General features: G+C 38.8%; 2 protein-coding genes across 2 annotated transcripts; one reads left to right on the forward strand and one right to left on the reverse strand.

Annotated features, from left to right (window-relative positions):
- The first annotated feature begins 13,638 nt into the window (after positions 1-13,638).
- On the forward strand, positions 13,639-44,191 carry LOC116566870 (ceruloplasmin-like). Its single transcript, XM_032301496.1, has 19 exons — positions 13,639-13,793; positions 14,685-14,935; positions 16,369-16,581; positions 17,084-17,254; positions 18,079-18,321; positions 20,611-20,776; positions 22,453-22,583; positions 22,935-23,072; positions 23,347-23,558; positions 25,165-25,315; positions 25,951-26,163; positions 28,396-28,603; positions 29,381-29,520; positions 31,410-31,538; positions 33,556-33,662; positions 34,586-34,787; positions 38,231-38,370; positions 42,931-43,093; positions 44,077-44,191. Exons 1-18 carry the CDS (start codon positions 13,639-13,641, stop codon positions 43,087-43,089), a joined length of 3,129 nt encoding a protein of 1,042 aa, XP_032157387.1. The 3' UTR covers positions 43,090-43,093; positions 44,077-44,191.
- A 3,935-nt stretch (positions 44,192-48,126) lies between these two features.
- LOC116566873 (heterogeneous nuclear ribonucleoprotein A1-like) lies at positions 48,127-49,160 on the reverse strand. Its single transcript, XM_032301509.1, has one exon. The coding sequence runs from the start codon at positions 49,100-49,102 to the stop codon at positions 48,140-48,142; it is 963 nt and encodes a 320-aa protein (XP_032157400.1). The 5' UTR covers positions 49,103-49,160; the 3' UTR covers positions 48,127-48,139.
- Between the last annotated feature and the right edge of the window lie 8,265 nt (positions 49,161-57,425).

The raw sequence follows: 57,425 nt of genomic DNA on the forward strand, positions 1-57,425 counted from the left end.
GAGAGAAGAGAGGTAGAACAGGTGCTGCTATTAAAAGTAGATCTCATTGAGAAGGTGACATTTAAATTAAGACCTGGTGGAGATGAAGAAGGGAGCATGAGGATACCAGAGGCGAAGTGTTCAGGCAGAGGGAAGAGTCAGTGGCGAAAGCCTTCTGTTGCAGATACGACTGATAGGTCAGAGGAACAGCAAGGAGGCAAGCTTTGTTGGAGCAGAGAAGGCAGAGGAGAGAGGAGTGGAGATGGGAAAAAGAGGGTAATGGGAAGTGAAGTCATTAAGGAGCTTTGTTTTTTGTTTTTTTCACAAGACACATTTATTATCTATTATCTGGAATATATATATTTAACTTTTTTTTAAAAAAGATTTTATTTATTTATTTGACAGAGATCACAAGCAGGCAGAAAGGCAGGCAGAGAGAGGGGGGAAGCAGGCTCCCCGCTGAGCAGACAGCCCGACGCAGAGCTTGATCCCAGGACCCTGGGACCATGACCCGAGCCAAAGGCAGAGGCTTTTGACCCACTGAGCCACCCAGGTGCCCCTTAACTTTTTAAAAATTATTTATTTTTTTAAAAAATTTATTTTCAGTGTTCCAGAATCTTGGTTTATGCCCCACACCTTGTGCTCCATGCAATACGTGCCCTCCGTTATCCCCACCACCAGGCTCACCCAACCTTCCACCCCCAAAACCCTCAGATTGTTTTTCAGAGTCCACAGTCTCTCATGGTTCATTTCCCCTTCCAATTTCCCCCCAACTCCCTTCTCTCCATCTCCCCATGTCTTCTCTGTTATTTCTTATGCTCCACAAATAAGTGAAACCATGTGATAATTGACTCTCTCTGCTTGATTTATTTCACTCAGCATAATCTCTTCCAGTCCTGTCCCTGTTGATACAAAAGTTGGATATTCATCCTTTCTGATGGAGGCATAATACTCCATAGTATATATGGACCACATCCTCCTTACCCATTGTCCATTGAAGGGCATCTTGGTTCTTTCCACAGTTTGGTGACTGTGGCCATTGTTGCTATGAACATCGGGGTACAGACGGTCATTGCTGCTATGAACATTGGGGTACAGATGGCCCTTCTTTTCACTACATCTGTATCTTTGGAGTAAATACCCAGTACTGTAATTGCAGCATCATGGGGAAGCTCTATTTTTAATTTCTTAAGGAATCTCCACACTGTTTTCCAAAGTGGCTGCACCAACTTGCATTCCCATCAACAGTGTAAGAGGGTTCCCCTTTCTCCATATCCTCTCCAACACACGTTGTTTACTGTCTTGTTAATTTTAGCCATTCTAATGGGTATAAGGTGGTATCTCAATGTGGTTTTTATTTGAATCTCCCTGATGGCTAGTAATGATGAACATTTTTTCATGTGTCTGTTAGCCATTAAGGAGCTTTGAAAGTCAGAGAAGAGATCTTACACTTCAGGAAATAGGGAGCCATTGCGAGATTTTTCAGAAGAGGAATGACCTGATGGAATTTATATTTCAAAGGGTCATTCAGGCTCCGAGCAGGTATTATCCAGTTTCACAAAGAATCCCCAGCCTGACTGAGCCCTAGTTACCCACAGCATTAACTCACTCCCTTTTTGGCTTCTCTCTGTTCCCTGCTTCACTTCCCAGTCCCAATTAAATGTAAATGTTGCGGGACTTAAAAGTCATTGAAAGTAATGGGGAACTACTCAAATCACACACAAGGTCTTGACAAATAAGGATCTGGCAGAGGGAGATTAGCAAATGTTTGAAGAAAAGTCAAAGGATTATGGTAGGTTAAATGTGTCAAAAGAATGATTTGAATATGATAGATTAAGAGATGCCCTTAGGCTTCCCTTCAATATTTAGTCGAAATGACCCTCTCTGTGAAAGTGCTACATATATCAGAAATGAAATGAAGGAGTCTATGTTGTGCTCTCTTAAAGCTTTGTCAACAAAAATGATAAAATTGAAATCCAAGAAACATTTGATTTCCTTTTTCTACATCCTAAGATTTGGAGCAGATTCATAGGCCTAATCAAAATTGTGTTAAATATTAGATAAAACCATGTGAAACTCATTTTTATAAATCAAAAAAGGAGGATTTCAACGGACATAAAATAAAATAAGCCTATTCTCTTAATTGGTTTCATTTCTAACAATAAAATCCTAATCAAGTATTTTATTTCTAGTTTCAAATGCATTTACTTTAGGTGGCCATGTTTCAGTAACAATGATCAATGGTTATTTATCTATATTTGGGTTTACAATGTCATTTGGAGGGCAGAGGCAGAATTCATCTACCACTCGTAACACTGCTTCGTTGGGAGAAAACTTCATCCTGAGGTTCAAAGAATGAATTACAAAATAATTTTTGCAATGAACCCACTTATTTTAGCTGATAGGAGCTAAAGAGTTGTGAATGTGACATAGTTTAACTGTTTTAATAAGAAACACACTGGAATGTGCATATTGTTACGGATGTAGATATTCTCGAAGTCATCAACCTGGGAGATTACACAGATATTATCACAATAAGATCATGGTTTCAAATAGTTGTTGAGTCTTCTCTTCTGGTTGTCCTGAAATTCTGTGGCAATAATTTTTTAAATACTTAAATTTATTTGTAATTTTTAAAAATTTAAATTCTATTAATTAACATATAATATATTATTAGTTTCAGAGATAGAGGTCAGTGATTTATCAGTCTTACATAATACCCACTGCTCATTATATTACATGCCCTCCTTAATGTCCATCGTCCAGTTACCCCATCCCCCCATGTCCCTCCCCTCCAGCAACCCTCAGTTTATTTCCTATGATTCCTATGATTCCTATGATTATTCCTATGATCTCTTATGATTTGTCTCCCTCTCTGCTTTCATTTTATTTTATTTTTTCCTCTCCTTCCCTATGACCCTATGTTTTGTTTCTTAAGTTCCACATATGATTGAGATCATATGATAATTGTCTTTCTTTGAAGGACTTATTTCACTTAGCATAATGTCCTCTAGTTGCATCCACGTCATTGCAAATGACAAGATTTCATTTTTTTGATGGCTGAGTAGTATTCCATTGTATATACATACACCACCTCTTCTTTATCCATTCATGTGTCAAAAGACACCTCAGGGGAAAAAAAAAAAAAAAAGACACCTTGGCGCCTACCACAGTTTGGCTATTGTGAACATTGCTACGATAAACTTTGGGGTGCAGGTGCCCCTTCAGTCACTACATTGTATCTTTGGGGTAAATACCCAGTAGTGTAATTGCTGGGTTGTAGGGTAACTTTATTTTCAACTTTTTCAAGAACCTCCATACTGTTTTCCAGAGTGGTTGCACTAGTTTGCATTCCCAACAGTGTTAGAGGGCATCCTTGCCAACATCTGTTGTTTCCTGAGTGGTTAATTTAAGCTATTCTGACCCACAGTGAGGTGGTATCTCACCCACAGTGAGGTGCTTTGATTTATATTTCCCTGATGCCATGTGATGTTGAACATTTTTCATGTGTCTGTTGGCCATTTGGATGTCTTCTTTGGAGAAATGTCTGTTCATGTTTTCTGCCCATTTCTTGATTGGATGATTTGTTCTTTGGGGGTTGAGTTTGATGAGTTCTTTATAGACTTTGCATACTAGCCCTTTATCTGATATGTCATTTGTAAATATCTTCTATTCTGTCAGTTGTCTTTTGGTTTTGTCCACTGGTACCTTGGCTGTGCAAAAGCTTCTTATCTCGATGAAGTCCCAATAGTTCATTTTTGCCTTTGTTTCCCTTGCCTCTGGAGATGTGTCTAGCAAAAAGTTGCTGCAGCCAAGGTCACAGAGGTCACTGCCTGTGTTCTCCTCTAGGATTTCGATGGATTCCTGTCTCAGATTTAGGTCTTTCATCCACTTTTGAACCTATTTTTATGTATGGTGTAAGGAAATGGTCCAGTTTCATTCTTCTGTTTGTGGCTGTCCAATTTTCCCTACACCATTTGTTGAAGAGATTGCCTTTTTCCCTTTGGATATTCTTTACTGCCTATAGTTAACCATAGAGTTGAGGATCCATTTCTGGGCTCTCTATTCTCTTCCACTGATCTATGTATCTGTTTTTTGGTGTTTTGTTTTTTTTTTTTTTAAAGATTTTATTTATTTATTTGACAGAGAGAAAGATCACAAGTAGGCAGAGAGGCAGGCAGAGAAAGAGGGGGAAGCAGGCTCCCTGCTGAGCAGAGAGCCCAATGCGAGGCTCGATCCCAGGACCCAGAGATCATGACCTGAGCTGAAGGCAGCAGCTTAACCCACTGAGCCACCCAAGCGCCTCTATGTATCTGTTTTTGTGCCAGTACCATACTGTCATGATGATTATAGTTCTGTAATAGAGCTTGAAGTCCAGAATTATGATGCCACAAGCTTTGGTTTCCTGTTTCAACATTTCTCTGGCTATTTGGGGTCTTTTCTGGTTCCATACAAATTTTAGGATTATTTATTTCAGCTCTGTGAAAAAAGTTGAGGTATTTTGATAGGGATTGCTTTGAATGTATGGATTGCTCTAGTAGCATAGACATTTTAACAATATTTGTCCTACAAATCCAAGAGCATGGAATGTTTTTCCATTTCTTTGTGTTTTCCTCAGTTTCTTTCATGAGTGTTCTATAGTTTTCTGAGTTCAGATCCTTTGCCTCTTTGGTTAGGTTTATTCCTAGGTGTCTTGTGGTTTTTTGGTGCAGTTGTGAATGGGGTCGATTCCTTTAGTCTCTTTCTTCTTCTTCATTGTTAGTTTATAGAAATACAACTGACTTCTGTGCATTGATTTTATATTCTGCAACTCTGCTGAATTCCTGTATCAGTTCTAGCAATTTTTCAGTGGAGTCTTTTGGGTTTTCTATATGGAGTATCATGTCGTAAGTGAAGAGCTTGAGTTTGGATCCTTTGTTGGTTTAGATGGTTTTTATTTCTTTTTGTTGTCTGATTGCAGTGTCTAGGAATTCCAGTACTGCGTTGAACAACAGTGGTGATAGTGGCCATCCTTGCATGTTCCTGACCTTAGGGGAAAAGCTTTCAGTTCCTCCCCATTGAGAATGATATTCGCTGGGGGTCTTTCATATGTGGCTTTTATGATATTGAGGTATGTTCCTTCTATCCATATTGTGAAGAGTTTAAATCAAAAAAAGATGCTCTATTTTTTCAAATGTTTTTCCTGCATCTATTGAGAGACTCATATAGTTCTTATCTTTTCTTTTATGAGTTTAGTGCATTACGGTGATCAATTTGCAGTTGTTGAACCACTCTTGCAGTCTGTGGCAATAATTTTTAAAATATCTTTTAAAATAGCAGCTGCTCATCCACTGAAGATAGGCTGATTTTAGTAATGTGTCAAGTAAAAAAGCCAGGTAATATATTTGAGAATACAAACAAGAAATAAAGTTTGTATCTTCCTCTGGCCATATTTTATGCGTGGCTCTACCATCAGCCACAGACACTCTTCACTCATTATACTGTCCTATTTTACAAATGTCATTGCCCCCCTTAGTGACTGGTATAAGGCTGGACACTTATAACATCTCTGTAAGCATCAACTTTCAAAAAGTTGAAAATAGAGCTACCCTACAACCCAGCGATTACACTACTGGGTATTTACCCCAAAGATACAAATGTAGTGATCTGAAGGGACACTCATAATCATTATGCGTGTCATTCACATATACAGTGAAGTAAAAATGGCTCATAGTTGGTAAACTATGTTGGTAAACAAAAGGGCAAAAAAATTTTTTTTCCAATACAGTTTTCTATTAAACCTACCATTTTATATCCCAGTATTTCCAGCCAGTTGAATATCTCTGAGCTGTACCAGACTCCTTCAGTCTCTCCTCCAAAAAAGTCCCTGTTTTCTCCTAAAAGCAGGACTGGAGACTCTGCCAGTTTTGGTTAATCTGGCTATTCAAAATTCTTCTATTTTCTGTGAATAACTTTGATTTACAAAATCACTGTTTGCTCATTCTTACAGATACTAGGGGAACTTGGATAGGAAGGACTAGCCAGCATTGTATTGTTATGGCAGGAAAAATAAAGTTTACTTATGTACAGTTGTGTGACATTTGCATTGGGAAATAGGAAGGAGGAACATTCCAAAGGATCTGCAATGTGGTGTTCACAGAGCTACTAGTTCCTGGTTCCATCAAGTCATTATTTTCTTACTTAGTCTGAAAACCATCAGCAAAGTAGATAAAATAGTAAAGCAGAGTGACATTTGGGTTTGTGGATATGGAAGGATTCTTTAAAATAATCTGGCACAACAGTCTGTAAGGAAGAGGAAAATGCTTGAAGTACTGAGAGGATAATTTGCTTTCCCAACAAAGCACATTGTTTGTAAACTTGAGCTTTGGAGCCCAAATACCTGGGTGTTCAAATTCTGGCTCAGTCTTTCACCACCTGTGCAGCCCTGGGAGGGAGTCTTTTTTTTTTTTTTTTTTTTTTGTACAAGAGAAAGAGTGAGCACAAGTAGGGGGAGGGGCATACAGAGAGGGAGAAGAAGGCTCCCCGCTGAGCATGGAGCCCCATGTAGAGCTCTAGGTGGGTCTCCATCCCAGGACCCTGAAGTCATGACCTGAACTGAAGGCAGCACTTAATGAACTGAGCCACCCAGGCACCCCCTGGGCTGGAGTCTTGCCTGCTTCCTGCTTTAGTTGTCTCATTTCCAAGGTTATAGAGATTAAATGAGTTTCACTCATAAAGTACTTAACACATGAAAAGCACTCCAATATTGTCATTAATGTTGCTGCTACTGTTTTTCTAGGTCACATAGCCAGTTTCAGGGTATCCTACCATGCATTCATTCAGCAAATATTCATTAGACACATACTTCACGCCAAACACTGTTCTAGGTGCTGGGGATACATCAACAACAACAACAACAACAACAACAAAAAACCAACAAAATTTTGTGCCCCTATGGAGTTTACATTTTAGTATAAAGAGACTTACACACAAAAAAAATTATAAACCTGATAAAGAAGATTGTATAGTACATTGGAAGATATGTGCTGTGGACAAAAGGAAAAGTAGGAGGGAATCCCATGTGCTAGAGAGAAGAGAGGTAGAACAGGTGCTGCTATTAAAAGTAGATCTCATTGAGAAGGTGACATTTAAATTAAGACCTGGTGGAGATGAAGAAGGGAGCATGAGGATACCAGAGGCGAAGTGTTCAGGCAGAGGGAAGAGTCAGTGGCGAAAGCCTTCTGTTGCAGATACGACTGATAGGTCAGAGGAACAGCAAGGAGGCAAGCTTTGTTGGAGCAGAGAAGGCAGAGGAGAGAGGAGTGGAGATGGGAAAAAGAGGGTAATGGGAAGTGAAGTCATTAAGGAGCTTTGTTTTTTGTTTTTTTCACAAGACACATTTATTATCTATTATCTGGAATATATATACTTAACTTTTTTTAAAAAAAGATTTTATTTATTTATTTGACAGAGATCACAAGCAGGCAGAAAGGCAGGCAGAGAGAGGGGGGAAGCAGGCTCCCCGCTGAGCAGACAGCCCGACGCAGAGCTTGATCCCAGGACCCTGGGACCATGACCCGAGCCAAAGGCAGAGGCTTTTGACCCACTGAGCCACCCAGGTGCCCCTTAACTTTTTAAAAATTATTTATTTTTTTTAAAAATTTATTTTCAGTGTTCCAGAATCTTTGTTTATGCCCCACACCTTGTGCTCCATGCAATACGTGCCCTCCGTTATCCCCACCACCAGGCTCACCCAACCTTCCACCCCCAAAACCCTCAGATTGTTTTTCAGAGTCCACAGTCTCTCATGGTTCATTTCCCCCTCCAATTTCCCCCCAACTCCCTTCTCTCCATCTCCCCATGTCTTCTCTGTTATTTCTTATGCTCCACAAATAAGTGAAACCATGTGATAATTGACTCTCTCTGCTTGATTTATTTCACTCAGCATAATCTCTTCCAGTCCTGTCCCTGTTGATACAAAAGTTGGATATTCATCCTTTCTGATGGAGGCATAATACTCCATAGTATATATGGACCACATCCTCCTTACCCATTGTCCATTGAAGGGCATCTTGGTTCTTTCCACAGTTTGGTGACTGTGGCCATTGTTGCTATGAACATCGGGGTACAGACGGTCATTGCTGCTATGAACATTGGGGTACAGATGGCCCTTCTTTTCACTACATCTGTATCTTTGGAGTAAATACCCAGTACTGTAATTGCAGCATCATGGGGAAGCTCTATTTTTAATTTCTTAAGGAATCTCCACACTGTTTTCCAAAGTGGCTGCACCAACTTGCATTCCCATCAACAGTGTAAGAGGGTTCCCCTTTCTCCATATCCTCTCCAACACACGTTGTTTACTGTCTTGTTAATTTTAGCCATTCTAATGGGTATAAGGTGGTATCTCAATGTGGTTTTTATTTGAATCTCCCTGATGGCTAGTAATGATGAACATTTTTTCATGTGTCTGTTAGCCATTAAGGAGCTTTGAAAGTCAGAGAAGAGATCTTACACTTCAGGAAATAGGGAGCCATTGCGAGATTTTTCAGAAGAGGAATGACCTGATGGAATTTATATTTTAAAGGGTCATTCAGGCTCCTCTGTTAAGAACAGACTGGAAAGGGGCAAGAGTAGAAGCAGAGCAACTATTTAGGAGGTTCCTACAGCTCTCCAGGGGGACACAATTGTGGCTTGAACCAGGGTAGTATCAGTAGAAGTGGTGAGAAGTGGCAGGATTTTAAGTTATACTTTGAACTGGTGACAGACTGCTTGTAAAATGTGAGAAAGAGAGGAGCTAAGGATGAATCCAGCATTTTTGACCTGGCTTTATTCAAAGACTGGAGGGGCCGTTAACTGAGATGAAGAAGGCGTGAATGGAATGAATGGCTTTAGCAGTGTAAACAAGATCAGTCCAGTTTTATAATTCTTATTCTTGTTTCTCTCTTGGGAAGATACATTCTTCTTCCTAGCTTCTTTCAAGATTTTCTGTCTAGATTTGGTCTTCTGTAGTTTAATATGATATGCTTAAGTATAGGGTTTTGTTTTTGTTTTTTTGGTATCTATTCTAGCAATTGTTCTCTGCATTGCTCAAATTTGTAGTTTGGTATTTGTCTCTAATTTTGGAAAGTTCTCAGTCCTTATTACTTCAAATATTTATTTTACTCATTTCTTTCATTCTTCTCCTTCTGGCATTCCAATTTTGTCATATCTTCTGAAATTATCCCATAGTCCAAGATATTCTGTGTGTGCATGTTGTTTGTTTTTTTGTTTTTGTTCTTTTTTCTCTTTCATTTCACTTTTGGAAGTTTCTATTGACTGTTCTTTAAGCTCACTGATTCTTTCCTTGACTGTGTCCCGTCTAATGAAGCATCAGAAGCACCTTTATTCCAGTAATTTTGATTTCTAGCATTTTCTTTTGATTCCTTCTCTTAGAATTTTCATCTCCCCACTTGCATTACTTCTTTAATAGGTTTAAGAAAAGTCGTTGACTTCCAGTTTGTCCAGTGCTTCTTGTTATAAGGATGGCAGTGATGACTTCCAAGCTCTCTTAACATGCTGGAGTTAAGAATGAAAGTCTTAGAAGTTCATATTTAGCACGTTGAGTTTGGGCTATTAGATTGTTGCTTCCAAAAGTATGGTTCATGGACCTGTGACACTGGCATCACCAGGGATCCAGCACAGAAATACAGAATATTGGGCTCCACCTCAGACCTATAGACTCAGAATTTGCATTTTGAAAAACCCTCAGATTTCTCTAGGGATTCATCCACATGTAAATGTTCGTGAAGTGCTGTACTAAACAACTAAGTGAAGATGTCGAATAGACCACCACATACACTGGAATTAGGCAGAGAAGTTCAGGTTGGAGACATAAATTTCTGAATTTTTGTCATATTGATAATATTTTAATAGTAGCCATGTTATGGATTTTTTTTCCTAGGGGAAATTAGTGTCAATGCACTCTAACCAAACCACAGTAATACACCTGTAACTGAATAAATTGTATTTATTGTTTGTTGTAATGAAAGACAACACATACCATGGAGAACCACAGGGCATCTTGGAAAGAAGGTGCTACAAAGCATTGACAGGATCAGTGCTTATATTAGGTGATTTGAGAGATGTTAAGGAAGCAGAGCTTTGCTCAGGACTGGATGCAGTAGGGTCGATTCTATGATTGGATGTCTTAAATCTTATCTATAAGTCAAGAGGAATGAAGCAGATCTAAAGTTATAATTGCTGAAGAAACATCATCAGTTATAGCCAGGATAAGGGAATGCTTGGTTATTTTAAAGTTTTGGACAATGTTTATGTGTGTTCAGACATTATTTTGGAGTGGACATTTTTTTTGTCTCGATTCACTGTAGTCACAGTGATGTAGTCTGATGTTAGAGTTCTGGAAATTTTATGTGCAATAGGAGAAAAACACCAAGTGTTTTCAAACTGTGAGTCCCAGGACAAGGCCCAACTGATACTATCAGGCCAGCTCCAAATATCAGGGCCTGCTTTTCTCTTTCCTCTTGGTTCTCAACACTTCCTACTCTTTTCTTCTATGCATTGTTTTGTGGGCATCTGGTCCCTCATGGAGTTTATACCATACTGTAAAAGATTGCAGTTTACATAGTTCCAACCTGAGAAGGACACAGGGCTCTAGCCTAAGTGTACCTATCTGCCCCAGCTGCCAACTGCTCTACTTATTTAAACTCCTGATCCCAGAGTTGCCCAGAATAACAGGTGGGGAGTTTAGTAGTAAGAACATCTACCAGGCTTTAAGATCTGGGTTCAAATGTGACAATAACCCCAACTTGCTTTGGTCAGTTCTTTAGAACCCCCAAGTTCTAGTTTCCTCAACTATCAAAAGAGCTTAATGAAATTCCCTTTCAGGATTTGTTGACACAGTTAGAGTTATAGTTTAGAAACTGACTAAGGACAATCTGACTTTCAACAAATAGTGATTATTGGCAGAAGAAACAGAAAGAATGGAAATGGATGTAAATGTTACTAACATCTTCCCCATTGTCCTTAAACTCCCCATCCTGCCCCCACATCATTTATATCCCATTGGTCTGTCTTGTTGGAAATACAATTAGAGTTATATATTCTGAGCAAAACTTAGCCTTTATTGATAATATAGAAGTATAAACACTTAAATTATGGAAGCCAATTAATAAGATCACATGGAAGAAACATTTGACTTGGAAGCCAGGGATTTCTGTTTGAACCCTGGCACCATAACTTGGAAGCGTGCATGATGCAGTGAGTTACTAGACCTTCTGAGCTTTAGCTACTTCATGTATTAAGCAGGTGTAAGAGCTGGGATGAAGGAGAGTGTTTTGAAGAATACATTTTGAAGAATAATTTTTTAAAGGTATTTTTATATATTGTAAAGCTTTTTTGCAAACATAAGATGCTGGCATCACTTATGCATATTTTCATGTGCTCCATTTCTTCTTAAATAATTTTCAGCTGTGGAATGGAAAAACCAGGAAGGAATCCAAATTTTCCTCCAAGGTGTTTGAGCTTACACCTTTGGGCCAAATTCAACAAATCTTAGCAAAGTAAGTTGCCTCATGGTCTTGGGCTACAAACCAAGAATATAGCCAAATAATGGTGACTAACCTCAAATACAGCTGTACCAAAAGACGGATCTATTGAGGTCTATGCAGGAAGGGAAGGACAGAAATTGTCAACTTTCCAAGCCATGAAATATAATATGACCTAAAAAAAAGTTCTTCTTTCCAATCTTACCCATTTTCCTCCCATCCCCCATACAAAGCCATTTTCCCTAGTCATTTCTTGAGAAGAAAAACAAACAATGAATGTTTACCAACACAATTTTCATTGTCTTTGGGGGAGGATGCTTAACTCTCTTTGGTAGGCTAGAAGGTAAGTCCTCCCAGCAGCCACAAGCTTTAATTGTTATTACCTTTGTGTTACGGTTAAGGGGACTTGGGTTCAGAATGATAACACAACTTACCCCAAATCACATAGCTAGTATATGGTGGAGTTGGGAAATGAGGGTACCTCTGTTTGTTTTAAATACACTAGACTTTACACTTCTTGGGGTGCTTATTAAGTAAAAGGAAAAAAAAAAAGGCAGCTGAATGGGCCTTCAATTATCCACATTCCAGAATAAAATTAATGTTTCTGGGAGAATGAGGAAGGAAGTCACAGAATTTCAGGATAAAGGTATATTGGAAAGCCCATTTAAGGAATCCCGCCCCCTGCCTGATGAGTGGTGTCTTTTGCAGCTCCTGGTCTAGGCTACAGTGAGTGACAGGGAAGGTCATAAGGTTCTTCCATATACAGAGCTAAATTTGTGAGACTCAAGCTTCCAACTATTCCAACACATGGGTCTCCTCAGAGCCATCAGGTCTGATGTGGGTCTGCTCCCCGACCCTTTCCACAGTTTCCCCAGTGGTACCCCTTGTGAAACCCTTCCTTGTCTTGATTTTCCTGTGGACAGTTTATCCACACACCGAGGTCCCTTCAGGCCTAGCTTTTCTGAATTCCTTCCAACATCTGCTGGTGACATTAAAACCTGTCAAAGCAGTGGACTGTTTACCCAACTTGTTCTTAAAACTCACCTATGAGTTATACATGTTATACAATCACCCTGCTTTAATATTTCTAAGTGTGTGTTTCCAAACCTAAATCAGAATGCCACTCTAACTGTTGAAGGTCATTGTGGTTTTCCAGTTGTAAAGTCTCAAACAAGATCTAATGGTAATAGATATCCAAATATGTAATTAAATACAAATCCATGACAAAGACTCCTGTTCGTTTCCTTACTATAACTTATAACTATTTGTTCTGTATAGTTATTTGAACTATAACTATTTGTTTCAAGAAATTTTACATTTATTCCTTGACATTTCTAGAAGATACACAAAATAAAAGCAAGTGATCTCTAGGATTTATAATCTAAGGACAGGTAGAGAAAATACATGAAAATTTTAAACACCAGTATCAAACTGTGCATTTAATTGCCAGGTCTGGACACAGCCTGCTGAATTCAGAAAGAGAGAGGGGTCTATAGGCTGATTTAATCAGGGAGGTCTTCACTGAGGAGGTAAAGTTCCAGGGGGCTTGAAAAATGGGGACAATTTGGATAAGCTCTGTCCCTAATAAGTCAGCTTCCCAGGGTAAGGGGTCCTGTATATGAATTATGGAGATGAACTTGGAATATCAAATTGAGGGCTAGATTACGGATAGTCTTAAATTTCAAGAAATTTGAGAATAATTTACAGTATTAAATGGCAAGGAATTTAAATTAACATCTAGAGCAAGAAATAACTAAAATTAACATACAATGAAGAATCTGGGAGAATGTGGAGGCTGGAGAATAAACTGGAGATGATTCCTATAACCTAGGGATAGCTAATAATTGTCAGAGGATGGTGGGTGATTTGGTAGCCCATCTACCCAATAATTCAAACAAGCTCTAATGCTGGCCAAGCATAATATTCTCTGTGGGTTGTGCAACATTTCCCTCAGCCTGACTAATGAAAACTAGATGCATTTGGAATGGAAGTGACGTGTGTGTAGATGAAACACATGTTGGGCTCTTATGCAATTCTGACTTATGTAAACTGACACAAATAAAGGAAGAAAGCCTGGCTTATAAAAGAAAGACAGGCATCACTCACTTAGAGTCTCCAGGCTTAGAATTTGAAAATGAAGGCCCTTTTACCATTAATCTTTCTGGGTTTTGTTAGTTCTCCAGGTTGGGCAAAAGATAGGCACTACAACATAGGCATTAAAGAAACCACTTGGAACTATGCTCCTACTGGTAAAAATATGCTCAATGGGAAGCCTTTTTCAGAAGATCAGTAAGTAATACCTTTGCAATGAAAAAGTTACTATCAGAAACAAAAGTCGGTAATTGTTATTCACCGATAAAATGTTAATGAAGAATTTCTAACCATTGACCCTTTAAGGGCACGTTTGGTATTAAAACTGCTTCCTTTGTTTTCTTGTAAGCATGGCATGGAAGACCGATATTGATAGAAATCAGAATTTATTCCTGCTTATAATTGTTGCCACTCTTGCCAACATGGCACAGTATTTCAAGGATCATCTCTAATTCTGAGTTTATCATCAGTTTTGTTTGTGTGGCACTCGAGACAGAAAACAACACTTCTCCTTCCTATATGGAAGGTATGGCAGAGATTCTAAAATTGTAGCTGTGTTCTTGATTTCTCTTTTCAAGTAATTAGGAGGGAGAGAGCTAGTGGTTATGCATGGGGGTTTGGATTTGCCATGTTTGTTGGCCAAAAGGACCCTAAGTCTATCAGCAAATGCACAAATCCATTTAAATGGATAAATAATTCCAAGTCATCGGGATGATGTAATGCTTGAGATGTATAGAGACCTTCACGTAGGGTTAGAAGCCTTTTTTTGTGGCTCAGTATGAAGAGTTTGGTAAGTCTTGTAAACTGAAATGCCACATATATTACTTGCTACACTTGTATTTAATCCCTTCGTCACAGACTCCAGTGCTCTCCTTGCCTATACCTCCTTTTTTGATTCCCTTCACATTTTCTCCGGTGTCTGAGTTTTGTCATTCGAAATCAGGCTATAAGGCTTCTTACTTCTAGTTTCAACTGACTTAACATTTTTTTTTTCTTTCCTCTCAAACTTTATTAAAGTTCTCTCTTTTTGTTTCTTTGTTTTTTGTTGTTTTTGTTGTTGTTTTGTTTTTTTGGTTTTTTGTTTTACAGAGAGTTTGAGTCCCATAAAAATCTGCAACGGAGGCAAGACAGGATAGGATCTGTTTATAAGAAGGCTTTGTATTTTCAGTATACTGATGACACATTCCAAACAATCATTGGAAAACCATCCTGGCTGGGATTTTTAGGGCCCATAATTAAGGCAGAGACTGGAGACATGGTTTATGTTCACGTAAAAAATTTTGCTTCAAGAATGTATAGTTTCCATCCTCATGGACTCACCTACTCTAAAGAAAATGAAGGTAAGTGAATCCTTTTTCCTTACATTTCCAAGTTGTTGCTTATGGGAAGTATGAGCCCAAGACCTCAGGGAAAGCAGGGTAATTATCAACTGGGAGTAGTTTGGGGTGGATGTAGACTGTTTATATCCAGTCTTTTTTCAATTTCTCATATTAAGTGCCCCCCCCCTTGTGCAATTCTTAGGAAAGAAAACACAGTTTTCACTCACAGTAATAATAATAATAATAATAATAATACAAACTAATGTACATTTATGACGTAATAGAGAAAACATGGGTCACATTCATTTGTACTTATTTATTTAGGTAGGAGATGCTCATGAGCAAATGTTAGGTTGGCAGAAGTACTATTCTACCCCCACCTCCTTTCATTTCCTAATGGATGACGATTAGCCTCTTACAAAAAACACTGACAAGAAAAATCATTATTGGGAATAGTGATGCCCATAACAACTGCCCGAGTGGCTTGCTTGTTGAACATCTGCCTTCGGCTCAGGTCATGATCCCAGGGTCCTGGGATGGAGCCTTGCATTGAGCTCCCTGCTCAGCAGGAAGCCTGCCTCTCCCTCTCCCACTCCCCCTGCTTGTGTTCCCTCTCTTGGTGTGTCTCTCTCTGTCAAATAAGTAAATAAAATCTTTAAAAAAATTATTATTTCCCAGACAGTACCTTGTCTCCTACACATCTATACTCACAACTGCCTAGTGGTGTTAGAAAAAGGAAGGGAAGAAAAAATACAACAAATAAGATTTTATGTTCACCATGGAGCGCAGGGGGTGGGGAGATGTTGCTGGAAGGTTGCAAGGTGGGTAAATATGAGATATTGGCCATGCTTCAAAATCTTCTATTGAATGTAAGACATTTATTCATAGTTATGAGGACTCTGGCCTCAAGAGGTAAAGATCTGAGGCAAAAATTCTAGGAAAAGAAGAAAGAAAGAAGAGAAAGGCCCCAGATTCAGGACTGGGGTAATAGCTTAGGGTAATGTAAGCTAAGGGAAGGCCACTCTTGGGGCTCCAGTGATCTACTTGGAGGACACGTGGATGCCTCTTGATGCCTCATGGATGCCCTCTTGATGCTCCAAGTCTGAAGAAAATGTGGAAGGACTCTCAGGAGCCTAGATTTCTGTATCTGAGGTCTAGGCATATAGTAGATACACAGTAAATATTTTTGGAATCCATCCATAATGGTGATAATAATCTGCAGTAATACTATCTCATTCCAGTTTAGTCTAGAAACTAGACAAGCTGGGTATTCAAGTGAAAGCCAGCTAAGGAAGAAGAGACAGGAGGCAGGAAAGAGGAGGGGAGAAATGCACACTTGATTCCAAAACTAGAAATTAACGTACATTTATGGCTTACTAGAGAAAACATGAATCACATTCAAAATAGTGCTGCCCAATGGTTACTGTGCCCACAGTGTGGATTATGTTTTCTAGGTGCTCTCTATCCTGATAATACTACGAGCCAGCAAAAGGAAGATGACCGTCTGCAACCAGGGGCACAATACACTTACAAGTGGTATGTAGAAGAAAAGCAGGGGCCTGGCCCCAATGACAGTAACTGTGTGACAAGGATTTACCACTCCCACGTAGACACTCCAAGAGACGTGCCTTCGGGTCTTGTTGGACCAATACTGACTTGCAAAAGAGGTAACATATTTTTAAAATCTCACTGTCGCAACAGAACCAGAAAAAGCGGGCTCTCCCCTGCTCTTTAGTGGAATTTTTCTATCAAATGAAAAATTTGATTTTTCATTTTTTCCTTTCCTTCTTTGACCTTGATTCTTGGATCAAGTAAGTAAATTGCCCTCTCAGATTCCGAATACTAGATGGCGGTGGTGAGTCCAATGCCTCGGTTCAAGTCCCGTGATGCAGATTGGTCACTAGATGGTAGTCAAACCCAGCAAACTTCACTTGAGCCACCTTTTCACAAAATGACTGACCCCTTTCTCCTACAGAGAAGTGTTGAATCTGCAGGGTCGAAGAAAGTAGGAAAATGAGAGACTGTCTGCTTGTTCCTTGCATGCTTTGTTCCTTAGAGTTTTGTCTGTAGGTGTGCGAGATTAGGATGAATCAGTTAGAATTCCCAGTTTATTTTATGGCAAAAAATAATTATTGCAAAGAGCAAGTTTTGTTGTTCTTTATGTTTCAGGCACCCTGGATGGAGACACCGAAAAAGACATCGACAGGTCTTATGTTTTGATGTTTTCCATAACTGATGAAAACAAAAGCTGGTATATAGATGACAATATTAATACATATACTGAACCCGGCAAAGTTAACGCTAGCGATTCTGACTTCAAGGACAGCAATCTGATGCCCTGTAAGATGAAAGAAAGCTTGCTTATTCCCCATATGCTATAATTCTAACTTCAGTGATTCTAGTTACTAATTTCCTTCTGTTCAAGTCTGTGTGCTTGAGTTTACATTTTCTAGTTTTTCACTCTAAGTACGCTGGTTGATGTGCAAGGCCTGCAGTAAATCTTGCTGGTTGGCAAAGTTTCAAAACATGAAAAGTTAGGGAAATGCATTTGTTTTCTAAAGTCTGATCTTGATCCAAAGTAGATGGTAAAACAGGAAAGATATCACTTTAAGGTAATAAAATATTATGGAAGAACAAAAACAGAACTGACCAGGTATTTTATGAAAACGTGTTTCAAAAAAAAAAAAGAATGTGTTTCTACATAAAATTTTTCAGGAGAGATACGATCATTCTCTCAGTCACGCATTCTTGTTTTCTTCTTTCCGGGGCTTAGCTTCTTTTTATTCTTTTCCCCTCGTCACTGACCCCCTGCTCTTCAGCTCACTTTTCCTCCTCTTACCTGTAATTCTTTGTGCTCCTGACACTTTTAATTATATACAATATTTATGGCCTTTTTGTGTGTGAAACACCAACCAAATCCCATGTTAGAATCTGCTTGAGAATAAAGCGGACACTGTGAGGTTTGTGTAGTGAGGAAATGCACAGAATGTATAGCATATGGTCCTCATCTGCCATGTGTGAGAGATCAGTGCATGTTTGTTTTCTTGGCTCAGTCAGCATAGCCTGCAACTCTTGCTGTCGGGGTCATGGGTTCAACCCCTGCGTTGGGGGTAGGTTTTACTTAAAAGATAAATAAAGAAAATAAAACATACATTTGTTTTCAGCAATAAATGGATACATGTATGGAAATCTGCCCAATCTCACCATGTGTGCTGAGGACAAGGTCAAGTGGTATTTTGTGGGCATGGGTGGTGCATCGGACATACACCCCATCTACCTGCACGGACAGACTCTGATATCTCGTAATCACAGAAAGGACACCATTACGGTCTTCCCTGCCTCACTGGAAGATGCCTTCATGGTGGCCAAGGGCCCTGGAGAGTGGCAGCTGGGATGTCAGATACACGGTAGGGATTTGTGACCTTTACATAATAGAGGGTCAGAGAATTTTCAAGGTTGCAACCCCTCACAGATGCCTTCTCTTCCAAATGGAGAAACTGATTTCTAGGGAGGTGATGGGATTGCCTTTTGGGAAGGTAGTGACAAGATCAGAACTGGAACCCAGGTCTCTGACAATTAATTCCACAATAATGAACATCTGTAGGTATATAGGGGTGTTTTGTTTTGTTTGTACAAAAAATTTTTATATTTATTAGCCAGCGAACCTTATAAAAAGCCTGAATGGCACAGTAAAGACTATCACTGTTTGTTTTTTAGTTGAGGAAACAAGTTTTAAGAGGTTAAAACACTTGTCCAAAACCTTATAAGAAGAATTGCCAGGAATATTGTGGGACTGTAAGTTACTGACCCAGAACTCAGGAGACCTCTGTATTTCTATTTATTTCCCTCTTTAATCACAGCCTTCAATGAATCATACAATGGCCAGCTATGAAGTCATTAATCTTTTCTATACTTAAATATGACCAGGCTCTACCTACCACGCAAATGTTTTCTCTTACCTTTCAATCAAAAAACATGATTATTAGAACTGAAGAATGTAAATTTTCTTATTTTGTACAAAACTGGGGTGTACTTCTGTGATCAAACCTGTCTTCCACGTCCCATACTTTGGTTAGAATCATGCTTCCCCTAGTCACTGAAATAACGACACATAAGTATTTATCAGGATTTCCTATGTGCTGGGGCCCTCAAGGGCTAGGGAAAAAGGAGAACCACTCGCAGCTACTGCAACTCGAGGACTGAATTTAATGGTAAAAAGTTTCTCACTTAGAAAGGAATATCATTTTCAGGTGACAGTGTACACTCAGTCCTACTCTCCCTATTTGCTGACTTTGCAGATGGTGCCTTCAAGCCTGATCTGGCCCTCAGCTCTGTGGAAAGAATAGGGTCAGCCCTAGGCACAACTGAGAAGCTTCTGAGGTTCCTCGGCTGATTTGATTGACTCCATAGTAAATTTTTCAAAATTTACTTCCACTCTTTTTAAAATTTGTATTTAAATTTTTTTAATTTAAAATTTATTAAAAATTTTATTTGTTTTTTTAGTCATTACAAGAATAAATGAATAGACTTTGGCTGGAAAGAAAGGAAGGATGGAAAGAGGAAGAACTGAGGTTGTGCGAAGAATTGGGTGGAGGCAGTAGGCAGAAAAAGCGAAAATCTAATGTGACGTATGGGAGCCAGCTCATACCAGCTCAAGAGGGTGGAGAATTAAGTCAGCCAGCTGGTAAACTCTTGGTAACCTCAAACTGGTCAGAGTGGGAGTGTTTAGACCACAAAAATTAGCAAAATAAATAAAATATTGTGTTTCTTGTCTTTAGAGAGCGGATTTAAGAGCATGCCATTAGTCCAACCCTCCTATCACCGCCCTCTTCGATCCTCTCCAGAGAGTAAACACTGGGTGTGAATACTGTGCATTCTCACACAATATATATGAAAATGTAGAAACCAAAAACACATTGCTGTATTTTGTGTTTCGTTTTACATAAGTAGATCACACTGCATGTAATTTTCTGCTGTTGCTTTTTTCACTCATCCATGTTTTGGAATCTTTTCCCTGACATTCCCCATACATCTAACTTACTTTTTTACACTGTTGTATAGTTTTCCACATTGGGAATATATCCTAAGTTATTTATCCATTTGCCTGCTGATGGGCATTTAAATTGCTTCCACATTTTTTGCTTATTAACAATGTTATAGTTAACATCTTTTATTTGCATCTTTTTATGTTTTAACAAATGCTGTCAGTTTGCCTTCCGAAATGTCTGTCCTAATTCACACTCCCACCAACAGTACTCCAAAATCAAAGCACAGGACTAGTGCCCTCATGGAAAGGCACCTGCCTTGATTTTCTTCCTGCCTGCCTTCTAGTTAATATAATAACTCAGCTAATTCATTAGTGACTCACAGTAGTAATTTCATTCACCTGAGGAAAGATGTTTTTGGCCAAATAAACTCTCAAATTCTTCTCGGTAAAGACGCCATCTTCATCTAAGGACCAGTCCAACGGTGGTGATTGTTCCCCGGTAATATATGTTCCTCTAACATTCATCTGTGCATCCTGCTTTTTGTATTTGTCTCATACATTTTAGGTTTTTACACAAATTCCATAAGTAAAATGCCTCAAATTTCTCTGAAAAGGAGAAGTTGCAATACTGTTGGCTAAAACATAAAATACATATGGAGTAAGAAAAATGTTGTAGTAATGTTCTTTGCTTGGGTTTACTGTTTTTCAGTTAGTATGCAGGCCTTTTTCAATGTAAGGAATTGCCAAAAACCTTCAACAGACGTTCCTGCGACACGTGTTATACATTACTACATTGCTGCTGAAAAAATTGTTTGGAACTATGCGCCCTCTGGTGTAGATTCCTTCACTAAAAAAAATTTAACAGCATCTGGAAGGTAATAATTTGGTGATTAAAAGTATTCTTGGTTAAATAAAGATAATCGAACTTTTTCATAATGAGCTATTCTTAAAAAGGATTTAGGCATCTTATCATAAAAAGATACCGATAAAACAAAAGTAGAAAAATAATTATATCAATAATTAGAAAATATTGAATCAAAGGATCACTACCACACAAAATTTTTCTCTAAATGCCTTGGCAGCCAGTACAAAATAAAACATACTGCTCATTTTTTTTCCTAGCACTAAATTTCAAAATAGGTTTATTATATACAATGATGAGAAACAATGGCTATGTTATCAATAACAGAATTTTACAAAAATTCAGAAACATTCTTCATGTATAATTTATACCTTCCCACTAAGATCTGAAGGCAAAATTAAATAACTAAGACATTTTTTACTACTTTTTTATTTCCTATGACATTCTTAAATCATGTTTTATAAATATTTTTATTCCAACAACACCTAAGAATCTATTACCAGTTCCTATTTTAATGACCAAAAACTATGAGATTACCCATGGCACCAGGGTTTAAAAGTACACAAAAAGGGGTGCCTGTGTGCCTTCAGCTCAGGTCCTGATCCTGGAGTCCTGGAATCGAGTCCCACATCAGGCTCCCTGCGCATCAGGAAGCCTGCTTCTCCCTCTGACCTCTCCCCTCTCATGCTCTCTCTTTTTCATTCTTGTTCTCTCTCTCAAATAAATAAATAAAATCTTTATCAAAAAAAAAAGTACACAAAAAGTTTTTCTGATAGTCCAACTGATATAATTATATTTACCAACTCAAAGATTACAGGAATTTTAATCCTTCTGGTCTACTGAATAAAAGTTACATGTCAGAAAATATCAAGTTCTAAAATCATCAAGCAGTGTTTCCCATGGTAATTATTTTTCTCTAATTTTCTCACAGAAAATTTGTGAAAACTAAGAATGTCATACCAAGTGAATATTTTCTCTTCTTACAGCAGCTCATCAATAAATTATTCAATCTGTGAGGTGGAAACTTTATATAAAGGATATCTGGACTTAGAGCAAAACTTAGATTCAGAGTTAGGTCCAACTCTCATTTTATATTGTCTAAAACAAGTATGAATTAATAGATTTTTTTTCAGTTTGCTTGATTGTCCTGGCTATGAAATTCTATGATGTGTTAGCATGACAAGTCACTACTTCACTGCTAGGGAACACCTTTTTTCAGGGGAACCTATTTAATTTTATTATAATAAGACTTAAAAAGAAGAATGACATCTCTTATCTTACTATTCTAACATCTCAGCACATAGTTGTTTTAGAAATGATGTTTGTTGTTTGTTAACTACCCGGCTGGAAAAAAAAATTTTTTTTTTGTTCCAGAAAAAAAGTGTATGGATAAACCACCAAGTAGACAGACATAGATACTCATATACATATACATAGATAAAAGACTAAGAAGAAATCCATGAAAAATGTTGACAGTGGTTATATGCAGATAGCAGGACTATGAAGATTTTAATTTGGGGGGTCAGTTTTCCCCTTATTTTTCAAATTTTCTACAATGAACATGCATTGCTTTTATAAATTACAAGTAACTTAAAACAGATGTATGTAAATTCTAGATGTATGTAAATTTCTTTTCACATGATCACTGTTGATTTAAAAGTTCTTTGTGTATCTACTTTCTCTGCACAGTGAATCCCAGCTACATTTTGAACAAAGTGCAACCAGAATTGGAGGATCTTACAAAAAGCTAGTTTACCGTGAATACACAGATGCTTCCTTCCAAACACCGAAGGCAAGGGAAGAGCACCTCGGAATCCTTGGTAAAATTCTCTTCATAGCTCTGCAGGGTTATAAACACCATTAACATATATTCTCTGCAATCAAAATAGTGTTCACATCTCACGCCGTTTTAGAGATTCTAGATGTCATCTGATAACCTTATGAAAACAATACATTTTTTTGTCCCCGTACATCCAATAAGATTAATATATTCACATAACCCAAAGTGACTTTCTAAGACCATGAATCATCTAGAGCTCTTGCTGTCGGATGCATTCCTGTTCATGGCATTTTCTCTTTACTTTGTTCCTAGAAAAAACTTACTCAAGTAAAACACCTGACAATCATGTTTGTGAAAACAGAGGACAATTCCTAATTCTGTTGCTTTCTAGGCCCTGTTATTAAGGCAGAAGTGGGACAGATCATCAAGGTCACTTTTTATAACAAGGCTTCCCTGCCCCTCAGCATTCAGCCTCATGGACTACGTTACAACACGAGCAATGAGGGGGCCCACAGAACACCTGGAGGAGGTAAGTAAGGCTCGAGGGAGGCCCATGCAAGCTACACTGCAATACGATGTCAGCTAGAGAATAAAATTCTTCCTCAAATCATGGTGCAGCCCACTTTTCGAGTCATAACAGCTCCGTATCCTCATTATGGCGGGAATTCCTTCAGCCCCTTCCAGCTGTCACCCAAGGTGCTACAAGGCGAGCAAGATACAGTCCTTGCTGTCAGAGATTTCACAGCCTAGAATGGAGACTCCTGGTCCTCGGTCCTATTTTACAAATATTTATTTCTTACTAGGTACTCCTCCACCTTCCTCACATGTAAATCCTGGCATGACATTTGTCTATACGTGGGAAGTTCCGAGAGATGTGGGTCCTACCTCCGCGGACCCCAACTGCCTGACCTGGTTATACTATTCCTCGGTAAATTTGCCAAACGACATCAACAGTGGCCTCGTAGGGCCTCTCCTCGTGTGCAGAAGTGGAAGTCTTGGAGAAGATGGCAAAGAGGTGAGTCATGGACCTATGTCCAGATATGCCTTGGTGAGAGGTTCCCTGACACAGAACAGAACTACAGAGGAGAAGCAATGTGGCAATCTGCAGTTTCAGTTTCTTCTGTGTGCTGATTCTCTCAATCCTATCATTTTCTGAACTCCAGACCTGTATCTTCTTCTTCTGCCCAATGAGCACCTACCCTAGTATGTTCTAGGAACCTCTAATTCCACTTGACTACTTTAACTCCTCTTCTCCCTCTGGACAACCACTACTTGGCCTTCTCTCCTCCACTCTGTCTCTTGGTTGATGACACCACCCCGCCTAGGACTTTGATCAGCAACTCCTTTCTCACCTCCAACATTAGTCACCAGATTCCCAATACCACTGCCTTCTTAGAGGTACCATCCTCTCTTTCTGAATTCCTTTAACCTCCTGACTCCTGTTTCCACTTTCACCCTGTTTCGATAGAGCTCCACATCTCTTCCTTTCAAACCCAGCTCTAGCACTCTCCACACTCTGTAGTTTGCGGGCTCAGCACACCAGACCCTTGTCGATCCCTCCACATTCATGCCTCCTTCCCTGCCGCCCTGTGCATGCAATTCGTATTCTACTGCAGAATTAGCTTGTTAGTCCCTGAGTAAGAAAGACTAATTGATTTTGTCCTCTTCTCTCTATCAAGAATGGCCTTTCCTCACTGCTTTGCCTGCTAAAAGGGAGACATTTTTAAAACTCCGACAAAGTCCCTTCCTGCCTTTTGGAAAATATTTACTAACTATAGTGGTTTCTTCTAGTTATCATAGTTCCTGTGTATGTTTCTATTGGAGCACATACCCATGCAATTATATTTATTGGCCTTTCTGTCCCACTAGACCATAAGTTCCTTGAAACCATACAGGAAGTTTTATTAATTTTTTGTAACAACCACAGCTCTTCTCTGGCGCGTAGTTGGTGCTCAGTTAATGTTTGAGGAATCAATTTCCCTTGTTCTTTACTCACAAGTAAACTAATATCTGATTTCTTTTTGGAATTTATAATTTATAAGGTAATAAAACCTAATAAATCTTCCCAAATAAATATATGTGTAATTGAATGTATATTTTTAAAAAATGAGATGTTGTACTAATAAGCATCTGTATGATGAAAACATTATAAACTCATAATTCTCATAGTATGTGTAATCTTTCTATTTATTCAAAAATACAAATACGTGTACATATTTAATTTCTTCATAAATGTTAAAAATGCGACTTTCTAGAATTGAAAAAGTTTTATTTAACTCACTTTCTACAAAGCATCTTATGAAAAGTCAGTACAAATAGCTATGATCATACAGTTTGGTTTTATGAAGTTCAGCTGTGGGGGTCCCTAGAGTAAGAGCTTTATATGAAGACAGCTGTAGATAATTCTCCTAACTTCTTGGTTCTGTGATAAATCTATTCACTGGGATTCATGCCTTTATCCATGCCTGGATCTTCCAGAAGTATACAAAACACCTTGCATAGGAAATCCTGTATGCAGAGCAACTATTTGACTAGATTGTGTGTGTGTGTATATACATATATATGTCTATGTATGTATATATGTATTTCATGTCTATTTCTTTTTCTATTCTTATCCACAGAAAGGAAAAGACAAAGAGTTTTATCTGCTTGCCACAATATTTGATGAAAATAAAAGTTATCTCTTAGATGAAAATATTGAAACATTTACCACAAAGCCTGAAAATGTGGATAAAGATGATCCAGAGTTCCAAATGTCCAATCAGATGTACTGTAAGGAAACATGCAATTTACAGTATAAAGGCATTAAGCCCTTGTTTAATTTCATTAAGTCTAAAGAATTACACATTAAGAGAGACATACATTTTTCCCCAAGGGTTGGCTAATATATTTCATGTTTCTTTTAAAGATAACTTTCATAACAAAAATATTATCTACTAGGATGATTATGTTAAATTCAATTTATTAAATATTTAACAATGCCTTTTTGGTGTACTATGTTGTTTTAGCTATTATTAAATGTGAGATAGAATTATCATGTATTTTTTTTACTGCCAAATTAGTGGCTTTGGTGGGTGGAGTGCTTATTGAATTAGTTGATTGGTTGGTTGGTTGGTGGGTGCGTGGGTGGGTTTTTGAAGACTGTAAGTGTAGGGAGAAAGGACTGGTCTAGAATCTAAAAACCTGGACTCTGATCTTATCTGTTCCAAATATCAGCTTAATGACACTGGATAAGTAATTACCTCTTTGGCATTAGTTTCTCAAATCTAAAAGGAAGGAATTAACTCAGATAATCTTGAAATTCTTACATGATTGGGCTGCCTTCTGATTAGTCCTTTGGTAAGTTTGAAGGGATGGTAATTATCAATGAATTAAATATTCTTTTCTTTGTCACCAATGTCTTGTAGCCATAAATGGATACATGTATGGAAATCTGCCTGGACTGGATATGTGTTTAGGAGACAACGTTTCATGGCATGTTCTCAGTGTGGGATCAGTAGAAGACTTACATGGGATATATTTTTCAGGAAATACCTTCACTTCCTTAGGATCAAGGGACGACACCATAGCTCTGTTTCCCCACACCTCCCAGACACTTTTTATGACACCCGATTCTGTAGGTAAGTGGAAGGTCTTCTCTTTCATGCTGAAATGTATCCAGATTATGAAAAACAGTATCTTTACATGCACTGAATATTGTTTGTATAGAAAAAGAGGAACCTACATAAACAGTGCCTGCTCCATGTAATTCAGAGGAACAGTAATATATCATTTCCCAGATCACAAAAATCACCTCCATCCCTCTGGGTTTTCTCTTCCTGGGCTCCAGACTCTAAATCAATCCACACTCCTCCAAAGCAGTGAAGATGCTTTGAAGCATTTTAACCCATTTTCACTCTGTGTTCTTCTCTACATTTACTCTTGCATCCGTTTGTGTCCCAGACCTGCCATCTGCTCTTGCCTTCTCTCTACTCCACTCCTTGAGGGCCTGGCTCTCTAGGGAAAGTTTTCACTTCAGTGAGGTCAACTGCTGCTGGTAAATTTTTAAAATCAGAATACCGTTAGGGGCGTCAGAGGAGCCTCCCCTCTGCTCCGAACCTGAGACCCTCATTTGTAAAATAGGGATTGAAGTAATTTACAATCCACAAAAAGGAATAGATAAGGACCAGGTGAGACAGATGTGGCATAGTAAAGCGCCTAGTATATGTTAGATGTTCAATATTAGTGCCTTCATTATCCTGCAGATCCACCTGCACCAAAATAAAATAAATAAATAAAATAAAAATCCATTCATCTTGGTCAAAAACTACTAACACCAATCAAATGCTGGCTACACATTGAGCTAGCCACTCCGTAAATGCCTCGGATTGGTATCTGAACTCTCGGTGATAGTGCAGATTCATTCGAATACATTTTCTGCATTTAAAATTTTTTTATTTTACTTTTCAAACAAACAGAACCTGTGATTAAGAGCACTGGGAGGAAAAAAAGAAATCTTCTCCAACACTCATTCTCTCTGCCCTGTGCACTCGATCTGTGGCAAGGGATTTCCTGCCTCTGCCTGCCCCACTTCTTCCTCTCCTTTTCCCGGGAGATGTTTTCCTGGACTTAAGAAAAAAAATTGCTTCCTTCTTCCTCTCTTTCCTTAATGAAATCGGCCACAGTAAACCCGTGGAGACACCTGCTATGGGTCAAGAGCTGTTCTCCACGGGCATCACCTCATTCTAAACAAGTACTTCTTCCCAAATGCTTGAGTCTGAAGGTTTTGATTCTTGTTCATCTTCCTGAATCCTACCCTTTGCAAAAAGTAACAGCAACAACAGAATTTGGTACAGATGAGACAGAAGAGAGTGTTAGGGATGATAAAGGTAGCTTTCAGAAGCAGCATTGGCATGTGATGACCAGAAAATTAGCAAAATCAGAGAAAGAAAACCTGAATTCCGGTGGAATTCATGGCCTGAACCAGGCTGGAGTTTTTGTTGTTGTTGTTGTTGTTGTTGTTGTTGGGTCCTTGCTTGGGGATTTGGAAGTGTGAGTCTGATTGCCTTCCACTTCCGCCACTCCGACCCAAGCCACACGTTACCTCATGGATCACTCTGTAGGGTCCTAACAGGTCTCCTTCCCTCCGCACTTGCCACTGCCATCTGTTCTCAGCACAGCTGCCAGTGTCCTTATCCCACATCAGCTCAAAATCTCACAATGGCTCCCCATTTCAGAGCCACAGACTTTCAGTTGTCCCCAAGAACCCTTGGGACCCAGTCCTCCAACTTGCACCAAGCTTGTCTCCTCTCATCCTTGTTCACTCCACTCCAGACACACGGACCTCTGGAATGGTCTGTAGACACACCAAACAGACCCTCAGCTTGGGGATTTTGCTGCATGTTTCCTCTGCCTGGACTGCTCTTGTCCCGGATCCATCCCTCACCTCTCATCTTTGTCCAGGTGTCACCCTCCCATCAAGGCCTTCCCTGATTGTCCTATAAAATATTGGTCATTGTTCTCTGCCCTGCCACACCCCACCCAGGATTCTCAGTCCTCCTGAGACCAGTCTGCCTTTCACTTCAATCCATAGCACTTCCAACATCCATAAATGTTACCTGCTCTGTTTACAGCAACACCCACCCGGCAATATGAACCCTAAGGGCATGGATTTTTTTTAACCATTTTGTTCACCGGTGTTTCCCAAGTTCCTAGAAATAAGCCTGGCATAAAGAATAAGTACCCGCCAAAGTAATGAAAAAAATAATAAATTTTACTGTATTCCATTTGGGGGTTTGTATCTTCTAGACGACTTCACAGAGAAAAGGAATCGAACATAAAGCTTTATGCATTCTTTTCTGACTCATCTCCAGGAACTTTTGATGTGGTTTGTATGACAGCAGAGCACTATCAAGGAGGCATGAAGCATCAGTACCACGTGAGGCAGTGTGCGGAGGCAAACCCTGATGAAACACAGTATGAGGAAGAGAAAACCATTTATATCGCTGCGGAGGAAGTTGTGTGGGATTATTCTCCCAGCAGGAAGTGGGAGAAACAACTGCAGCATTTACAAAGAAAGAAGTACGGCAGTAGCTTCTGTCTCTAGCCAAGGAGGGTTCGCTGTGGAGTCCTCCCCCCTTTCTTTTCAGTCTCACTCATGTGTGTACCTGTTGTGTGCTATGTATGAGTTTTCTACGGTATGTGTGTGTGGTGTGCTTGTGCAGGACAGGTGTGTGTGCGTGATAACGTGTGAGGCACCTGTGTGGTTAGGGTGTGTTCTAAATATAATGTTTATCTATGTATCTTACCTTTGATTATAAATGACTTCAATTCTTTCTGAATATCTGCCTCACTTACTTCTGGGCTTTGTTTCTCGCTGTCTTTCTTTTCACTCCTCTTCCGGAAGTGTGTTACCATCCCGCCTGACCACTCTGAGGTGTCCTAAACATCACTCGAGCTACATTTAACATTGGGCATCAGTCAGATTTCCCTTTTGTCTTCCTTTGTCTCTGTCAATCTGTCTTCTTTCGGGAACCTCAAATTGGAGACCCTTGCTTTTCTTTTTGTAAAACTCGATTTCTGTCTCTGATTTTAACTTTTGCTATTTATCTATGTATCAAAACTAAAATTTCCTCTGGAAAACATGTTTTAAAGTACAGAATGAATATCCAGCAATCTTGCCAGTACTGAGAATTTTTTGTTTTTAAGAAGAATTACTTTTCGAGGTAAAGAAGCCTCTAGACATTAATCAATTGTGCTGTTTCAATAAGGAGTTCTTCCATATGAGAATTTGTCGAATTTAATGATTGAATTAACTAACTTTGTGGTTTTTTTGGTTTTGTTTTTATTTCCTTAAAGTGAAACGGACATATATTTGGATAGAATTGGAAAGTTTCTTGGGTCCAAATACAAGAAAGTCCTATACCGTCAATATGATGATATCACATTCAAGAATCAAACAAAGAGAAATGAAGATGAAAAACATCTGGACATACTAGGTATTAATATACAATCAGACTCGTCTTCAAGTTTTTCTTCTTGTCCTCGGCCACCAGAGATAACAATCTCTGCAATAACAGTTCTCAACACACATTGAGGTTATTGTCCACCTCCACCTTGACAGTAAAAGTGCCTATGACGTTAATTCTAATTTGTTTGCCAGTAGGCACTTTTACTGGGAAAAGGAAACTGATTCAAGTGTTGTTTCATGGAAACTGAAGAGATGATAGAAAGTTACTCTGGTCAGATTCAGATTACCTGACTCCTTTCCCGCAGAATTCAAGAACTCTAGAGAGACCTTAGAAGTAGCATTTAGAGATCATTTCCTTGATACTAAAATGAAGCCCAGAAGCCGTATGGTAGCGAGGAGGGGGACCTTTTTGTTTAAATTTAAGTGTTTAATTTAAACATTTCAAGTGTTAATATTTAGTTTCATTTGTCTAACAGTGAGCAAAATTACAGCTATTTCTTCTACCCTTGTCAAGTAAGCTAGGAAAACTACAAGCCACCCCAAGCACCTGTATGTAGCATTTCCCTAAATCTGGCAGGGTCTGCAGAGGTCACATGATATTATCATATGTCAAATGACATTTCTGTATGTTGCATAGTATTTCCAGAAGTCACATGGCATTTATGCTTAAATTTTATTTGGGTCCTGATAACTCTTTTATTGGAGACTATTTTCTTCTTTTTCTTTTTAAGGTTTTATTTATTTATGTATTTGAGGGAGAGTTCACTCACACACACAGAGAGGTGGGGGAGGACCAGAGAGGGGAGGGAGAGGGAGAGAGTCTTAAGCAGACTCTGCATTGAGCGAGGAGCCCAACATGGGGCTTGATCTCACCACCTGAGATCATGACCTGAGCCAAAACCAAGAGTCAGATACTTAAGCGGCTGAGCCACCCAGGGACCCCTATTGAAACTATTTTCTGGTGTGGGACCCTGAGAAGATGGATTTTCATGTTGTTGGAGAAACTCATACTCTTCTTGACTCCTCATTAGCCTCCCAAGCTTGTCTGTTTGCGACCCCCAGAAGGAGGTCTGTGCTGTCCAGTTCCCACTTGCTGTTGGGTGGCTCCTGTCTTTAGTAACAGTAGGATGTTAGTTTTTGCTGGGATCCTGGCTGAATGAATCAAGGTAAATAATACAATATGACCTTCTAGATTCCATTCTTATTTATATATAAAAAAAAAATCTTACAGAAAAGGGAAAACAGTTCTCTCCTATTTGGGAAGGTGGGATGGCCGTGGGGACAAAGAGTGGATGTCCCAATCTAGCATCTCCTGTCCAGCAGGCACCTTCCGGGCTCTGATTTCAGTGATTATAGTGCAAGTTTGAAGAAATCCCCATGCTTAATTTATCTCAAAACTGTCTCTGTTTCAGAATTTTTATAGACACTGATATAACTGCTTCTAAATAGAAGATTTAAAATAAAGTTTTTACCTCCACTTCTTGGTCTGGGAGGAAGGGAGAGAGAGTACAATGAAGGGGTCTTCAGGCTTGAGGGAAAAAGAATCATCTTTGGTCAGTAAAAAGGCCTTTCAGCTCCTGCTAACTCTCCACTAAGGTGAAAAGGGAAAAGGATAAAAGGTTTAAGTGATAAGGTTGGTTAAGAAAGAAAATAAGAGATTTCATTTCTAAATTGTGTGTTTTCATAGGCATTAACTGATGCTACTCAAAATAAATGTTCTGAAGACTTAAATTTTCCAGGCAAAAACTATGTTTCATAAATCATCAATGATCCACTTGTTAAAAGTGTGTTTTATTTGGCTGCATGTTCAGGAAAAAAGATAAAAATAAATCGCGGTATAAATACTTAAGAGGACAGAGGATTCATAATCTATAATAAATAACAATTTCCACACATTTTCCTTTTTATATTCCCTAGGTCCTTTAATATTTCTCACTCCTGGTCAAAAAATCCGAATTGTCTTTAAAAATAAAGCCTCAAGACCATATTCGATCCACGCTCATGGAGTGAAAACAAACAATTCCACTGTTGTTCTAACACAGCCAGGTAACTGCTTCGGAAGAGAAAAAAGCTTCACAGATTTTATGCAGGACTATGTGCTAATGTCTTTTCTTAAGTATGGGCATAATTCAAGAGGAGAAAGACCAGTGGACTAGAAGGAAGGGTCTAAAGAAGGAGTTTGGGAGTGAGTTCCTTTTGCAAGTCTTGAGTTTGCTTCCGGGATGGGTACCATGAGAAAAAACTCCCCCGGGTATACAATTTCTTCTAGAACCACCTTCCCTTCCATCTCTCCACCATTCAGCTGCCAGTATAATAGACTATACTCCAACTCTCCAATTCAAGTGCTAAAGTAGGAGTTGAGTATACAATGCAGTGTGTGACGAAGGGAGTAGGGAGAGAGAGACACTAAGAGGAAGTCATGAACCTCATGTATTAACATTTCTGTGGTAACACCATTATACAGCATGCAGTTTATATACCTCAGACAAAAATAAGTGATTTTTAATTTTATTTATTTATTTGAGAGAGAGAGAGGCAAGCAGGGGAAGCAGCAGGCAGAGGCTGAGGGAGAAGCAGTCTCCCCACCAAGCAGGGAACCCCATGTGGGGCTTGATCCCAGGACACTGGGATCATGACCTGAGCTGAAGGCAGATGCTTAACTGACTGAACCACCCAGGTGCCCCCAAAACAAATGTTTTTTAATATATTCCCAGGGAGCAGACCCTGAAATGAAAATGTGTGGGCAGATAATGCTCTTGGGATCAAAGGCTATGGAGAGAAAGACAAAGACACAGAATCGGGCACAGGAAGAGCTTATGTAGAGATGCTGCCTCAGCAGAAATCACAGCCATCCCTAGAAGTTCTGAAGAGAGGTTGGTCCTCGGTTGCCCTGAGTTGGGGTGAGAAAGCTGGGCCTTTCTGCCCCTGCATCTGTCATTGGAAGTAAGCCTGGGTGAGGTGGCTATCTTCTACTAAGGCTACCTCAGAAGCTGACGGACAGCCTGTGGAGCAATGATTCCTTCATTCTTAAAGGGGAACCTGAATGTCTACTGTAGTTGACTACCAAAACAAGGAGTTCTGGGAATTAAGGATATCAAGGAAAGAGCCAAATTCAGAAAGGAAAGATGCGCGGGGTAGAGGGATGAAAGAGACATTTTGATAGCAGGTGAAATATTCCCTTTTGGATTAAAAAAAAAAAAAATAGTCCCATGGTAGTGCCAACATGAATCTCCTACCAAGAGAGTTTGCAAGTCAGCACTCTGTTCTCATTAGTCAGAAAAGGATTCCATTGCGTACATTCCACAAACACTTCTGGGTTCCTGCTGTGCTCAGGCCCTGTGTGGTGAGCTGGAAGGGGAGGGCTGGTACTAAGCTGTTAAAGACTCGGAAGCAGGGAAGTTGGGGATAGGATCAAGTTAGCAGAAATGCTTAGGAAAATTAATTTAAGCCTCTGGAAGTGGGAGACGCAGGATTATATAGCAAGGCACAGGAGTGGAAGGAGGTGTCCAAAAAAACTTCTCTGAAATAGGCAAGAGTATAGGATTTAGATTCCACAGGGCTAATGCAATGCTCTGGGAAGAGGGCAGAGGCCCATGTGATCTATAAACTACAAGGTTCAGAGCTGGAATTCAAAACAAGTCTGTCGTGTTGCAAAGCCTGCATTATCTTCACCACAATAATATTTGTTGAACACATGAGTTCCATATGTAATGACTGACATTTTTCAATGGCAAAATCACTGTAAGGTTTTGATTCAGTAACCCAGAGGTGGTGAGAGGCAGCAGTGTGAGTTATGTCAACTTCACCCTGTGACCCGAGCAATGCCTTATTTAGACCATCTTGTCTAATCCCTAAATTCCCATTTTATGTGCAGGAGGAAACAGAGGCTCAGAAACTATAAACATGTTGACCAAGACCACAGAGCTAGGAGGGGTAGAGCCAGAAGTGGAAACTAGGACTCTGTCACCTAATATGTGGATAGCTTCAGGGTTTGCTTGTTATCTCCCTAAAAACATGGGCTTTAAAAGATTCTGTATATAAACACTGTATTTGTCTATTTTAGGAGAGATCCAAACATACATTTGGCAGATTCCGGAAAGAACTGGTCCTGCCTCAAAGGACTTTGAGTGCATACCTTGGTTTTACTACTCGACTGGGGACGTGGTTAAGGTAAACGTTAAGTCATCCTTTTTTTTCTATCTCCTCTTGGAAATTATAATGAAAGAAAGAAGGAATTGATTTGTGTTTTAAAAAAAAATCTTAGTTCTATGTAATCTTTCATTTAAGTGACCTGAATCCTGCTCAGCTTTTAATTCAACCGATGTTTGCTTTTTCCAAGAGCAAGATCATTGCGTTATGATTACTTCAATTCACGGTATTTTCTAAAATGTCACTGTGAATTGGAAAATATAATAATATCCTCTGCTTTGCTTTGTTATATTTGGATTATAGAAAACAAAGTATGGAGTTAAAAGTCTCTGATGAATGAGAAATAAACATATATAGATGTATATAGCTTTTTAAAACCATCAATGCTGGCGTTCAATTTATTTTCACTTAACAACAACAACAAAAGTCTTGTCTCCAAACTTTTAGTTATTTTGGCCTGCTCTCTGCCTAGAACAAGAATCTACACAGACACTCAACCCCAAACCAAAATGAGTATAAACAAACCAAGGCTCCTAGCCGGAAGCGGCTCTGGGGGCAGAGGCGTTGCATGGCCAAGGATCCGAGACCTTTAGACTTTGCTGCCCGCCAAATCCAAGGCCAAGAAATTCAAATTAAAAACAAAGCTCTGGGTTTTTGTTTTTTATTTCAAAAATAGAGCTAAATCCACTGAGGAATGTGACTAAAATCCCTCTCAGGAGTTAGTTGTTCTCGTCAGACTTGAGCTCAAATGAGTGAGATGACTGTTTTTCCTCAGTCAAGGATTTAACATGTCAAACATTTTCTTAGTTGCAGACTTAGAATCCTAATGACTACAAACTCACGATCTGAACTCGTTAGAACTCAACCTTTATTCTACTCATTTCACTGGTTGGGGGACATTTTTAGTTTTGGGCACAGTTGGTAATTTTGCTTTGCCTCTTCAGGATCTTAACAGCGGACTGGTAGGCCCTTTGATCGTGTGTCGCAAAAACACCAAAGCCAGCATAGTTCACCGTGTGCTCCACTTTATGATTTTTGATGAGAACAAATCCTGGTACTTTGAAGAAAATGTCAACACCTATTCTTCAGATCCAAACAACATAGACAGGAATGATGAACAGTTTGACCTCAGCAACCAAATGCACGGTAATGTCCACTAGCTGCCTCAACAGCTGGAGCCTATAAGATGTTTCATACAAAGGGAACAGGGGAGGGTTCACACTTATCAGACTCGTCAGTTTAGAGAAGGCAATCACATAGGACTGTGGCGTAGATCACGTGGCCCAGGCTGCCAAATTTTTCCATAAAGGGCCAGAGAGTAAAGAGTGTAGACTTGTAAACCACACAGTCTCTACCATAGGCTATATTTTACTCTGCCATGGGGCACAAGGGCACTCACAGATAAGATATAAAGAAATGGAAGTGGCTGTGAGCCAATATAAAACTTCATTTATGGACACTGAAGTTTGTTTTTCATAAAATTTTCACATGTTGGGAAACATTCTTTTTTGTTTTTTTTTTTAATCACTTAGAAATTTAAAACCCATCCTGCACTCAGGGGCCAGAGAGAAACAGGAAGTAAGAGGCTGGATCTGGCCTAAGGGCTGTAGACTTAGCTGCAGGGCAAATTCCAATGCTTCTGGAACCACACAGGCGATGTAAAACTGAGAATACCAGCTATCATTTATGAATATCCTTCAGAAATGATATTCTAAGTCTCTTACCTGGACAGACACAGGGAGAGGTGGGGCTTGTGGCAAATTGGTAAGCACATGGTCTCATCCAAAACCCCATGCTCATCTACCAAAATTCTTTTGTCGATGGCTTGTGAATAGGCATGTCCTGTTTATGTCCCCCTGCCCATCTAGAATCATAGTAATGAGCCAATTATTCAAAGAACAAGCACATAAACAATCTCACTTGATCACAGTCACATTCAGTCAGACTTCTGGTCCCAGTCCTTTCACGGGTGGAAGCTCCAGGATGCAACTAGGTAAGGGATCCTTAAGTAAGGCAAACCCAAATGTGATCTTTTTCAACTTCTTCATTTTCTTCCCCCAAGATACATACAGTAAATTTGAAATTAATTCAAGGACTGCATCTTTGCTATCCATCATCTTTTAATATGCCTCGTGGAGGGCACAGAGCACCACACTGGTGCTGAGGAGATACGAAGGCCAGGAAGATGAGGCGTCCTCTCTCAAGCTGTTCACAGCACAGGGCTGGCCCATTTCTGCTGACCTGGAAGGGTGGGGGGGGGGGGTGCTGGAACAGAAATATCAACACAGTGCTGTGTTTTAAATTCTTATTTCCAAGACGGTCTTCCTGAAGGGGAGAGGACTTTGAGTTGAATATTTAAAGATGCATGGGAGTCTGTCTAGTAAAGAGGGAGGGGATGACATTCCAAGTAGATAGAAGAATGTGACCTAAGAAAAAAAGAAAAGCCCACAGAATTGTGCAAGACCTTGAATACCCTGTTAAGAATTTAGACACAATCTAAACTGGGGTTTCTCAAGCTTGCCACTCTTCATATTTTCCGTCTGGTAACTATTGGGAGGGGGTTGTCCTTGTGCATCATAAGATGTTCAGCAGCCTGCTTACCCTCTGGCCCTGGGAAGTCAGTAACACCTTTCCCCAAGTTGTGCAACTCAGAATATCTCCAGGCACTGCCATAAATGTCCCCTGCAGGACAAAATCCACTTAAAGACCACTGTGCAGAAGGCACCAAAGGCACCAGACGAGGGAACAGTAAGTAGAGGTGCATACTCTAGGAACTGCTTTGGCGATCAGCCAGGCCTTCATGCTCCAGGCCTAGTCTGAGCAGCATCAAGCATCGCTTGGGAGCTTGTTAGAAATGCAGAATTTCAGACGAAACAGATCTAGTAATTCATAATCTGCACTGGAATAAGATTCTCGGGATACATGCACATTAAAGTCTGAGAAGCACAGTCTAAAGCAGTCTCCTAGTTTTTTCTATTTCTAGTATATCCCTCCATCAGCTAAAAGTGTTAGAACCCAACCTCCATATATATAGGGTTATAAATTAGATATTTGTACCACTGTATTAAAGCATTTTTGGCATTTCAACAGATGAACACAAAATAGAAAAGTAAAAAGGAGTTAATAATTATTATAAAAATATTTTATTTATATTTATCTTAATATTTAATTATTAAATCTCAAACATAATATTTAATATTTATTAAAATAAATTATTTATATATAGTTAAATATAATATTAATTACATAATTTATATAAATAATATATAATTTATATGGTTTATATATAACTCCATATAATTTATATAATTTTATATAGATTAATATAATCTATATATGTAAATTTAAATATTTTATATTTATATATTGATATAAATTATCAATATCATATAAATATTATAATTTATATATTATAGAATTAATGTATAATTTAGTATGTATTTATGCATTAATATTAAAATATAGTATTAATATATTATATTTATATTATATATATTATATATCATATTAATATATTATAATTTATAATTCAATTATATTAATTATTACATATTAATATATTGCACATATTAATATTAATATGTTACATACTAGTATAATTACATGTTATATTACTGTTATATATGTTAATACAATATTATATGATTACATTATATTGTAATAATTTTATATATTATATCATATATTTAATTATATATTAAGTTAACATTAACTTATATATTATATATAAATTATATTATATATTAACTTAATATATAATATGTAATTATATATTAGTGATGACTAAATTATATAATTGATTATATATAATTATATGTATATATAATTACATGCATATATAAAATACATAAATTATATATTATACCTATAATTAAATTAATATTTTTTTCCTATTACTCTTTGGAAACCACAGCTATAGAGGATTAGAGCTAGAGAGAGAGACCCCAGCTCAAAGGCCATTCTACTCATACCTGTGACAGATCATGAAGGTCTGAATACAGCAAAGAAGAACACACTCAGTTTCTAAGCCTCTTATGATCACTTTAAACATACTTTAAATATATAGACACATTTAAATATCCATCAATTTATGCATCCATAGTGGTGAGATATTCTAGTGCAACCCAATTACTTAAAGCAAGCTCAACTCCTCATTTCCTGAGGCAAGAAAAACTCCCTGGAATTAGACTCATCCAAATAAATGGATGGTTTGGTCATGTTTAACAGCTTCCTTAGAAGGAATTTAACTTTCACATGGCTTCTGAAAACACATATGATACTTTCTATGAGGTGTTTTTTTAAAACCTACATTATTTTATTTTTTATAATTTCGCTTTTTTTTTTTTTTTAAGATTTATTTATTTATTTGACAGACAGAGATCACAAGTAGGCAGAGAGGCAGGCAGAGAGAGAGGAGGGGAAGCAGGCTCCCTGCCGAACAGAGAGCCTGATGTGGGGCTCGATCGCAGGACCCTGGGATCATGACCTGAGCCGAAGGCAGAGGCTTTAACCCACTGAGCCACCTAGGTGCCCCAAACCTACATTATTTTAAATCTTTGTTGAATATAATACATTGTGTCCCTCCACAGCAATTAATGGAAGAATGTTTGGAAATAACCAAGGTCTGACGTTCCATGTTGGGGATGAAGTGAATTGGTATCTGATTGGCATGGGGAGTGAATCTGACCTGCACACGGTTCACTTTCACGGCCACAGCTTTGAATACACGGTAAGAGCCCTGGGCAGCGTCACCTAATTATTGTTGTGTCTTGTGAAGCAGTTATGGGGGCAGCATGGCAGGATAACAGAACTAGAAAGGAAATGACCCAGCCAGAACTGAAGTTCAACACCTACAATCTGTAACATACCGGGTACATGTAAATAATTATACATTTAGCTCTTTGTATCCCGTGGACACTCAGAAAGTGCTTATGAATGCAGGAAGGGCACTTCTCACTCTAACCTGGTGTTACCTGATAGGTAAATAAGACTTCTATAATCATCTCGAGTTTCACCCTTTCTATCCCAACTTTTGTTTTCAAACCCTTAGTAACTTAAGAGAAAAACAATTGGAACACATACATTTTGCCACACTTTCTTTCTCCATTTTTCTGGACCCCATTTAAAGTAAATTGCAAACATCATGGTTCTTCACCCCTAAGTACTAAATAAAGTCATGTGCTTCCTAAGACTACAGAATTTCTGCCCCATTGTGCTAACATTATCACACCCCATGTTAACATTAATTCAATAGTATAATCTATCATATAATCCATCAAATAGTCCCAGTTATCCCCAAAATGCTCTTTCTAATGATTTTGTTTTGTTTTTAATTCAGGATCTAATCAGCTATACATAGCATTTGGTTGTCATTGTCATATCTCTCCTAAAATAAGTGATTTTTTTTTTCTTGATCCTTCATGGCATTTCATTTTTGAAGGGTCCAGGCCAGTTGCTGACCATTGTAGAATGTCCCATATTCTGCCATGGTCTGATAGTTTCCTCGTGATCAGAGCCATGTCAAACATTCTTGACATGAACAGCACATAGGTGATATTATGTGCTTTCCATGTCACACCAAGAGGTACATGCTGATAAGAGGTACTGACATTGTTTGGGCTGTTTGATAACTTTATTGGGATGATCCCTACTATTTTTCTCCATTTATAAAAACATCATTTTCCCCTTGTAATTAATAAGCAAACTGTGAAGTGATTTTTTAAACATACCTTATTCTCCAACTATATTTCACCTTGTAGTTTTAAAAAGGATTTATTGATGAGTGTTTCTGGAATCAATTTTTACACTGGGAGTTATAAATGGTAACTTTCTAATTCTGTCATTCCTTCAGCATTTGTTATAACATAAAAATGAAGAATTAGGTGACAATTGGCTTTATGGTAACCTTTTAAAATAATTATCTTCATCTTTTTCTCTTGTATGTATTCTTAGTCTATTTCTCTGTCTCAATAGCTTTTCCCCCATCTCACCTTCATACTCTTTACCGGAGTTGTTTCACTGACCATCTTTTCCTGGACATCTCTCTAATTTATTAAAAATATTTTAAGGTTTATTCTTCCCCTTTTCAGTGTCCAGGTTAGTGTCACTTATTTACTTAAGGAGCATCTTCTTTATCTCTTCATCCTCATTCCTTATATACACATTAATGTACAATTGAGGACCAATTATATTTCATGCATTTGATACCTCATTTAGTTCAGCCACTTGGCATAATACAGTTCAACTTTTGGCGTTGATAAAAGTCTCACATAAAGCTTTCCTAGATTCTAGGAGCACCTGGGTGGCTCAGATGGTTAAGCCTCTGCTTTCAGCTCAGGTCATGATCCCAGAGTCGTGGGACTGAGACCTGCATCAGGCTCCCTGCTTAGTGGGGAGCCTGCTTCTTCTCCCTCTGCTTCTCCCCCTGCTTGTGCTCTTTCTCTCTCAATCTCTGTCAAATAAATAAATAAAATCTTAAAAAAAAAAAAAAGCTTTCCTGGATTCTAGATGTATTATATTAGCTTCTGTAATGCTCAGCCTCAGACAAATTCGATGAGTCTGCATGACTTGATTTGCACCAAGCTTTATCAGTGTGCTGCTTTCTTTTCTGTCCTTTAATGAACACATTTATTCCTCTTAAACTTATTTGTTTTGGCTGAAAAACAGTTTTATTATTCTAGGGAATTTTACATGACAAAGTAGACAGAGTAATATAATGATCTCCTTTACCTTCTACCCAGGGCCAACAATCATGACCTTCTCCTATTGCCATCTACATTCCTTGTGTTTTTGAAGGAAAAGCCTTGATACAAGGGTTGTTATTCATAAGTGTTTACATTAGATTTTTAGGATTACAACAAAAGAGAGAGATTTAAACTCCGGGTATAGTTTTTAAGTGCGTTTAATGTTTAGTTCAGATTAGTTCAGTTTGGCAAGTGCTTCTGACATTCCTAGAACCATGCCAAGCATTGAGTGGAGAGAAAATCAAGAATTAGCTCTACATAAATGATTATAAGGCATCAAATTAAGTGGAATTTGTGGTAACATTTCTATAATGTTAATTAAAGCTAACCTTGATTAAGTACTTCTTATGTGCCAAATGCTATGCTTAGTTCTCATCGAGCCTTCCCACAGATAGGCACTATTTTATCACTGTTTCATAAGGGAATGAAATGAAGGATTAATAAGATGAAGAACTTTCCCATAAACAATAATTAGTAGAAGTAGGATTTGAACCCCCAGCTCTCACTCGAGAGTCCCTCACTCTCTACCTCTTCACAAAATTGCTCTTTTCGAAACAATCCTATTAAATTTAAGAAACAAAATGAACAAACAAAGAAAAAAAAAAAGACAAACAGGAAACCAGACTCTTAAATACAGAGAGGAACTGGTGGTTGCCGGAGAGGAGGTGGGTGGGAGGGTGAGTGAAATAAGGGAGAATGAGAGTACGCTGATCATGATGAGCACTGAGAAAGGTATAGAATTGTTGAATCGCTATATTGTGCATCTGAAACTAATGTAACACCATATGTTAATTATACTTGAATTTAAAAACAAGAATAATCCTATTCCTAGTACCAGCAGCTGTCAGTTCTAGCCACTCACTCTTTTTTTTTTTTTTAAAGGATTTTATTTATTTATTTGACAGACAGATCACAAGTAGGCAGAGAGGCAGACAGAGGGAGAGGAGGAAGCAGGCTCCGTGCTGAGCAGAGAGCCGGATGAGGGGCTCCATTCCAGGACCCTGAGATCATGACCTGAGCTGAAGGCAGAGGCTTAACCCACTGAGCCACCCAGTGCCCCTAGCCACTCACTCTTAACCTCCCTCAGATGATCACAAATAGTCTTCCCCTCCCTTGAGGTGAAATTTAATTACTCTAGCATTAATGCAGCCTCTGGGCTTTACTCTCTAGATCTCCTGAGTATAGCAAAGCAGCCCTCTGGGGTTACTCACTTGGTCTTGGAACAGCCAGCCGCCTGTTCCCTGAGGCTGTGATCTCCCTTGATGCCAGGGCTCCAGATACATGGTGCATTGACTGGTGACTGGAACATTGTCAATTCTTAGTTAAAATTGTTTAGTATTGTTTTCTAAATTTCTGACATCTTAGAAATGGATCCCTGCCCCCCATCTTATTGTCACTGTAGATGCAAAATTAATCTTCCTAAATAAAAATGGCTCAGGCCCCAATCTACAGCTGGTAGAAAACACTCTGCCTCTCTACTCTCTATTTTCCAGTATCTCCCACTCTCACTTCGTGCTTCTGCTCACCTCCCTTACCTCTCGCCTCACATGGCTGGCATTTTCTCATCTCTGTGCATCTCCAGAATGGAACACACCCCCATTTCCTCTAATTACCCTTAACAACCACAAAAACAAGGCCACCATGGGTCATAGACACTTGGTGAAATTTTGGAGGTAGATGAAGAGCTTTCCCCCCAATACTACACAGTGAAAGCATTTACCATTTGATTTAAACATCCCTGTCTTCAGTTATCCCTCTACCATGCATTACTGTGAAACACTGGCTCTCCACCTTTTTCTTTTACACTCAGTACTTCTTTCCTCACACTCTTCCTCTCCAGATTTGCTTAACATCTGTCCTCTCCTCAAATTATTCCAGACCCCATCTTGAGCTGCACTCTTCAACATGCCCCCATCCTCCAAGTACCTCCCATTGCATTATTCAGAGCAATTCATCTTCCTATGCTCTTCCAAATCCATCCTGATCCAGCCAGGCCCGGCCCTGGGGCTTCATTTTTCAAAATCAAAGTAGCCTGCAGATGAGGTAGTCTTCTGAACATCTGGTTCTCTGCTTAGGAGAACAAATAGCCCCTAAGGCCCTCAGTCTTCAGTTCTGACCCCAGAAGGCAGATGAGCTCCTCTCCTTCCTGTAACCATGAGTTTTCCTGATTAGCTACACCTCAAGAAATGGTCATCTCACATCCCCAACATCCTTAGTTAGAAATACTTCAGTTAAAATTTTTGGGATTTGTAAGACCGGATGTTTTCTGAAATCTAGAGCTTTCTTCTGCAGGAGGCACTGACAAGGTATCCAACACCAAGAATGATACAAGATCCCTTTAGAGTGAGGTGTTTCTCTGTGGCCTATCCCTGAAATGTTCTCAGACTTTCTCCTCCTTGAAACCCTCACTTGTACTCGGAAGAGAAGTGCAATGGCACCTAATGTTTTCTAATTGTTTTCTAACAAAGTATTTTAGAATTGATAGGGTATATAAATGACTAATACCTTTTATAAGTTATTTAATGTTGTTTTGTCTCCTTATTGAGGATACGGGAATCTATCGCTCTGACGTTTATGACCTTCCTCCTGGAGTATATCAGACTGTAAAAATGTATGCAAGAGATGTTGGGACCTGGCTATTTCATTGCCATGTTAGTGTTCACATTGAGGCTGGAATGGAAAGCACTTACACTGTAATCGAATGAAAAGGTAAGCTAAATTAATTCGAAGTGATCATATTTAAATTAACTATGTTTATATAAGGATATCTGACTCACTGAACATTTATATGATTTGACACACCATTCATTTAAAGATTGCTGTTTTGAAGAATACCTAGGTGACTCAGTTGGTTAAGCATCCAACTCTTGATTTCAGCTCAAGTCATGATCTCAGGATCATGAGATGGAGCCCTACATCAGGCTCTACACTCAGTTGGGAGTCTACTTGAGATTCTCTCTCTCTCTCTCTCCCTTTGTCTCTCCCCCCCACCACTTTCTCTCTCATTCTCTCTCTCTCTCTAAAAGACATAAATAAATCTCAAAAAACCTCAAAGATTACTGTTTTGAGATGACCAAGAAACTCTGGTATTATCTTCTTTCTCAAACTTAGATAACCGTTTCTAATCTGATAAAAGATACTTTAGAGTTATATGCATTATTTCCAGACTCATATAACATACACATAAGGATTTGAACAATTTATAGAACATGAAACACAAATGGCTATTGAGCCTATAAAGATATCTAACCTTGCTAATAATCAAATCACTTAAACATTGTATTTAAACAACAGATACAATTGTTGAGTAAGGAAGCTATCGATTTGGCAAAGATTTCTTTTTTCAAAGATAATATCAATAACATTGTGGTACTGAGTGAGGTAGGTACCTTACATATACTCTGGTAGAATTATAAAGTGTTTTCACAACTCTTGAAAAAAACTAAATAATAATTACATATTTTTCATATTCAAATGACACTTTATTTCTTCTTATTCCCTTCTCTTCTCTAACACATTTTACTACTAACAACTTTAGGATGAAAATAATATCTTTCTTTCTAAGATTTTCATCAGTTCCTTAATTACTTAGGCTCTCCATGAAGTCATTACCCTTTTGGTCTCTTGATATAATGATTTAATATTTTGACTCAGTTACTTCTTAGAAAATCATGAAACTTTCTTTTCCACAGCCTAAATATCTTTCTGATATGAATGTTGACAAGTCTATGAGCAGAGCTAAAGCTACTGAAGAAGAGGAGAAGGAATCCAGGGCCTGGCTGAAGTCTCATGGCAATCTACCAGGAAAACAAGCTTGAAATACATTTTTTTTTGTCAGTTTTGTGTGTGAGCTTCCTCTTTCTGTCAACTGTGCCATGGCGGTAGAGTCTATAGTGGTGTAACAAGGTTTTCAACACATAGTGAACGGAGTGGGCAAGAGGAACAAAGATAGCAGGTACAATCTGAAGTCTAGCTCAGAAAAAAAATACACAATCCAAGACTAAACTACACCATCCATAAGTGTGGGGAAAAAAAAAGAAAAAAGAAAGAAAGAAAAGAAATGCTTATAGCATGGTTGAAAATTTGAGTCAGTATTTAAAATGCAAATTCATGTATTATTATTAGACTGCAGGTTATAGAATGTGTAAATGACAGTTTTCCAGAACTAAGAATAAGGCCTCATGCTCTGTCTTTGTATCTGGCAATATTAACATTTGGGATGTGTTCTGCTACAAGTAACAGAAAACCCAGCTAAGCTAACTGAAACTAAAGCCAGCTAAGAAGATTACCAATGGTGTTTGTGGCAAACTTTTTAAGTAATCTAGGAGGCTGCTAGGGTTGGTCCAGTAACTTGATGGTGCAAGGGCCAGTTTCTTTAATGTCCTTGGCATTTCCCTCATGACTATTGCCTCATGATTGCAAGATGGTTGCTGCAACTCCAAATATTGCATATATACTGAAGGTAGAGAAGAAGGTAAAAAGAGTAGCACCAACCACATATTCTTTTTTTTATCAGAAAAGTAAGTCTTCTGAGGAGACCCTGCCAACTTCTTCTGTCTCATTGGTCAAACCCCTACTCTCTGGCTATTCCTAACAGCAAGGAAGGCTGGGAAAGAGATTTTGTAGACTCTGTAGAGGAAATAACAAGAAGAGGGGACTACAAATGTCTTGTGGGTTGTCTAAAAAACAGCTTATGCCTTAGACAGTAAGAATATTTAAAATCAGAAATTAGTTAAATAAAAGGGTTCAACATGAGAATTGAAACCAAAGCCATACTTTTCATTTTTTCTTACTTACAACTTCTTAACTTCACAAGTAATACATAAATACCCAGAATCTTATCAGACAAATCCCTGACACCATTTCATTTTACCCCAAAGTACTCCAGCTTGTGTCTCCAGAAAAGTACTTCTAAAAATTAATATGCTAATAATGCTATGATAACACTGGACAAAATTAACAATACTACTTCACTCTCTGCTATTGAAACTAATAAGAACCTGCAAAATATGGATGAAACTAGTCACCCCTTTTTCCCATGAGAAGCATCCCTTTCTGAGAATTTTAAAGGTGCGCCTGATAAAACTACACCATTGTGTAAGAAATTGCTAAAGCTGTTGTCCAAATCTCACCAAAAGTAATACTTAACTTCATCTACTCATTCACTTATGAACACAATCTTAGACTCTGGGATTCAGAGATGGACAGGAGTCATTGTGTTGTAAAATGTACCCTAATTTAATGGATACATGAAGTATGAATTGATGAATGGAGTTGTATGGAAAGGTAGTCAATGGCATACATCTTAACAGGAACAGTTGAAGACGAAGAATGCATCAGTGGGATGTTTCTCCTGCACAACTATTGGAAGGTCCTCTCATTGTAATGATGAGTACCCATCATTTCAACAGAAATATTGTTAGTGCAAAAAATTTTTTTAAAAAGGAATATGCTTTAGGAATATACACTTTCTTGGCCAAAGTCTATACTTACCAAGAAAATTTTGTTCCATAACTTGATTTTCTAAGAAGATCTATAACCAAATTTTTTAAAAGATCAATAATATATGGCACATCTGATTAGCTCAGGTGGTAGAGTATGCAACTCTTGATCTCATGAGGGTCATGAGTTCAAGTTCCATGTTAAGTATAGAGATCACTAAAAAAAAAAAAATTGAAATTAAGAAAATAAAAGACAGATAATAAAAATGTATTCTCCTTTACTTTTAAGTGAATACATTACTATATTGACTAATTACTCAAGTTGGCAAAATTATCCAAAGTGAGCCCTCTAAACCTAGTCATCTTTTTGTGAACTGACAAAATGAAGGCTCTGAATCTTCCAACTGCCAGCCAGACCCTGGCCTGAATCCTTCCACAGCACAGAGAGACTGGGAAGCTCAGCCCAACATGGTCTCAAGCCATGTTCTAATGCCCTCAGCCCAACATGGTCTCAAGCCTTGTTCTAATGCCCTCAGGATCATAGTGCATCTCTGGGTCATGGAGGCCAAACCTGAATTCCAGCCACTCTACTCACTAGCTACTCACAAGGTATAAATCTCTCTTATCCATAGTTTCCTCACCTATAAAATGAAGATAATAATAATAATACCTATTCATGATATTCTGTATGCAAAATAATGGCCTCCCCCAAAGCTATCCTCATCCTAATCCTCAGAACCTATGGCTATGTTACTATTAATGGCAAAGGTAAATGAAGGTTGCACATGGAATTAAGACTTCTCATCAACAAACCTTAAGATAGGGAGATTATTCAGGGTTATCATGATGAGTCCTTAACAGTAGAAGGAGGCAGAAGGGGAGGCCAGAGTGATACAATGTCAGGACTCAACCTGCCATTGTTGGCTTTGAAAATAAAAGGGGGCCACATAAGCCAAGGAAAGTGGGCATCCCCTAAGAACTGGAGCAGGCTAGGAAATGGATTCTACTCTAGAGCCTCCAAAAAGGAATGCAGCCCCACTGACACCTTGATTTTAGGCTAGTGATGCAAGGGTCAGAATTCTGACATATAGAACTATAAAATACTAAATTTATGTTGTTTTAAGCCACTGAGTTGCTGGTGATTTGCTAAAGCAGCAGTAAAAAAATTTATTTTTAAAAAGGAAAACTAATGCATCTGCCCAATTGGTTATTATTAAGATAAAATGAAATAAAATTTATAAAGCTCTTGGCACTGCTCTGGCATACTATAAAGCTCTACTTGATGTTAGTGACTATTCTTATAGTTAGTATTTACTCGCTCTCTTTTTTAAATTAACATATAATGTATTATTTGCTTCAGGTGTACACAGATCTGTGATTCATCAGTCTTACACAATTCACAGCACTCACCATAGCACATGCCCCCTTCAATGTCCATCACCCAGTCACCCCATCACTCCCACCCTCTTCCCCTCCAGCAACTCAATTTGTTTCCTGAGATTAAGAATCTCTTATGGTTTGTCTTCCTCCCTGGTCCCATCTTGTCTTATTTTTTCCTCCCTTCCTTTATGGTCCTCTTTCTTGTTTTTAATAATCCTCATATCAGTGAGATCATATGATAATTATCTTTCTGTGATTGAATTATTTCATTTAGCATAGTGCCCTCTACTTCCATCCACATCATTGCAAATGGCAAATTTGGGGGTCTTTTGATGGCTGCATAGTATTCCATAATATTCAATAGTATTCCATTGTGTGTGTGTGTGTGTGTACCACCTCTTCTTTATACATTCGTCTGTTGATGGACATCTAGATTCTTTCTGTAGTTTGGCTATTGTGCACATTGCTGCTATAAACATTTGGGTGCATGTGCCCCTTCGGATCACTACATTCATATCCTTAGGGTCAATATCCAGTAGTGCAATTGTTGGGTCATAAGGTAGCTCTATTTTCAACTTTTTTTTTTTTTTTAAAAAGACACATTTATTCAGCGTCATGATCAGACTATTACATTTAGCAATCAACAGCATGGGTGCAAAAAAAAAAAAAAATCTACATTAAAACCCTTTGTTGGAATGCTTTACACTTTCCACAGAATAGAAACTAAAATAACCTGTTATACAATTAGTCACAAATACAGTCCTCGAGTTTTTTTGCCCATACACATGAGTATTGTCTAAAACATGTCTTCTTTGTAGCAGCTAGGCCCTGCCACCACTGTGCTTGGCTGAGTTCACAAATCTGTTGTAACCTGTAGCTTCCCTGTCACTTCTCTGGCTCTCCTCTCCTGCTAAGCTTTGTTTCCTGGCAGTAATTAAAACCTTCTGCCACTGCCATAGCTGCTGCTGCTGCTGGAACCACCATAGCCACCTTGGTTTCGTGGTTTGGCGAAGTATTGGCCTCCACCACCATAAGGGCCAGAGCTTCTGCCTCCAAAATTGCCTCCTTTCATGGGTCCAAAATTTGAGGATTGATTGTTGTAATTGCCAAAATCATTATAGCTTCCGCCACCTCCAAAGTTGCTTCCATCATTACCAAATCCGTTATAGCCATCCCCACTGCCACCATATCCACCACCACCTCGACTGCCACCAAAGCCACCTCGACCACTGAAGTTTCCTCCGCGACCAAAGTTGTCATTCCCACCAAAACCACCTCCACGACCACCACCAAAGTTTCCAGAACCACTTCGACCTCTTTGGCTGGATGAAGCACTAGCCATCTCTTGCTTAGAGAGCGCTTTCCTTACTTCACAGTTGTGGCCATTCACAGTATGGTATTTTTGAATGACAATCTTGTCTACAGAGTCATGGTCATCAAATGTTACAAAAGCAAAAGCCCTCTTTTTGCCACTGCCTCCGTCAGTCATGATCTCAATCACTTCGATTTTCCCATACTGTTCGAAATAATCTCTTAGATGATGTTCTTCAGTGTCTTCTTTAATGCCACCAACAAAAATCTTTTTCACAGTTAAGTGGGCACCAGGTCTTTGAGAATCTTCTCTTGAGACAGCCCTCTTTGGTTCCACAACTCTTCCATCCACCTTGTGTGGCCTTGCATTCATGGCTGCATCCACCTCCTCCACAGTGGCATAGGTGACAAACCCAAAGCCTCTGGAGCGCTTGGTGTTCGGATCTCTCATTACCACACAGTCCGTAAGTGTTCCCCATTGCTCAAAATGGCTCCTCAGACTCTCATTGGTTGTTTCAAAGCTCAGACCTCCGATGAAGAGCTTTCGCAGCTGTTCAGGCTCTTTGGGAGACTCTGACTTAGACATGACGGCGGTGGGAGGGGAGACTTTAACGATGCTTACTCGGCGGCGTCCACAGGCAGAAAGGAGTCTATTTTCAACTTTTTGAGGAACCTCCATACTGTTTTCCAGAGTGGCTGTACCAGCTTGCATTCCCACCAACAGTGTAGGAGGGTTCCCTCTTTCTCTGAATCCTTGTCAACATCTGTCATTTCCTGACTTGTTAATTTAAGCCATTCTGACTGGGGTGAGGTGGTATCTCACTGTGGTTTTGATTCATATTTCCCTGATGCCATGTGATGTTGAGCACTTTTTCATATGTCTGTTGGCCATTTGGATATCTTCTTTGCAGAAATGTCTGTTCATGTCTTCTGCCCATTTCTTGATTGGATTATTTGTTCTTTGGGTATTGAGTTTGATGAGTTCTTTACAGATTTTAGATACTAGCCTTTGATCTGATATGTCATTTGCAAATGTCTTCTCCCATTCTTTTGGTTGTCTTTTGGTCTTGTTGACTGTTCCCTTTGCTGTGCAAAAGTTTTTTATCTTGTTGAAATCCCAGTAGTTCATTTCTGTTTTTGTTTCCATTGTCTTTGGAGATGTGTCTAGCAAGAATTTGCTGTGGCTGAGGGCAAAGAGGTTGCTGCCTGTGTTCTCCTCAAGGATTTGATGGATTCCCATCTCACATTTAGGTCTTTCATCAATTTTGATTGATGTGTATCAATTTTTGTGTATGGTGTAAGGAAGTGGTCCAATTTCATTCTTCTGCATGTTGTCCAATATTCCCAGTAACATTTTTTGAAGAGACTGTCTTTTTTCCATTGAATATTCTTTCCTTCTTTGTTGACCATAGAGTTGAAGGTTCATTTCTGGGTTCTCCATTCTGTCCCATTGATCTATGTGTCTGTTCTGTGCCAGTACTATACTGTCTTGATGACTAGAGCTTTGTAATAGAGCTTGATGTCTGGAATTGTAATGACACCAACTTTGGTTTTCTTTTTCAACATTCCCCGGCTATTCTGGATCTTTTCTGGTCCATATAAATTTTAGGATTATTTGTCCCATTCCTTTTGTTTGTTTGTTTGTTTTTCTTTTTTTGTTTCTTTGTTCTTTTTATTGTTGTTCTTTGTTGCTGTTGTTGTTGTTGTTTCATCTCTTTGAAAAAAGTTGATGGTATTTTGATAGGGATTACATTAAATGTGTAGATTGTTCTAGGAAGCATAGACGTTTTCATAATATTTTTTCTTCCAATCTGCGAGCATGGAATGCTTTTCCATTTCTTTGTGTCTTCTTTAATTTCTTTCATGAATACTCTACAATTTTCTGAGTACAGATTCTTTGTCTCTTTGGTTAGATTTATTCCTAGGTATCTTATGGTTTTTGGTGCAATTGTAAATGGGATAGACTCCTGAATTTCTCTTTTTTCTATCTTGCTGTTGGTATATAGAAATGTAACTGATTTCTGTGTATTGATTTTCTATTCTGACACTTTACTGAAATCTTGTATGAGTTCTAGCAGATTTGGAGTGGAGTCTTTTGGGTTTTCCACAGAAAGTATATCATCTGCAAAGAGTGAGTTTGACTTCTTTGCCAATTTGTAATGCCTTTTATTTCTTTTTGTTGTCTGATTCCTGAGGCTACAACTTCTAATACTATGTTGAATAGCAGTGGTGATAGTGGACAGCCTTGGGGTGTTCCTGACCTTAGGGGAAAAGCTCTCAGTTTTTCCCCAATGAGAATGATATTTGCTGTGTGTTTTTCATAGGTGGCTTTTATGATATTGAGGTATGTACCCTCTATCCCTACACTGTGAAGAGTTTTGATCAAGAAAGGATGCTGATGTACTTTGTCAAATGCTTTTTCAGCATCTATTGAGAGTATCATATGGTTCTTTTCTTTTCCTTTCTTTAATTAATGTAGTGTAATCAGATTGATTGATTTGCAGATGTTGAACCAAACTTGTAGCCCAGGAATAAATCCAGCTTGGTCGTGGTGAATAATCCTTTTAATGTGCTTTTGGATCTTATTGGTTAATATTTTGCTGAGAATTTTTGCATCCATGTTCATTAGGGATATTGGTCTGTAATTCTCCTTTTTGATGGGTTCTTTTTCTGGTTTGAGGATCAAGGTCATTCTAGCCTCATAAAATGAGTTTGGAAATCTTACTTCCGTTTCTATTTTTTGGAACAGTTTCAGAAGAATAGGTATTAATTCTTCTTTAAATGTTTAGTAGAATTCCCCTGGGAAGCTCTCTGGCCCTGGGCTGTTGTTTTTTAGGAGATTTTTGGTGACTGTTTCAATCTCTTTACTGGTTATAGGTCTCTTCAGGTTTTCTATTTCTTCCTGGTTCAGTTTTGGTAGTTTATAGTCTGTAGGAATGCATCCATTTCTTCTAGATTGTCAAATTTGTTGGTGTATAGTTGCTCATAATATGTTCTTATAACTGTATTTCTTTGGTGTTGGTTGTGATCTCTCCTCTTACATTCATGATTTTATTTCTCCAGAAAGAATTATCTAGTATCTTTTATGCTTTTTTCAAGCCCAGCTAACATCTTTGTAATCGTCATTCTGAACTCTAGTTCTGACTTCTTACTAATGTCCTTATTGATCCCCAGCAGTAGGTACTACCTCTTGTTCTTTTTTTGGGGGTAAGTTTTTATGCCTTGTCATTTTGTCCAGAGAAGAATAGATGAATGAAAGAACAAAATGCTAAAAGGGTAACAATGATCCCAGAAAAATATACACTAACCAAATTAGAAGAGACCCAAAATTAGGGGGCAGAAGAAAGGGGGGGGGGAAAAAAAAATATATATATATATATATGATTAGGCTAGTGAATAGAACGAGCCACACACTAGATTTTGTGTGTATTTTGGTCTGTTAGAAGAAACTCCCAAAATTTTAAAGAAAGAAAATATGTATATGTATATATATATGTACATATATATATATATGGATAAACATGATGAAGGTATGTAATATGACTGTGAAGATGAAAACTAAAAAAGATTTTAAAGAAGGAATTGATAATATAGAAGTTGGTTGAAAAAGGAAAGGGAAAAAAAAGGAGAGAATGTGATCAGGAGGGAGAGTAAAACAAAGCCATAGGCTAGATTTAGGATATATTTTGGTCTATTAGAAGAAACTGTATTCCAAATATATATATATGGAATATATATGCCTTTCTTTTATATATATATATATATATATATATATATATATATATAACAATGAAGGGAGAGAATATGACTATAAAATGAAAATTAAAAAACATATTTTAAAAAGTTATTGATAAGATAAAATAGTTAAAATAGGTTAATAGATTAATATAGGAAAGAGGAAATTTTCAAGAAAAAGAAAAAAATAACAAAAACTTTAAAATGTTTGACTTTGAAATACTAAAGAATCATGGGGGGAAAAGCCATAAATTCTATGGGGTGTATTCCCCTAGCACTGAAGTTTTGCCATTCTCATTGATTGGTAAAGTTAGTCTTGGCTGGATGTTCTTGCTGATCTGGCAGAAGGGCCTATTGCAATGATTCTCAAATGTCTTTGTCTGAGGTGGATTTGCACCTCCCTTGCCAGGGGCCAGGCTAAGCAATCTGCTCAGGTTTGCTCTCTGTAGCTTTTGTTCCCAGAACTCTTTCCAAAGAGCTTTGGAGGAGGAGAATGAAAATGGTGGCTTCCCAATCTCCAATCCTGAGAAGCGGAGAGCTTGGCACCCCACTCCTCAGTGCACCCTTAGAGAAAAGCAGTCAATCCCTCCTATCTCCCTGGTCTCCAGCCATGCTCTGTGCTCACCTGGCTTGTGATTGAGTGTTTCTACCTCTGGCTCACTGACCCATTTGGAGTCTCCAAACCCAGCAGATTCCTGCAGCACACTCCCGCACCACTGTCCCAGGGGAGTAAAGGGGGGGGGTCTCTGGATCTGCCACCTCTGGCATCCCTGCTTGAGGAGCAGTGGCCCAACTGTGGCTTGGATCATGGTTTAAGGTAACCTGAGCTGAAAATCCCTCCTCGACTCTGACTCTGCAGACTGCTTCCCAACTCTGATATCTGGGAGCTCTGCCACACTCAGATACCTCCAGTCTTTCTGTGGCCTCTCAGGTTCTGAGACCACACTGTCCCTGTGAGGATTCTGCCCCTCACTTAGCCACTGGAGTGACGCCCTCCATGGAGTAGACTTCTAAAAGTTTCGAATTTTGTACTCCACTGCTCGCTCTACTGTTTGCAGGGTGCCAACCCCTCCCCCCATGGTCTATCTTCCCATGTATTGCCTCAGATTCACGTCTCCTCATGTCCTACCTTCCAGTAAGTGGTCCCTTTTCTTTTCATAGAATTGCTGCTATTCTTCTCTTTGATTTCCTGTTCAGTTTGTAAGTGTTCAGAATGGTTTGATAACTATTTAGCTGAATTCCTGGGACCAGATGAAATATAGGTCTCTTACTCCTCTGCCATCTTGCTCCTCCAACATTTATTCATTCTTTCAATTTTTATTCAGCTGTGTGTTAAGTACTATGTTAAGTGCCAGGGATTCAAGACAAAGTAAGGTATAGTCATTGGCCCCAAGAAAGCCCAGTCTAATTGAGTGGACAGTCATGTAAACAGATAATTCTGATATGAAAATTTTAATTTTCAGTATTTTATCATGTCGTGACATCTTTGGGGACCTTGCTAACTGGGAAAAGACTGCCCCTCCCAGAGCTAGTTAATTCCTAGAGATAGTGAACAGCTTGCCAATGAACCAGTCTTTCATATGTGAAACAACCAATCCCTGACTTCATACTCCCAACCACCTCCTTTATGTAACCCACACACCAAGCCATTAGTTCTTCTGTCCTAAATCAATCTGAACCTACTATGAAACAACTAGAGACTGTTTCTGTGCCCCAAAGCCCGCTGAGATGATTCACACTAGCCAGTCATAAGCTATTTACTCTGCCCTGCCTTGTTTTTCATACACAAACCCCAACAAAGGCTGTGGCCTGTGCTTTCTCTTTATCTGCTTCTGCCTTCTGAAAAACTCTGGTCCTGCATGACATGTGCGTCTCTTGTGTCTAGGGGAATTGTGATTTTTCTTTCAATGGTATTGGCCTCTGTGTGTCATCACAGAGTCATTTTTTATAAATTAAGACCCAGACACAAATCAAAGTGTTAAGACCTACACAGTATATATTGCCCCAACATGGAACAGAAGCAAGAAGGAATGAGGTTAAACATAACAAGAGAGGAACATGTTTCAGAAGGCTGCACATTATGTGTGCTTGGGTGGCTCAGTCTCTTACGTAGTTACACATCTGCCTTCTGCTCAGGTCATGATAGCAGGGTCCTGAGAATAGGCCCCCATCAGGCTCTCTGCTCAGCGGTGAGTCTGCTTCTCCCTCTGCCCCTCCTCCTCATCCCTCCCCCCACCAGTCTCTCTCTTTCTTTCAAATAAATAAACAAAATCTGTTTTTTTAAAAAAGTCGCACATTGAAGTTGTATGTTATCAAAACTTGTGAATAAATTATTCTTTTATAAAAATAAGTCTACTATTCTGGTTCTCTCTCATTGTTAACAAATCCTATGTTTTGATTTCTACATTGTTCACCACGTAAGAAAATAAAAACAGAGTAATTGAAATTCTTATGCCATTAAAAAAAAATCTCTTTTCCCATTGTAATGTAGACCTCAACACCATCAAGTTTTTTGCAAATGAGAGTCTACGCTTTTCTCTTCCGCTGTCTATGACAGCTGTCCCTGTGAGTATGTGCTGGAGAGAACCTTGACCCATTAATGGTCAGCCAAAGGGGATGGAACAACCAAAGCCCAGTTTGTGTGATCATTCCCTAAATAGCCATGAACTGAGCAGTAGAGAACAGGATCAGCCAGGCTTGTGCTAAACTAGTTCACATCAAGGGACTTGTTATCAGAGTTCCATATGGAACCACACTCACTGAAAAAATTCCAGAGTTGCACAATTTCCTGTGAAAAAGATAGCTTCGTGGTGGTCTGACTGGTCCTCTACAGAATGACCTGGGATTTTATACTGTTTCCTGCTGTCACAAAGGGAGATACTGTCCTTAGTGGTCTGTTTCTTAGTAATCCTTCTATCTTACCTTAAAAGGCAGTTTTCATGGATCAACCAAAAAGAAGCTAGAGGGTACAAGCAGGAATAGTGGAGATAAGGAGAGATTGAATCTTGCCAGACAGAAATAAGCTAAACTTCCTTGATTTTAGCCATTATCAGGCCCAGGATATCTTTCTTAAATCTTTTTTTTTTTTTTTTTAAGATTTTGTTTATTTGAGAGAAAGAGAAAGAGAGAGAGTGCATGAGTTGGGAGGGGAGGGGCAGAGAGGGAAGCAGGTTCTCCACTGAGTGGGGAGCTCAATGCGGGGCTCCAGCCCAGAACACTGAGACCATCATCTGGGTTGAAAGCAGACTCTTAACTGACTGAGCCACCCGGGCACCTCAAGGCCTAGGATCTTAATTGCTAAATGCAGGTAAGACTCACCCTATCCAGAAATCTTTAAGAGAACAAAAAAAGAAATTATGGAAAATGATTAAAACTTGTGCTATGTCTCTACTCAGGTCACTAAGCAGTTAACCTGGCTGTGCAGTAATTATTTATAACAAACTATAAAGGGGTACCGCAGGGTTCTGAGGTTACAGCTTTCTGACAGACACAGGTAAGTGGATGAGCTATTTGGTCCCATCCAGGTTCCTCTCTTCTTTCTTGCGATGCTCTAAGTCTGCTGAGACGCTCCTGTGGGCGCCCCACTCTTCATGTCTCTCCCCAGTTTATGCTGCTGTGACACATTTCTTGAGCGCAGAAGATCTCAGTTGCAACATTATGCAAAGTTCACTTTTGAGGTCCAACCTTGGATTCCCTATAAGGAGATTTGCAGTAAATGACCTGTCAGTGGCCTGTCAGTGGCCTCTCTTGTTTAGACAGTACCGGGTCTCAGAGCATTCTCCCCACTTCCCGCCATTCAGCAGCTGTATGACTTTTAACGGGAAGGATAACTGTCACAAAACAGGACAGAAATACGGACTTCGTGACCCTTCCTGCATTGCAACATAAAATATTTACTCCCACTGGGCAGGGTGTTACTGTTTAACCATTTCATTTTGTCCCCAGTGTATGGGATGCTCCCAATATACATTCTGAAGCTCTCAGTAACTACCTGAGCAGTTTTTGTTTGTTTGGGGAGTTTTTTGGGGTGGGAGTGGGGTAGACCAGCTGAAAGAAGGACAGGACACTTGCTGTGATCTGATCACTGTCCTCACGTCCCTCAGGGCTGAGTTTGAGCATGGAGTAGAGGATGAGAAAGAAGCAAATGTCCAGAAAGCTGCTGGCTCATATAGTGGCTTTGTGCCATTCTCCCTTTGGAAAGAATGCTAAAAGATGTCCCCTCTGAGTAGACCATTTGGAAATAGGAACCTCCCCGAGGCTCCAGTATTTAAAAGGAACAGTGTCTTAGAAGGCACAGATTTGGGCCAGGGGTCCTCTCAGTGAGCATGAAGGCACTACAGTTAAAGGTAGCTCTGGAAGGAGGTCTTGGGACATCCTGGGCAATGTGACTCGGTTTTCTCTATCAGGGCAGTTAGGTAAGATACTATGACCCAGTGAGAGCAGCATCTCTGTGTGATTTAACATGGTGGGTCATTTCAATTATCCTGTTGTCAACAGTCCTCTGAGACTGAGATTTTACAGGTAAGGAAACTGAGTCCAGGGTTAAATATCATACCTGATGTGACGTGATGTGCCATTGGATTTTGATCTTCATCCTGCTCTCTTCCCTGGCACTCATCATTGTCCTTCTCTGGTTTATTTTTCTCCCTAGCATTTGCTGCTCATACTAGCTGTTTCACTCTTCATTTGTACATTGTCAGTCTTTCACAATTAAATTGTAGGCTGATGAAAGTAGGAATTCATGTCTGCTGTACCCCCAGTGCTTAGAATAGGACCTGGTGCACAGCAGACTCTCTCGGGAACACCTATTAAATTAATGGATTGTACAAACATCAGGGTCCTTTCTCCTATACCAGTCTATTTCTATAAACAACTTTAGACAAAGAATAATGAATTGAAGATTCTAGAGGAAAAGGCTATATTAACACAAAATGTGCAGTGTTACAACCAGAATTTTCTGTTAATAAACTTCTATTTACTTCTGATAATAAACTTCTGTTTACTAAGAGCAACCTTTGCTTTTGCAAACAGATTTACTTATGTCTGATTTCTTTGATGATAAAACAGAATTATCAACCCCTATTATGCTCTATTATTTATTTGCATATAGCAATGCAGAATAATATGGTAAACTTCCTATGTAGATGAGTGCAGAGCATCCAAAATAGATAAAT

The sequence above is a fragment of the Mustela erminea genome, chromosome 1 (assembly GCF_009829155.1).
Source record: "Mustela erminea isolate mMusErm1 chromosome 1, mMusErm1.Pri, whole genome shotgun sequence".
Classification (NCBI taxonomy): domain Eukaryota; kingdom Metazoa; phylum Chordata; class Mammalia; order Carnivora; family Mustelidae; genus Mustela; species Mustela erminea.

Coding starts and splice junctions, on each gene's coding strand:
- LOC116566870 (XM_032301496.1), top strand. CDS start 13,639: ATGAAGGCCCTTTTACCATTAATCTTTCTGGGTTTTGTTAGTTCTCCA. Junction 20,777..22,452: donor AATTTAACAGCATCTGGAAG/GTAATAATTTGG, acceptor TTCTCTGCACAG/TGAATCCCAGCTACATTTTG. Junction 31,539..33,555: donor TGTTGTTCTAACACAGCCAG/GTAACTGCTTCG, acceptor TGTCTATTTTAG/GAGAGATCCAAACATACATT.
- LOC116566873 (XM_032301509.1), bottom strand. CDS start 49,102: ATGTCTAAGTCAGAGTCTCCCAAAGAGCCTGAACAGCTGCGAAAGCTC.